A 60,948-nucleotide genomic window follows, 5' to 3' on the forward strand; every position below is an offset into this window, starting at 1 on the left:
TCTATTTCCATAAAGTGAGGGATCCAAAATATGGGGCAGTCAATTAAATTATGGGTTGCATCCTAAAGAATGCATGGTGTAAGTACAGGCTCTACTATTAAATGAACGCAATCTAAGAAATGCGATACCAATCCATGGAGACTAAGAAGTTTGTTTGTTTTCTCTTCATAGTGAACTAGAGAATTCAAAACACCATTTGAATTTTCAGCATCTAAACGCGGAAGAGCGTTGATCACATTTACTATTATTCAAATGGTATTTAAAGTGCTTCCTTCTTCTTCATCTCATAATTATGTAAATTCTTTCATCAAGTTCCTTCCTTTTCAACAATTCAACCAAATCTACTCACCAAAATTCACCTGATTTCCAAGCCTAGTCAATATTAGCTAAATGCCTAGTCAATTGAGCTAAATGCCAAGTCTTCTAACTGTCGAAAGCCCAAACAAAACAAAAACAAAACGAGACTCAAAAATTTAACTTCTTTCCCTTTTTCAAAAATTTTCTCAGCAACCATACTGAAGAAAGTTGAGGTTTTACCATAAAACCAATTGACAATATAGGAAGCAGCCCAATTACTTATAGCTATAAGCACATGCAAGGTCCCTTCTTTCCCCGTCGTGGGATTCATACTCAATACAAACAGTTTAAAAGACTCGAACTTTACCAAAGGCTCCGAAAACCAAGCAAACCCTAGTTCAAAAAGCTCACTAATTTCCAACTTCCCACTACAAACCAATCAAATCCCAGATCATAAATCCTCACATTTCTCTCTTTCACATTAGATCCAGCTACTCCGGCATGCAATTCAAGCTCCCGGACTGTTTGTTTTCCCGGAAAACAAAAGAAAATCATACAGAAACAGAAAGCAAAGAGATCAGCCAGCTGGAATCGAATAGAACTACGCACCGTATCCATCCTCCACGAGGAAATTGAAGGTGTGGTGATCGCAGCTGTAGGTGAACTTGTTGTTGGAGGAAGGAAGCTTCTGGAGACACTGCGCCGCAATCGCAGGGAAGTTGCCGGTAAACTGGGTGTACTCCGACAAGATCATCGTACCTCGGGCCACGAAGCTGTAGATGAACGATTCCTGAGTCATTTCCGAGTTGGCGAGTCAGCTGGCTCGGAGGTGTGGAAGCAGCAGTAGCAGACAAAATCGAAGGCTCTGGTGGGTCTTTGTTTCTTTGTTATGAAGTAAGAACTTTTGCTTTCGGGGTTTATGATGCTTAATTAATTATGCTTAACGTTCATCATTAAGTCACTAAAACAGTGGAGTCTGGAATTAATTATTATTTTAATTGAGTTTACTGGACAGCGATTCGTTCCTGAGCGATTCAAAACTGTTTGAGAAAATGCTTTTTGTTGGACTGAAAGTCGTAAAGCGTCTCTCTGCTTTGACCGGTGGAGAGTGTAATGGCGGTAATGCCCCTATTTAGCCGCAAGGGCGCTGTTATACAATTGGCGATCAGGTCCGCAGAGGAGGGTATTCTTGGAAATACAACCAATTACTAAATGAAAAAACAGCCGGCAGCTGCGTTGTCCGCACAAGTAGCGTTTACAGTTTTCTGTCACCTTTCAATATTTTCAACTTTGGCTGCTCGATCGTCGTGAAAAAATGTTGGCCATCTTCGACCGAATGAGAATTAGGTGATTCGTTTTAACCTTATAGTTTTTTAAAAAATTAATATTTTAATAAATAATGTCAGATCATATTTTTTACCATCTCCAACCAATGGACCAAAGGGCCATAGGTCAAATATAGCTCTGTGACAAAAAATCATCTCCAACCGAGAAATGGCCAAAAGGCTATTCATCCAAATATAATTTATTATTTTAATTGAATTAATATGATAACTTAAATTAAACTACCTCGATAATTTTTCGAGATAGAATGATTCTTACCATCTGTGGTTATGTATCCACAAATTAATTCACAAGACAACTGGATCACTTTTTGGGCTCCTTTCTAAAACTACGAAGTAGTAGAAAAGATTATTTCCATCTATCTTCAAATTAATTCAACAAATTCCCATCTGTGAAAATATTGGTGGGTTAATAAATGCCCACAATGATATTGAAAATATTGGTAGATTTTTCAATACCCATACAAAGTGATATTGACTTGGGAAATGAAGCAGGATCTTTTTGTCAAAAGTGTCTACTGTAAATTTCAATGTATAGTTAATACGTTTGTTTGAGTTGCTCTATAAATAGAGTGCTTTGTATGCTTTCAAGATACATAGAGAACAAGGAAATATCAATAACATCATTATCTATCCCTCCATCTTTTATTTGTTATCCCCTTGTGTTATAATTATAGTGTAATATTTTACACATGCTTCGCTCCTGTCACTAGTAAAAGTTATCTCTTTAACTTTTACCTATTTATAACACGTTATCAAGACGACTCTTTAACCATTTCTCATTTCTCTTCGCCGAAAGAAAGGAAAAAAAAAATGTTTCCTCTAAGGATTTTATTGTTATTCTTCTTCCTCTGCCTCAACTGCTGGATATACCCTCGCGAAGAACTGTTTGCATCATGCCTGCTTTTAGTTCTCAATCTAACAGTTACATATATCTTTGATTTCTTGTTTGGTGTAGCTCTTGATTACTAACCCAGTGTTTATTTATGTTAATTTTAATGCAATACAAGATGGTGCGGTACAATCGCTCATCTTGAACTGCAAATTTAATCTTACTGCAATCCAAGATGGTGTAGTATCATCGCCTATCCTGGACTGCTAATCTAATTTTACCGCAAATTTTAGGTGGAGTGGTATAATCACCCACCCTACCCTGCATATTTAATTTACCTGCTGTTTAATTTCATTGCAATTTTAGGTGGTACGGTATAATCACCCACCCTACTCTGCGTATTTAAATTTTCCTGCTACTTGAGTGGTGCAAAATAATCGCCCATCCTATATTATATTATTTCAATGAGAATGGTGCGGTACAATCGTTCTCCTCATTCATCATCTAAATCTCAAGCTAGAAGTTTCGAGTGCTTATCATTTAGGCCTGAAGATCAAAATGAAAAAAATTTATAAGAACCAGAAGTTCTAACACTACATACCTCCAGAATGCATATTATTGCAAGTTCTTACACATCTCAGTTCTTCTTTCAAAAAAGAAAATGGCGAACTTGGCAAAACTTGATTTTGTTGCCATGGACATTACTGGAAAGAACTACCTTACCTGGGTAGTGGATACCAAGATCCATTTGGAGGCAAGGAATCTTGGAGAAACAATCAAGGAGGAGAACAGTGCATCTTCTCAAGATCGAGCAAAGACCATGATTTTTATCCGTCACCACCTTGATGAAGGACTAAAGAGCGAGTACCTAACTGTTGAAGATCCGTTAGCTCTCTGGAAAGCATTGAGAAACAAATACAATCATCAGAAAACGGTGATTCTTCCAATAGCTCGTTTTGAATAGACTCACCTAAGCATCCAGGATTTCAAGTCAATGTCTGAGTACAATTATGCGATGTTCAGATTTAGCTTCCAGATGAAACTCTGTGGGGAAACCATCATTGAGGAAGATATGTTGGAAAAAAAACGTTCATCACTTTTCTTGCCTCAAACATGCTCCTACAACAACAGTATAAAGAGCGAAGTTTCACTGAATACAACCAGTTGATATATGTGCTCCTGGTAGTTGAACAAAACAATGAACTCCTGATGAAAAATCATCAGTCCCGACCTACTGGATCTGCACCATTCCCAGAAATGAATGTTGCTTCCCTCGATGTGAACGCCACATCATCTGGTGGCAATAATCATAAACGAGGACGTGACCATATGCAATGACGATGGAACGGGAAAGGTAAGAATCATAGTGTCCAGTTTCACAACCAGGTTCCAAGGCATAATTTAGGCCTGAACTTCAAAAATGTAAATCGCCACAAAGGCAAAGCTCATATGAACAAAGCTCCAAAAAAAACTCTGAATGAGCCTACCGTAGGTGTGGTGGCAATAGGCACTGAGTGCGTACTTGTCGTATCTCAAAACATCTGGTAGATCTATATCAAGCCTCCATCAAGGAGAAGGGTATTAAGACCAATTTTCTCGATCAGGCTAAACCAATGGATATACATGATCCAGTGCGTGACTTATCATGGCAGTTGAACACAACTCACTTAGATGTATCAGACTTAACTGTGGAAAGAGGAATGAAGTGTACCAGTCCGACTGAATCATTTATGTTTGATGTACTGAACTTGTAATTTAAAACTAGCATTTCAAATTCAATAAAAGTGGCATTTAAATTTCTTATTATAAATTGCTTTTAACCATGATCCCCTTACTCAAAAAACATGGATAAGAACTATAGTCATTCTCAAAACAAGAGCAATGGCGGAGATATTTGTCTTACAGACAGCTCAACCACGCATATAATACTTCGAGATTGAAAGTATTTCTCAAGATTGATGCTTACAAAACTAAGGGTAACAACAATATTAGGCCAATCAGATGTAATTGAAGGCTCAAGGAAAGCCCAGATTATGTTACCAAATGGAGCAATATTGTCTATACAGAATGCATTGTACACTACTCAATCTACTCAAAATTTGTTGAGTTTCAAAGACATATGTTTAAATAGATACCACATTGAAACAAAAAGTGTAGAAAATGTGGAGTATCTATGCATTACCTCCAATGATACCCAGAAGCATATATTGGAGAAGTTGCGTGGTTTGAGGAGTGGATTATATTATACATACATAAAGACAGTTGAATCACATATTGTCATGAACTAGAAGTTCATTGATTCAAAAGTTTACATGTTTTGGCATGACCGTCTGGGTCACCTAGGATCTACCATGATGCATAGGATCATTACCAATTCTAATGGACATCCATTATTTTGCAAGGATTGTTCTCAAGAGAAATTGGTAATTAGACCATCACAACTAAAGGTTGAAGCTGAATCCCCCATCATTTCTGGAAAGAATTCAAGGGGATATTTGTGGGCCTATTCAACCATCCTATAGATTATTTCGATATTTTATGGTTTTGGTTGATGCATCTACCCGATGATCACATGTTTGTCTCTTGTCTACTAGGAAGGTAGCTTTTGTGAGACTTCTTGCTCAGATAATTAAGTTGCGAGCAAGGTTCCCAGATTATCCCATTAAGTCAATCCGACTTGATAACGCTGGTGAATTTACGTCTTAAACGTTTGATGATTACTGCATAACATTGGGCATTAATGTTGGACACCCTATTCCTCATGTCCATACTCAAAATGGTTTAGCAGAAGAATTGATCAAGCAGCTTCAGTTAATAGCTCACACTCTGCTTATGAAAACAAAATTGCCAGTTTCTGCATAGAAACATGCCATCTTACAAGCTGCATCATTGGCTTAGGCCTGCTCGCGCTGGGTTTGGCTTAGCTGCCTTGCAGTGTGGGCTACAGATTGGGCCATGCACTAAGTAGACGAGACTTGGGCCTGCACTGCTGAGGCAGCGGCTTAGGCTGCCTCTAGTGCTTAGGCTTACTGCGGCAAAATGGCATGTGCTTGAGCTTGTGGTTGCCTCGCTGCTTGCTGCTCATCGTGGGCTTGCTGATATGGAGTTGGCCATTCCCCACTGCCACATTGGTCCCCGTGGCTGCCATGATGGTGGTGCTCTGTGGTGGCAAAGTTAATCCTTTTGCTAATGTTTTGAGCCTCATTGTTGTGGTGGGGCCACATCTCATCCTTCATCATTTGATCCGGATCTTTGAATGTATGAAGTTTTGTTCGTCGTGGTTTTCGAATTTCCTGTCATTGTATTTTTTCCTCACCTCTATTCAAAGAATTAAAAAACTCTAGGAATAAGAAAGCATGAAAAAATTACGAACGAACGAGAAACAAGAAACTTTGAATGCAAGAGTCTTCTTCGAGCGTCTGAATCAAACTCTCAATGAAAGCACCAATTTGTGGATGCAAATTTCTTCCTCCTTGTTCTTGGACAAAATTGCACCTACAAAACAAATAACACCTTTGGTCAAGCCCAAGAGCCTCACGAGCCCACGATGAATTGGGGGTAAGGGGGACTTTGGCCGAAGAACCTCCAATGCTAAAGTTAGAATTTTTAGAGAAAAATGTTTGGAGAATTTAGAGAATTTTGCAAAGGAGTTGGAATTGAGTTTTGGAAAGAATGAGAGTGTTTATGTAGGGGTGTGGCCGGCCATCTTGGGAGGAGATGGATCGGCCACTTGGATGGTTTTGTGGGTGAAGTTCATGATTTGTGTTTTATTAGCAAATTAATTGAATAATTAATCAATTAATTAGCTAATTAATATAATAAAAAATTAATGATTTAGGGGTTACCTTGTGGAGAAGATATGATGAGGGATGGATGAAATAGGCTATAAATAAATACCTAGTTGGGCACTTTTGACTTGATTGAGAGATGATTGTCCACTGCTCGTGCGTAGGAATTCCAGTGTGCTTCGAGGGTAATTTTGTCATTTTCACCCAAAAATCCACATGTCGTCTCTTGATTATTTTTGGCCCCACAAATATGAAATAATATGAAACACATGATAAAGATAATTAAATACAAGACACATGAACAAACACATGGTTTTGGAAGATGGTAGAAAGAAAAATTGGAAGAATTGTAGGAGAAAAGTGAGTTTTGTGTGGATGTTTCTACAAATACATAGGTATTTTTAGAGTTTTTGGGTGAATTTTGAGTTAAATAATTTTTTATAAATATTTTAACCGTTAAATTTAAATTTGGGCCGTTAATATATTTTGATACCATTAGATTTGATCATATTTGATATCAGTTGTTGGATTCAATAAATTTATAAATATAAAACAAAAATATTATCTAAATTAAATATGGACTGTTGAATAACCAACAACCCATTTGAATGTGAATCGTTGATCAACCAAAAGAGTCGTTGGACTCAATTTTATTGGCAGACAAGTGGGAGACACACTCATGTGGGTAAGGGCCGCAAGGGGTTGCACTTTGCAGCTTTCAAGTTGGTTGAAGAGTGTGCCTCAAGTGGCGCACGTGAATTTGGTTGCTTGTTGTCCAATTTCATCTGTTCCACTCTCACATGGGCTCCACCACTAATCTTGGCCTAAATCTTGGCTGTAATCTAGCTTTTTTTTAGGTTTTAGGACCAAATTAGAACTTGGGTTGGAATGAATTGGGAGGAATAGAAAGGAAATTATAGGTTTTAGGCTATGGGTTGGAGTTGGCTTAATAAGATTTAAAGGAAACAAAATCTAAATTTGTTACCTCATTTATTGAGTTGTGGAAAGTAAAAAGAAGTATATAAATATATATCAACTCGAAAAAGGTTAGTACTGAATTATTGTGCCCTTATGCACTAAAGTTGTTCTTGTGAAATTCGTCATATCTATTGTGAATTTTTTTTTTTTTTTTGTTGCTGATGAATTGCGTAGTTTAAGTTTGTCATGCAGTTTTTAGTCTAGTTTTTTTGAGCAAGCTCCTCCTTCTTGCCATCAGTTGCTAATTACAACTCCTCCTTCTTGCCATCTGTTGCTAATTGCAAATAGAACTGAGGTTGCTTGACCTCGTGAGATTCTTATATAATCTTTCTTTTCTTCAAGGTTATATCTCGTTGTCAACAAAAAAAAAAAAAAAAAAAAAAAAAAAGAAGTATATGATTAATATCAAATTGTGAGTTACTTTTTTGATGAATTACTTTGATTGTCGTATTTGGAAGGTCTTGCTTTACTTTCTATGGGTAACTTTGATTTGGGAAAAGTGGAAAAGCCAGTGTATTTTTCTCCACCGTGTTTATTTACATGTTTAGTTTTCATAATTGGATGAATTTTAGATTATGTTTACATGGCATTCAGTGCAAAGCAGAGGTAATCAGGCAAAGTGCAAACAATCATAATAAAGAAATTAAAGGATCAAACCTATTTTGTTGCAAGAATGGAAATTCTGATGTGGGCTTTGACGCTTCGTTACAGATTTTGGTTTCAGGAGCATGCGGCATAGAAAGGAGAACTGGGAGGTGGAGCTAGGACTTCTGTTGCTAATTTTGTGATGAGCGACAGTTTTTATAGGAGAGAAGAGTGATAGTTTTTTTTTTTTTTTTTTTCCTTTGTTGGAAGCAAGGGAAAACAACCAAGGAACAAAAGCCAAAAGAAAAACAGGAAAGCCTACAGAGAGGTAAACACCAAGAAGGCAAACAAGTAATGAATAGGGATAGGACATAAAAACCCCTCCATCGAGTGGAAGCGTCACCCCAATCACCACCACAATGAAATTAATGTGGACACGGCAAACCATCATTGTTCAAAACAAAGATCAATGAAGATGGGGGCCGATGGACCCAAACAAAATCACTCATTTCCGTAAAACCAACCAACGTAATATCATGCGCCGCACCATTAGCTGATCTGGGCACCCAAGACCAGCGACAGTTCTGGAACTCCCCCTAGTTGCTTGACCCAAGCCAACAATGGGTAAGACTCTTAACTGCCCATATCCAAAGAACAAGAAAGACATTTAACAGCATCAAGAGAGTCATATTCAATAATGACAGATGTGACACCTAAAACAGCTCCCAATTCACAACCACGAAGAAAAGCGATAGCCTCAGCAGCAACAGCCGAGGAAGTTTTAAGAGAGTACCTCACGGCAGCCACAAACCTCTCATCCTCATCCCGCATAATCACCCCAGCAAAACCCAACTTAGAGACCTTTGACCAACTAGCATCCACATTAATCTTAATGTTAGGAGAGGCAGGAGAGCACCACTGAGAAACCTGGCCAGCCTTACCTATCCCGTCCGATCTGCAAGACCCCAAAACCGTCCTCACAACCAAAAAAGAACCCAAAGCAGAAAAGACAGCAAAAAGCATTTTAGAAGGGTTAATATGCACTTGATTAAACACAAAACACAGCGTGCCTTCCAAATAAACCAACAAGTAAAAGCAATATAAGACTGCAGCCACTTGGCATTTGAAGAAAAGCTAAAAGAAGGAGACCAAATAGCTTGTAACCAAACCACCCAAGAAGGAAGAGCAGAACGATCAACTTTGTAGTTTAAGGCACCTCCAAACCATATAGGCTCAACCCAAGAACATTGAAGAAATAGGTGCTCAATAGATTCGTCATGACAACGACAAATAGGACAGGCTAGGGAAAGGGAGGACCTCCGGCGAAAAAGAATAGCACAAGTAGGGAGGCAATTGTGCATAGTGAGCCAAAGAAAATGCCGCAGCTTTGGAGGCACCTCAAGCTTCCAAATAACTTTCCATAAGGCCTTAGGGACCACACAGGCATCAAATTGCCGAGTATCCCTCAAAACAATCGATCTACTTTGAATCTAACGATAACACGACTTGATCGAGTAGGTTCCATTCTTGCTATAATCCCAGACAAGCCGATCTTTGCGACTCAAATCACCAAGAGGTGTATCCTCAATAGCCTGTTGATCCCTCACCGAGATGAAAGGCTGCAGAAGGCTAAGATTCCACCGCCTCGAAACCGGACAGATAAGCGAATTAACAGAGTGATAGTTTTTGTGAAAACGAAAAGGCCACTACAATCGTACTTTTTGTGAAAATTGAGAGAGAAGCGATAGTTTTCTGACAACAAAGAAAGAAAGCATTTGGCTGTTTTGAGAAAAAAGTTATGGTATTTCGATTTTTTAATTTTAACGGGTATTCAAGTTGATACGATATTGAATCGCGTCGTTATCGAGTAACTCGATAAGCACATGTTAAGCTAATAAGTTGGTTCAGGTATTCACGTGGATAAAATATTACACAATAAGAAAAATATTAATTTAATAATATTATGCTACTAAAAAAATACTATAATTACCAACGGTAGGATTTAATTCCGAATTGAAAGTTAAAATATAAATAAATATATATATATTTAAATTAAATTTAGAAAATCGATGAACGTTGGATCAATTAAGATTTAATCTTGGGCATCCGATGTTTTTCTCAATCCTAAATAAGGCTCTCTCTTATTCTTGAAGGCTCGAATTTAAGCAGCCACTCTCTCTCTCTCAAACCTCAACTTCGGCCAACCACGAGTCCACCACCACTCTTTCTGTTACTATCATTTGAAAAAAAAAAAAAAAAAGAAAAAAAAAAAGCAATACTTTAAATTATAATTTACACACCCAATATAATTCTTTACACACACACACTATCTCTGCAACCAAACAGACCCCACGATATGTACGTAAATAGAATAAAATAGCTTGATATTGGCAATTTTAAGAGGTAAAGTGAAACGAATTTAATTTTAGAGATAAAATGAATTAAAAGATATGGCTATCAATATATATATATATATAGATAGATACATACATACATATATATACATACATATATATATATATATATATATATATATGAATCGCATATCTATTAGCTAGATAGTACAAATATGGTATGAAAAATATAAATTTAGATCATCTTCAAATCTATGTGTTTTAAATTTAAGGACTTAGAGATCCAATTATTGAAGAGAGAGGTCTTCCTCTTGATTTATCTTAAATAAACCAATAAAATAAGCTAATAGTAACCATAAAATAAAAATTGAATGATCTGAATTTCTCAATTCATAAACTCAGAACACAAATAATAAAAAATAATTTCAATTAAAAAAAAAGGGATAAAAATAGCAACTTTCAAACAAAAACAGTCCAAGTTGTCGAACAGTCACACACAAAACTCAGTACATTTTACAGGCGGCAATCTCAAAGTCCCACTCTCCGCTGAGTGCCTGCTTGCCGACCCAACCGACACTCAAAATTCAAAATTTGAACTTCCTCTTCTCCTCCTGTTCCTCCAACTGAACTGAAATCTCCAAATTTCAAACAAACACAACTCAAACAAACCTCAGAAAGTCAAAAATCTTCATCTGATCTGGTCCCAATCCCAAATGGCCGCCGCCAACTCTTCTGATTCCTCAATTCCCTCCACTCCTCCACTCTCCTCCGTACGCACGCGCCTCCTCTTTATCCTTACCATTTCTTTCTCTTTAATTTGTAATTTCATGTTTATAAATCTTTTTAAAATGTTTTCAACTTGGAATTTGGTTTTGTATGATTGCAGAGCAAGGAGAATGTGACCCCGATTGGCTCCAAGCTTGCGGTAAACTTTTTTATTTGTTGCTTTTTTTTTTCTTTTTTTTTTTTACATGTATTTTGTTTAGGGTTGTGAGAATTCGAATTAGAAAACCCCAGATTGTAATTTTGGATTTAAAACTGTTTTTAATTTGGTCCACAATGTTATGGTTGTTCATAGGAATTGAATGAATCGAGGTCTGAGCTACTTGGTAGAATTCAAGGGTTGAAGCAGGTGAAACAACTGCCACTACTTTCTCTCATCTGATCACATAATGGTGTTTGTGCCTAATTTGCTTGTTTACTGATTTGGGTAATTAGGATTTGCAAAGTTGGAGGTCGAAGTTAGACACTCAAGTGAAGGTCTACCACGATGTAAGTGTTTATATAATTTTTTTATACATTTGGAAAAGCATGCATTTGGATTCAGTTTATAGTTAATCTTGGTGGGATGATTTGTTCTTGCTAATGTATGTGTGGTTAATGTACGATTTGGGTGCCTGTTATTTGGAAAGTAAGATGATTTGGTTGGAGGGTTAGTTCAATTGAGTTCTTTCTTTGATCACTGAATCAAAATTTACCAAAAGTTCTTTTATATGCATTTGAATAATTAGCTTTTGGAATTCGTATGTTTATTATCTTAGTTGATGATGTTTATGTTGTGTGATTCAACTTTTGATCTGTTGAGAACACTTACGGGTTACATCAACAAACTATTTTCTTGTTCATATTCTCAAACCTCAAAACCACAACTGTTGGTGTTTCCCATTGACCTTTGATATCTATAAAACACATATTTCTGACAGATGGTGATTGAAATGGCCAGAAGTACGGAAATTGGGTTGTGCATCAAACTTGGATGCAAACACTAAATACAAATAAGTTTGTTGGATGTGTTTGTTTTGTTATATCGAATCTCTCTTCTGATTGGATCTGAGCTAAAACTTGTTTGCTCATAGTTGTATTGCTTTCTTTTTGCAAGTGTTAACCATGTTCAACTCTTGATCCAATTCTCTTCCTTAATGCAGGAGCTTTCAGAACTCAAGAAATCCCTCAACACTGAAGTGGATCAACTTCGATCTGTAAGTTGTGCTCCAGCGATCAATATTCGTCCAAATTTGATTTTGAAATGTGATCGTTTATTCTAACTTAAGTCTTTGAACTGAAACTAGGAATTTCAAGATCTGAGGACCACTCTTCAGCAGCAGCAAGAGGATGTTACAACTAGTCTTAGAAACTTGGGGGTATGTTTTCATACACTGCTTACGGGTGCATCTTTTGAGTAAAAAAGTTAGCATAAGAGCTGGATTAACGTCTTATTAATTTCTTCAGCTGCAGGATGTCTCAGGAGAGAAAAAAGAAGCCCAAGATACCGAAGAACCAAATGTTTCAACCAAGTTGGATGAGGCCAAAGAAGCTGAAAGCTAGATTGACTTCACTCCGGAGCATGCGTGGCATACGTTCGTTCCTAAGTAAATTGTGATTCTTCGTGAATCTGAAATTTGTTATGGTGGTTTAGAGAGAAGTTGCCACAACCTTCTTGTCTTGCGTAACGCACAACTCGTTTCTGAATCAAATTATGTAGTATTAACAATATCCTCAGCGTAAGCAGCTTTCTATCAGTTTTTTTCTCTCCTCTCATTTGTGCATCCCCGTTGTTAATATACATCCAACGTGGGATGATTTACTTTATTGTCCTGGCAACATGGTTGTGCTGGAGAACCGATCCAGAGGACGACATTGCTCGTGTTATTGTGAGTGATGCTGTCACTGAGATTGCGCTATCCGCAAGATGCGTGCTTAACATCGGATTATCTGGTGCTGCGGCAGCATATGTATAACATCGGATTGTCTGGTGCCGCGGCAGCATATATGATTGCACTATACATGTATACCATGTGCTGGTTTTCCTACCGTCTCATGGTTTTTGGAGTTGGCAATGCGTGAAGAGAGCCTCGTATCTTTTAGGCGCTAATGCAAAGCTTCTTTCATTTTCCGATGTGAAATCTCTCAACATGCATCTGGAAAAACTTAATTATATTTATACCAACAATCATGAGTCAACTTAATTATATTTATACCAACAATCATGAGTGATGAGACGTAATAAGTGTTGTAGGAACATCTATCATCTTGTCAAGATACCTGTGGTCTGGGGCCTTTGGCTGTCCGGTCTGGGTCGATAAGGCCATCTCTAACTGAGGGCTGGCTAGAGGGCTCGTTTAGCCCTCTGGTCCTCCAAGAAATTAATATTTTAATGAACAGTACATGGTCATATTTGCCTCCGTCTCCAACCGAGGGTCATATGGTCAAACATAATTTATTATTTAAAAACTACAACTTAAATTCAAATCCAACAGCTAAGTGACGTCAGTTAGCCGTTGGTAGCTAACATCATGCTGACGTTAGTTAGCTGTTGGATTTGAATTTTTCTTTTGCTATAAATATGGTGGATATTGGGTTATAATTCACACAACTTTCAATTCAATCTTTTTCAATTCAAGTTTGCAATGAATTCCAACTTTGGATCCTCTTCGGATTCCAACTAGGGGTCCTCATCCAATTCCAAATTGGAAGAAAATTGGACGCAAATGAGACGAGAAGATGAGGAGTCTGATGAAGAAGTTCAAGTAAGGCGCAACAAACAAAACAGAGCAGTAGCCATGGTGTGTCAACCAACTGAGGAACAACCTCAATAGGGTGGCTCTATTGCTGGCCGCTCTTACAAACCACAAAACAGAGCGATGCCACATGCTAATTTGATGAACAACTACTTCAACCCCAACTCGGTGTACACAGAAGAGGATTGCAGACGTCGTTTTTGAATGAGGCGTCATGTCTTCGAGCGTTTACTTCGTGATGTCTTGCAGGTCAATCCATACTTTCGACAAAAGCGGGACAGAGCAGGCCGCCCTAGTTTCTCACCTCATCAGAAGGTTACTGTTGCACTCCGAATGATGGCTTATGGCTTCCCAGCTAATTCGATGGATGAAACTCATGGTATGTCTGAGTCTACATGCTTTGATACTCTTGAACAATTTTGTGACATAATCGTTCAGGTTTACAAAGACGAGTACCTCCGTGAGCCAAATCAAGAAGATCTGAATCGGCTCATTTGCAAAGCTGAAGACCATGGGTTTCCGGGCATGATAGGGTCATTAGACTGCATGCATTGGGATTGGAAGAATTGTCCCATCGGATGGTAAGAAGGCTTTAGCAGAAGGTCGAGAAAGTCAATTGTTGTGTTAGAGGCGATTGCCTCATATGACACATGGATCTGGCATGCTTTCTTTAGAGTCCCTGGATCCCAAAATGACGTTACAGTTCTTGGGCATTCACCCCTCTTCAATAACTTGACGGAAGGTAAAGCACCTCAACTTGACTATTACAACAACAACCGTCAATACAATATGGGATATTACTTGGCAGATGACATCTACCCAAAGTGGGTGATACTTGTCCAAGCAACTTCAAACCCTATGAATGACGCAGAAAAGTTGTTTACCTTACACCAAGAGGCATACCGGAAAGATGTTGAGAGAGCTTTCGATATTCTACAAGCATGGTGGAAAATCATTAGAGAACCGGTAAGAGGGTGGAGTCGAGAAAATTTGGACTCCATCATGATGTCTTGCATCACTATGATAATGGAGGATGAGCGAGATGGATATATTGATGGAGAGTCCGATGACGACCAAGAAGATCCAAATAGGTCAAGAAGGGCTCGTGCAAAAATATATGATGGGACTAATTTGCCTTTCAATCTAAGAACTAGTATTATCTCTATAAATGAGTACATGAGGAGCTATAAAATGATACGTTCTCGTGCCACAAACAAGTACCTACAATAAGATCTTGTTGCACATATTTGGGTCAAAAGAAGTATGGAGTAGGCGTTTAAGTTTTATGTTGTTAAATGTTTTTAAAAATATTGTTTAAGTTTTATGTTGTTAAATGTTTTTTTATGTTGTATAATTTGTATGTTGGTTAATGTTATTTAATGTTGTTTCATGTTACTTAATTTAATTTAATGTTGTATAATGGCTTAGAAGTTATAGAAAAAAAATATAATTTAAAAAAAATATGAAACAAATTTTGTGAAATAGAAGTTATAGGAAAATTTTTGTAAATAAAAAATAATAATAAAATTGTAAAAAAGAAAAAAAAAAAATCAAATGCAAAGGCTAGCTGACATCAGCTAATCGTTGCATTTGAATTTTAGCTTAAGGATTGACAGGAATAATGATTTTTCTGGCCAGCCCTCCAGCCCTTAAGCCCTTTCAGATTCCGTGGGGCCCTCTCAGATTTCACGAGTCCTCTGACCCAACCCTTGGTTGAAGACGGTTTTCAGGCTATTTTTGACCCTCAGGACTTTTCGGTTGGAGATGGCCTAAAGTGGTTGAAGGTGGTGGCAACTCTTAATGTGACTAACAAATTTCGTACTCTAAGTAAGTAATCATTTGAATTGGCATCTATCCAAAAAATAATGGGTGCTGCTATTCACACATCAATTTTTACCTTTTATATATCCCTCTCAATTTTCGATCATCAGATCGTATATTGAAGAAGATCAATAAACAAAAATTAATAAAAATGTGTAAGAAGTAAAATGAAGTGTGTGAATTACATTACCCAAAATAAAAGTGTTATAATCGGTGACATGCAAATGTCTTCCGTCATCATTAATGCATGGAGAGAGTCTTGTCGTAATGATATGATCAGCCTCATTGATCAGCAAACTACATTTTCCAAGGATTTAGGTGCCCTTAATGAATCGAATTTGGGGTTTGTTGCGATGTTTATGATCCAAATAATTAAAGAGTTCTGGTCTGCAGGGGTAATTTTTGCAAGGTGGATTTTGAGTTGTATTATTACTGCACATTTAAATCTTCATTTATTTAAAGGGTATAGTCAATCCTAGATTTTAAAGGATTTTAAAAATGATAAATTTTATAGGATTTAAAAGGATTAAAAATTCCTACAAAATTCATATGGATTTTAAAGAATTTGAATGGATTGTGGTGGAAGGATTTTGAAATTCCACAAAATCCACAATTTATTGAAATCCTCCAAAATCTTAATTTTTTAAATACACATAAATTTGAATGGATTTTAAAATCCTTTAAAATCTTTTAATTGACTACATCTAGATTTGAATGGGTTCTAAAATCCTTTAAAATCTTTTAATTGACTACACTAGGATTTTAAAGTATTTTAAAATCCTTTCAAGTCCGAGTTTGACTACACCCCCCTTAGTACACGTCATATATCATAATACAACAGAATTTTTGCATATTTTATCATCTTTAATTGCAGTTTTTAATTATTCTTTACTTTTGACCAAAAAAAAATCCTTTACTTCATTTTTGTTTATTTCAATTTATAATTATAGTGTTTTTTAATACTTATACATATATTCTCTACCTCTTTATAGACTTAATCATAAGTTAAAGCAAGATTAGACTTTTTTAATTACTCTTGTTTAGGAATTGGATCCCATTCGGATCCACTTTGTGGGGATCCTAGGAATCCCCACACCTTAACTATTCATCATGTATCGTACGGTTAGAAAATCTCTATATCAAATAAACACAAATAGTATCTGATAAAAACAAAGTGGATCCAGAGTGAAAAGTAGAAAATCTCTATATCAATTTAATTATTTATTTCTTGTTTTATTTATTGACAGACATAGTTAATTATAAAATTTAAATGGTAATTTCACGCCCTAAATAATTAAACGTACCAATAGATGATATTAGAGTTGAGGAAAACTTCAAGTTCAAAAAAGAACTGGATACGCTAGGGGGATCGTATTGTACCACCCTTTTAACATATGAAAAATAAAGTTTACCAATACAAGTAAGTTACATATCAATATAAGAGATGACATTATGCGATCTATTAAAATATCATCTCCTTAATATTTTCCGTGTTAATTTATTAACATTCAAAGATGACTTCATGTTATACTACAACAGCATGAGTTTGGTTGGTTTCCAGGGATAATGAAAATGGAGCAGCTTTTTCTATTTCTGTGTCAATTTGTTTTATCTGTAATTGACTGAAACGAATTGTCCATGTCCTCTGCTAGGTTAAGTGCCCATCAAGCAAGCTCAACTTTAATATATGAAGTGGGAAAGTTTCTATTTATTACTTTCGGGCTTCTGTGTATCCAAACCTGTTGTATGTATACTGCCTCTTTGTACTCCAAAGGTCAAACTAATCTACTTTTTATTATTTTTATTTATTTATTATATTTGTTTCATGAGGGTTTTGGTTGTTTGAGAGAGAAAGGCCTGAACTTGAATTCAATGTCCTTGGGAAGCAACGGATTTATCATTGAGAATTTGAGACCTCTCACAAATGTGACTTGTGATCCACAAGGCCTCTAGTTTGGGTTAAGATGTTGTTTGGAATAAGTTACATCATAATCCAATTCGATCTAATTAAACTTTTAAGCGTAACTGTCACATCGTCACGTGATGTTATCAGTTCACAATCAACCATGTCAATCCATTATAATGAATGGAAGTGACTGTCACATTATTCTTGTTATAATGTGGTATAAATATGTGGTCTCTCTACCATTACTCTTATTACAATGGATGACCATCACACCTAAAATCTCATTAAATTGCATGTCACTTGTTTTTTTTAATATACAATGATATATTGCAGTAGTAGTTCGGTTAAGTCACACAGTAAAGCAACAATAATAACTTAGTACTCACTCACAATCAAATCTAAAATTTCTCACATACAAGTGGAGAAAAATATCACTAGATCGTAACATTATTGACAATTGTTTGATATTGTTTTAGTTTTTGAGATCAGTATGATTAACACACCTTAATTACTACTTCCCTCATAAATCATCAAAGGATCATTAATTGTAGTCAAATATTACATCATTTTTTTGGTTGAAAAAGAGCAGGAACTTTGATAGCTGCGCACTCGCTCTCCTCCGCATACTTGTGTTTTATATTACACTCCCATCTCTCCTCTCACTCACATTCACCCCTCCTCTGGTATTTGCTTTCTCTCTCTCTCTCTCTCTCTCTCTCTCTCTCATGGCTTCTCAACAAGAACCTCTCAAATATCAGGTACACAAACAAGACACATTGTTCTTCTTTCTCTAACTAAGTTGCTACTGTTCTACTTCATAATTTTTTACACCATTTTCTCTGTTTTTTCTTCAGACATGGATCTTGAGAGTTCCCATGCACTGTGAAGGTTGCAAGAGGAAGGTCAAAAAAGTTTTACAAAGAACTGATGGTACAAAATTAATTACCTTTTTTTTTTTTTGTGGTAAAATACATATTAGTCGCTGTGTTTCTCCTCGACTTTAACTTTGATCACTGTATTTTAATTTTTTTTTTCAATTTAGTCACTGTATTTTTACTAAAATTTTTATTGCAGGTGTTTACACCACAGCTATTGACTCACAGCAAAACAAAGTAACTGTCACTGGAAACGTCGGCATTCAGACCCTCATCAAGAAGCTGGCCAGAAAAGCAGGCAAGCAAGCAGATGAATGGCCGGAAAAGCTCACCGGAAAAGAGAACAAGTCGGAGAAATGCAAGAACAAGGAGAAACAGAAAGTCCCAAACCAACAAAGTGTAGAGAAAGTTGAAGTCCACAAGCTTACCACTGCTCAAAACAGAGCAACTACTACTACTGAAACCGACCCAAGTAAGTTTCCCGGCGAAACTTCGGGGAATAAGGCCACCGGAGGCGGCGGGTCTCCGGCCGTGGAGGTTCAGATCAGTGAAAGTGAGAAGAGTGTGAGCAGCAAAAAGAATAAGGGGAAAGGCCCAAAAGATGATGAGAGTGGTTCAGCAGGCTCTAGTGCACCAGCATGCATAGGATCTCAACCAGTGGATCCAGTTGATCTCTTCCGTACACGCCAGATGGCATATATGTACCCGCTGGCTCCTTATCATTGTTATGTTCCATCGTCACCGTACACGCGTGCACCAACTGGTCATCAAGAGGCTGATGGGATGAAGGCAACACATCTGGAGAGTTTGCAGGTTTTCAGTGATGAAAACCCTAATGCATGTTTTATCATGTGAGGTTTGAGTTGCCAAAAATCAAGATCTAACGGCTAAAACATACCACAACGTAGTAGAATTTTCAATTGTAGTGAGGAGGAAATAAGAGAATATTAGAGTGGAGAACAAGTAGGGGACGTTTGGAATTCCATTAACATGACTAATGTTGTTTGTGAACAAAGAATCGTTTATGCTTAATTGTTTAGACATGCTTCTGTAAGGACTAAAAATGCATTCAAATAATCAAAAGCGCTTTTGATAACAGTTAAAAAGTGTTTTTGAGTTATAAGAATGTGATTTTCAATAACAGTTAAAAAGTGTTTTTGAGTTATAAGAATGTGATTTTCAAGAAACGCTCAAATTTTTTCTAGGAAGCACGAGAACTTTTCATAGAAACTTTAGCTTTGCTCAATTCGAATAAAAGCGTTTATATTGAAAGCGTTTATGTTGAAAGTGATCATGAACATAAGTGCTTCTTACAAAAGCATTCTCAAATTTGCTCATAGGGTTCCTTGTGAAGTTGGGAAATAATAGAATCCAATCACTATATTGATTCCCATCTGAAACTGCAATTGACATTCTTAAGAAAAAGCTCAGGTCAAAAAAAGAGCAACCCATCTTTATTCCTCAGTAGCTGCCAGAAAATGTTCTTTTCTCTTTTTTTTGGTTGAATGCCAGAAAAATATTCTTTAATTATCAGCAAAAAAATAACAAAAACAGCGATCCCAAGGCAACAAGGCTTTCTGCTTTCTTATAATCTTGTAAAAATTGCCAAAATTGCAAAAAAAAATATATATATATAATTTATTTGCCCTTCTTGAACAAGCCTCTTAAAGGATAATAAAGATATGTAATTTGCAGACGAATGCAATGAAGCAGTCTTTTGCCAAGCAAAACTTGATAAACTATAAACATTATTATAGAGCAGGAGCAAAGTATATCTCTGACATCCAACTATATACAATTTGGAACCTAAAACTATACTGCCAAAAATATTAAACATTCTATTACACCACAAAAAATAATCTTACACGCAAGTTGACGCCCTTGTCGTGCGCTGATTTGTACCGAGAATAATCACCATTACTGTTACATCGTCGTGATACTTCCTCCGCCTTCCTGCTGGAATGTTCATGAGTTCTTCCATACTGAAACCTGCAACGAAAGTATTAAGGACCGGGCAATCAAAAACTATGCAAAAAGACAAGTTATTCTGTCAGATAAAATAAAATGTAACCAACCCTGTTGTGGGATTTCCTATTTGAAGACTTCAGAATACCATACTTTAGAGAAAAATGTGTATGCATGCCTTAGGGTGTGGTGTGGTGGGCGGAATGTATATATTGATATCATCCAAGTTAAACTTGGTCTTGAAATGTTTCAATTTCGGGATCAAAACTGGAGTTTTGTTCACCCATCACCAAAAAGTATTTTCTATTTACAATTAAGAGGAGAACATTATAGGAGAAGTTAACAAACGACAACAAATCAAACTGAAACTACTTATTTTAAACTGAAAGATCTGTTATCTTTCAACAAATGCAAGATGCCGTATGGTAATAATACCGCATAGGCCATAGAAGCAGGGCCTACGAAGCAGAGAAACGAAAGGGAGAGAACTAAGAGCACACAACATGGAGGGTGAGCGTAGCCTTCTCCAATAACAAATCAATTGCTTTTCTATCTTGGTTAATCCGATCAAGGGTTAGTTATACATGCTTCTGTGTTTAATAAAGGTAGCCGAAATGAAACAAAGCAAACTTGTAGGGGATATGGATGGAATGACAACAAAATCTCCACATGATATAAAAAATGTCTACCTGCAGAATTGGCTGCTCTTACTACAAGCTGCTCAAGCAGAAACTTAGCTGGATCGCCGGAGGGGTTGCTCAAGATATAGGAGTGGACAAGCTTTACTGCCTCGTCATTGGTAAAAAAGTCAAACAAGCCATCACTACCAAGTACTACAAAGCAATCAGATATTGATATTCTATGCACATTCAACGATGGTTGAGTGGAAACATATGGTGGGCTTATAAGGTTACGAACTTGAAGAATTCCCATCAATGCATCATTCAGGTTTTTCTGCACAAAAGTGAAAAGAAAAGAGATTCAGTAAAATCTACTAATGGAAAATATATTGATTATGAAGAAGGGGCATAAGATATAAACACACCAGATAATGTCAGTTTATCTAAAAAAAAAACTTCTTTTTAACCGACTTGGTGTTGGTACATAATTGTTAAACAATAAGAGTGACCACCTTTTTCAAGTAACCAACTCCAAAAGCTCGAGTGACCTTCAATTTCCCTTTTACTTTTCCAGCCACGACGGTCATGGGATCGTCAGGATGTTCACACAAAACTCGCATTCTTTCACTTTCGTCATCAACTGTATGACTATCAGTGAGCTGGATAGCTTTTAACCTCTCACTCCGACTCATTAAATAACCATCACTATATGTTGCCAATACAGCTCGGCTGTCACCTAAATTTAGTGTGTACAAATCCTTCCCATGTAGAAGCACAACTAAAACACAAGACCCAACAGAAACTAAATCTGGGCGATCCACCATTTCCTGGTCAACCATGTACAGAAAATCATTCTCAGCCTGACTAAGAGCTTGTTGGAGACTATCAAGCACCCTGTGCCTAAATGAATCAGTTGATGTTTTTACTTTAGCACATGGAGCATTCTCAGAGATATGGTCAACACTTGAATCCTTTTGTGTATAAATTCTGGATGAAAATCTTTCTTTGCTGATAGTATTTCTACCATCTCCTATACATGGAAGGGACCCATCTATATCTAGACCATTAGAAGTTTTGATGGATTCCTGACTTGATTCCCAGTCTAATGAATTAAAGTGAAATACGATGGTTTCATACAGAGTCCCAGCCAGAAAATCAGCTGCGTCTCTTCCATTGAAACCATCATAAATTGCACAAAAGAGCCACTCATTTTCTTCAGAACAAACAGCTTGAACCCTGTCTTCACCAGCAGCTCCACCTGCCACTTGCACTTCCATACCATTAAGAAAACCTTCATTTCTGGAAGGACTCGTGGTTTTCATTAAGTAAGAATCAGAATCAGGCGTAGACGGACTGCAACTTAAGTTTGACATACTACTCTGAAGAGAAGATGATAATATATCCAACCTCGACATAGCTGGTGAAGAGGGAACTCTACGAAATGAATTAGGAGAGTCCCAACTAGGAAGTATTTCTACCCCTATCAAACCATTGCAGATATTTGTGTTTGCCAGAGTGGCATTTGCTCCTATTGCAGCACCAGACAAGCAAGAGAAACTACTGTTCCTTCGGAGTTCAGGCAAGGTTTCATATTCATCGGAATCCTCACAAAAACTGCCTCTGTTGCTATTGCATTGATAGCCAAAGCTTACTTTTAGTTCTCCTTTAGTTTTAACCATAGTCTCTCCGCGCATGATCTACAGATGAAAACATACAAAGTACAAACATCTTGGTTATTCATTAACTCAAATGTTTGCAACGTGACAACTTGGAATTGATTTGGTTATCTTTATTGCACGAATACCATTTTTTTTTCAAATATGAACTTATAATTCATAACTGTACCGCTGTTTTTCAAAGTGTGTCATTATAGCGTTCAATGGTGAAACATTGGAACTATTGAAAATCAGTTGATATAACTACAAAATAAAACAGTAAAAACACAGCTTCTCAACTCCAAATTCTTTTATTTATGACAATGATGTAAAAAGTGTGCGCCTTTGATTGGATGTGTGAGAGAGCAAAACGCCAAAAGAGAAATTTTCCTAGCTATATGCCACAAGAATGCATACATCTCCAAGTTCAATGATCAATACTAATAATTCAAATGCTTATCCACAACAAGAAAACAGACACAGAGAAAAATAAATTGAGCTGATCAACTAAACATGAAGCTTATGGGGGCTAATAGCTTGTGGTCAAGAACACTACTCTGTCCCCTTACATAAACTTGACGATCAGAGAAAACAGAAGAAAACTTAAAAGTTAGAACCAGGGGCAGTGTGACCGGCCCGTTGCATTCAAGTTCGAATCCCCCCTCACCCCCATAGATTAGACTAGTTTAGAATAGAATATCGCCTTGTGAAAAAAGAAAAAAGAACTTAGAGCTTAAGGAAATTAGATAAGAAAATTACGATAATTCGAAAACAAATAGCAATCATAATATCATTCTATCCTCATTACTCCATCGAAAGATAAATAATTGGCAATAAATATACGGTTCCAAAAGTGATTCTTTGCATTTCAGACGCAATAAAAAGGGTGAAACAATAAGCAAATTCAATCAAATAAAAGGTTCAGAAACGTAGAGAATATGGGTCAAACACAACCCAATGAACATTAGTGAAATTGCAATACATTATCGAAGAAAAACACGAAGAAACGGAGCTGGGATTGAAAACCCACCTGGGTTTGTTGGTGTTCTTCAACAAAGAGGCCTCCAGAAGAGCAATGGAAGCAAACCCAGAATGCAGCTAGTGCTATACAACATATATATATATATATATAGGTGTATATATAAAAAGAGTGATGGAAGTGATAAAGGGTATGACTTTGGAAAGAAAAAGCAAAAAAGCAAACAAAGAGCAGATCTGAGAGAGAGAGAGAGAGAGAGAGAGAGAGAGAGGTGAGTGGAGTGGAGAATCTGTATCTGGGTGGTACATAAAACGGGGGAGGTGGAGATGGAGGTGGAGGGAGAAGAAAGGGAATGGGGAAAATGGATGGTGAGGAAGGGGTATATGTTGAAATGAGCGGAATTTGTTTGGCTGGCGTTCTGGCTTTTTGTCTATTCCTCCTCTTACCGGTAATGCCGTTTTCCAAGTTCCAATTCAACTCTATCATTATCAAAATATTTATCAGCCTTATTATATTATTCCTTTCTTAACCCTGAAAAAAAATAAAAAATCTTCATCTTCCAAATAAATAAAAACAAAAATTATCATATAAGTCATATAGTTAGCAACAATAATTCCATTAAGGAGGTATTGTGTGGGTGAATCGACACATAGTATTACTAATTCACTAAATTCATAATAATATTATCATCATCGGGTGATATTATTGTATTTTAATGTTGTATTATGTGACAAGTGATCTATGTGTGTTATGTCAATTAGTAATGTCATCGCATTAAATGTTGATATTATGTTCTGCCCACATTATGCGTTACAAGATAATCTTCGTACTAAAGTGTACTTTGAAACACTTGACAACAATATTTCCACTTGTGACATATTTACTTAATAGAAATGAAAAGTAAAAATTCGGAAAATTTAGTAATAAAGCGAGGAAAGAAAATCTAATTAAAACCAACTAATCCCTCTTCGTTAATTTGATACATGATTTTCATGTATTGGATTACGGGTTTGAAACGAAAAACTAAATATTTTTTTCTTCTATTTCTGTATATGTAGTAAACCCAAGAAAAAACTAATACTTTGATGATTTCAATACTCATATTTTAGAAAATAAACTCAAGAATCATAATAATTCCAATTCTCATTACCTGTACGTGAACAGTCGAGTAATGATACACTTACCATCAATTTGTACTATTCCTCTTATAGAGGTAGGGCCTAACAACATAAAGGTTCCATCTTTATTAGAGAGATAATATAAATGATGGTATAAATAGACGATAAGAATAACATTTTTGGAATATGTCAGTTGATAAGATAATCTACGATAAATTACAGGAAAAGAATAAAAACTTGAGTGAAGAAAAGCGAGCACATTACTCAAACCAACTTAATTAAAGCTCACATCTACATAAGTAACCTGTCATTGACCTATAAATTACAATGCTTTAGTTGGCCTAGCCCTAGGAACACATGGAAACTGCAAGTGAGGTATTTTGTAATTATAATTTTACGAATTAATAATTTAATTGGGCGGATGAAAATATTTTCTTATTTTTATATTTATTTTTTTAACAAATGATAAAATAAGCTACATTAAATATATTTGAACTACAAAAATATAATTCAAACACAAGTTGTAAAAAGATAAATACACTACTTTAACCAAATTGGTTAAGCCAAGTTGAAATATATAACTTGTGTCCTTGTTTTGCTCTTTGTTTTTTTTTTTTTTTTTTTTCCATATATAACAAATGTCAACGAAGGTCTCCATCACATGATCTATTTTGGCTGTGTTAATAGGTCATCAGATGTCATGGTAATGAAGGTTGGCCTTAAACCCTAACGAGAAGCCACATTTCAACCGAAAAGATATGAAGCCAAAGAAAATAAGAGCCAACAGAAACTTTTTCTAACCGTCACCTGTGTAAAGTTTAGTTGCCTAAAACAATGTGCTGTATTTTTTAAGCCCAAATTCGAATCTTCATCCTCATAAATCAGATGAATTCAACGTAATTGTCCTCTCGGTTATCAAAAGAAACTTTTTGACTGAAACAAAAGTGTAATCCAAATTTATGTACAATTCCAATAATTTTGTAGGAAAACTAATGAAAATAATTTGAAAATTGAGTTTTAACGATAAGGACAAAATAAAGGGTAACATGAATAGTACCAAAATTGACTTTTTAGTGTAAAAATATGATTTTTCGTTAAAATAAACAGTACTAGAGCTTTTCGTTAAAATTATCTAATTTTGTGGCAAATAGTGACTGGGTTCGACATTTTGTATGAAAATTTTCATGCAGTTTTAGATGTCGACCGTGGACCACACACGTATGGCATCTCCTGGTACACCCCGCAGGCATTGCGATTTCCGGCTGCCGGATGAAAGTTTCGAGTCTTAAACGGAACTTCAAACCAGGAAATCCGAATGAGGATGGTGTCGCCTTCGACTCATCCGTCCAAACGAGACAAACTGCACTCCTTGTCTATGCCTGTGGAGTGTTGATTTAGTTTCTCTATATATACTAATTAAGCGGCGACCGTTTAATTAAATACTGAATACATCTTGTACACAATACAAACAAATTACAACCAGTGATTCACTAATCGTAAAATCCTTTTAAAGCCCGAAAATTTTATAGTTTTACAAGAACATTCTATAATAAAAGTTATATAAATTGTCAATTTTTACACAATGATGCAGATCTTTGTATCAATGAGAGCAAAATATTACATCAAGAATTAGGACCCGAGTCACCCGATATTGTAAAAGACCTTTGTCGATCCTTTCTTTGTCCGTAGTTGAGTAACCTGAACAAGTAGTAAAAAAACCTCACTTGAATAAGAGTAGACCAACAGATTTTTCTTGAAGCACTCACTTCATCCTACTAATTTTGCGAAAAATTTGGGACATCAATCAGTTCATAAGAAAACTGAAGCAAATGGATCTTACCGTAATGCTCTTGATCTCTGATATATCAGAAACATGGGTACCGCCACACGGGCAGCCAAGGCTGTCCCCTAGCTTCACAATGCGAGGAGTGCTGTCCTGCAAGAGATCAGAGATGCAAAAAAGTAAATGCAGTTGCAGTTAGTACTCGACAATTTTCAGCACTAAAGTTTGACGGGTCCAATATGAGCATGTATTGAAAACAGGTCCAGTGTAAGGAATAACCTTTGCAATATAATCGGGAAGCCAATCACCACACAGCTTACATGCTTCTTCATATGGTAACAAGGCAGCAGAAACCTTACAAAAATATGGTAACGGATTAGATCTAATACCCCATACCAAGCATGCAACTTTAGATAAATCCTAAATATTGCAACTCACTTTTCCTCCTCTCGATATTAACGCATTAGCTTCTACCTCCAACTCCTTTCGCTTACTTTCTGTATCTTTTTGTGGAACTGTGCCCTTATATTCCACATATGGCCTGGAAATATTATAAATTTAGAAGTACTAATTCAGAAGGATATGCAAACAACAACATCGTGTCTCAAAGACCAAAAACTGTTCACATCTCAGAATACTGAGGCTGGCAATGAACTAATTTAAATTTGAGAAGAATTGGTGAAGATGTGTTGCTTCAATCTGAAGCATGTGTCATCGACTCATCGCTTATGCCACTGCTGGTTTTTTTGTATGGCTTATGTTTTGGGGTAAAAGCTTATCCGATATACAATAGTGGCCTCATGTGTCCTACAAGACAACTCCACTGGATCCTCAATCCAAAGGAACACTATTGACCTAATTGGCTCTAAGTAGCGCATTTATTTGGTGGCTTATATTGGGCCCCATAACCCTTTCCACTAGAAGCACATAACATACAGGAGACTTTATGGAGAAGGTTTGGAGGCCTACATAAGGCAGCTGCTGCCCAAGACAATTGGGTGGGGGGGGTCTCGGCTACGCTCAAATCATCGTGTTTACATGTGTGACTGTTATCAGGCCGTCTACATATGTCGATTGGAATTCACGCGTCAACAACATAAAAGTTCCTAGTGTTCATTCATGGGATGGTGAAAAGTTTTCACTTTAAAGCCCACGAAGACTGATCATTGTGCTGTTTTCCACAGATAGATTGACTCGTGGAAAGTTGAAGTACAAGTGAGTGATTACTACACTCAAAAGGAAGGATCATTGTGCTGTTATGTTGAAAAAAATCCTGGCAGCTCACATTAAACATATCTAAATTGAGAGTGATCGTGTCTTTTCTGTTTTGTTTATTTTAAGATAACTACAAAAAATTTCAATACAAATTGCATAACAAAGAAACTCAATTGCCAAGAAACGAGGATTGAGGAAAAAATTAGAAACAAGATTCTTGCCAACTAATCGTTTAGTTCCCTGATATTAACAGAAGATTTTGCAACAAGAAACATACCTACACTTTGTAATCTAGGCTTAGAGCAATAAAGCAGAAATAAATCATACCCATGAGGGAAATGGTAGCCTTTGGTTGGCTCTAAATCACCCAATCCCACATTTCTCATACATGTATCCAGCAAATGCCCAGCTGAGTGAAGCCTGCACATAAACAATTCCACAACATTCAAATTATAGAACACGAAACAGCAAGTAAGCAAACCATCTTCGGAATTTTTTGGCCGAAAATTGAACTTGGTTTTGGTTATACAATAAATGCTCAATCAAAGAACAAGTTGAGCAACTTAATTATAAATATAAACAATCAAATGATCCAATTTCTTCAAGTAGATGCGTACCTAGCATTAAGCCTGCGCCTAGACTCATCCACACACAACAGCACCTCTTTCCCTTTCTCGAATTTCGACTCCGATTCCTCACCGGAATTTTCAATGAAACCGTAGTGGTAAACCTAATAAAAAATCAAGTGAAACACCAATCATAGACATTAATTTTTTATTTTCTAATCAAATATTTGAAAATTATAGAGAGAGAGACCATATCAACAATTTGATTACTTACTATGCCGTCTCTGGACCGCACATCTTCTACTACGAATTTGACGCCGGAATCGGAAACGGCGATGAAGCCGGTGTCGGCAGGTTGCCCGCCACCTTGGGGATAGAAGATCGTCCGGTCCAATACCAAGGCGGTTCGTCCATCTTCCCCCTTTCAAACAACAAAGCACACGGTAAAATCCAATTAGGGATTGCATTAATTTTCTGGCAGTATTTTCTCGGGAAACAAACAGAATAGAAAGGAAAGGAACAAAGAGTGTGAAGTGAAAAGCAACTGACTTTAGATACGGATAGCAACGTGGCGGTGGATTGGAGCTTCCACATGTCGTCGAAGTAATCAAGCTTCGTGGAGCCCGAGCTGCTCGAATCCATGGCTGCCGGCGAATGCCGATTTGAACACTGAGCCGCCGCGGCGTTCGGAACTCGTAAGCAGTTAGGTGGCGCTGGCGGCTCTAGTAGTCCACGGCGTAAAATACCATGCCCTGTGTCGAATTTTGAAATTTTTACCTTTTTTGAAACTTTGACCTTTTAGTTACGTTTACGTAACGCAATCTATTCCCATGAAGAAATTTCCGTGTTAATGAGACCTGTTATTTAATGCGCACGTGCTATAATAACAAAAGATGGTATGGTAAGACTGTCAATAAAACATTACTCACATCGCTACTTATTTTACTCGTTAGATTTGATTTTTAACTATTAGCATCGTTAAAAAAATTTACGTACTATTTTTTTTTTTCACTTTGTTGAGAAATTTTTTTTATTCTATTGTCGATTTAGAGCAACACCCTTGAGATTGTGAGTGTATTGTCGTAGACGACGACCAGTCGGAAGGGAAGAATTTTTCTAATTTGTCGCACTTGTCCAACCTTGGCACCTTTTTTCCGGTAAAGATTTGTGACCGCCAGGTTTACAATTTTATGCCACATCACACGAGGGCCTGCAGTACCAAAAAGGATATGTTCTAGCTATTTGCTTGAAGCATTTTTTTATGGTTGATGGTTTGAGTTTTTCATGGCCGAAAATTTCTAATTGGAGTGTGTCTCGTTCGCAATTGATGCTAGCATATATCTATAATAAAAATGCAATATTTATGAAGTATGCTAGTTTTATCAAGACACATTCGTAATTTAACTCATTAATTAGTATTGGCTTGGAGTAATTCGAATTTGGAATTTTTTTCTTATGCCAAGTATCACTTTCTTTTTTTCTTTTATTGATGTTAGGCGAAATGAGTGTAGAAAGGAGAGGCAATGACCATTATGACCTTGAGTAAGTAGTAGTATTGTGCCTTCTTTTTTTGTTTTCTCATACATTGCATGCTCTTTGTACAAAGTTCTTAACGTGTAAAAGTCTACAATACCAATTAATGAATGTTGAAACCATGTCTTAAGTAGTAACAAAATTAGATAGAACATCTTTAGCAGTATTTTTGTCTTTCTTACATTTCATCTTTAGTCAGATCATATGGACGTTCACACTATTTCACAATGATAATCACATTATTTAATTGCTTCTTGTACCTGCAAAGCAAACTGATTTCGTTTTGTCCTTCCCAAGTTCTTGAGGCTTCGGCTTCTGCTTTTCAGGTACTTTTCACTAGGGTTTTTGTATTCTAATTTTTTGGGTTGTACCTCAGATTATCTATATATATATTTCTTCTTATTTTTAATCTTAATGTACTTTTAAGCTTGGCAAAAGTAAGATACAAAACGTAGAGAAGCTTTTTTTTTTGGTTCAATACCCAGAAGGCTTTTGTTCAGGCATCATCAATGGCCTCTCACAATATCAATGAAGAAAGCATGAAACGCCTCATCGTCCATACAGTCTCTTCCAAACGAGCTTTTTGTCGAAGACTCGCGAAGGTTGCTGTGCGCTCTTCCGATGATGTTTACTCGGCCAAGTTAAGTTGCAAGAATTTCAACAAAAGCGCTCAGGACAATCAAATATTGGAGGAGGTCAACATCAGCAAGATCTTGCTGGTTTCTTGGCGCGAAAGGAAAAAAACTCTCCCGATTACTGGAACACTGCAGGGATCGCGGCAATGTCAGGGACTTGTATAGGCAAGGGATGTGCGACCTCTTCACAGGAAAGAGAACAGAACTCGAAATCAAGTCTCTGAAGAGAACGGCCTCAAAGGGTTACATAGAAGCAACGTACGTGTACAGCACGATCTCGGTGCATTATGGGGTCGATTTCAGGCAGAAAGACCTCAAGCTTCTGCACTCGCTCAACCGCCACAAATCGAAAGGGTTGAGCGAAACAGAATCCAGAGAGGAAATGTTCCGTAACTATTGATAAAACATTGCGTATTATTCTACGCATTGACAATTCACACGAGTCTTGACAAAGTTAATGACAATTCACAAGTGAGGGGGATCTAAACTTGTGTTACTTGCTAGAGAAGGCAATACCCACAGAACATAATCCATGTCGATGCCCATAGGAGTCAGAGAAATATTGGGGTCACTAGATCAAAGCAGGTATTGTCCTGGATTTCATCAGAGGTCAATTTTTGACATAGATCTTAAGATAATCATGCAAATTCAGTGGAAATAATTTTTAAGGAACCAGAAATATAATTAAGGTACTCAACGAGTAGAAGTTTCACTACTTAATCGTCAAAAGAACAGCCCATTTCAAGAACACCAAAAGGTTGGGAACTACTTGCAACGTTCAGTACTAATTGAATAAGAAAAAACCCTCAACATCACATAATTTAGTTCAGAAATTGAACAACTCATCCCCATTAACTGAAGAAGAATCATCTCTTTCTACTGTTTAACTTCGGTTTTCTTCTTCTGCCAGAGACGGTCCAAACCACTGTCGGCCTCTCCCTACAAAACAAAAGAAAGCACAAGAAATCAGAGCACAACAGATGGAATACCGATATTGCAAATGACTGATACGAAATTATAAGAGGATGCTAATTATCATTTGAGAACAACTGAAAACCTAATAAAAAACCATTAGTAACCCAATATTTTTTAGTTTGACTGTAGGCATCAATATGATTTTGTTTAAAATTTATCAGTAATCGAACAATTTCCAAAACTGTAGTAGCACTTGTGTCCCGATACGATAAAAAATGATAGCTGAATAAAAAGTGATTGTTTCGGCACAGTTAAGGATTTACAACCGCAGCAAGACTTATTCGATGTGTGACTTGTATGTTATTTTCCCCGTTGTGGGGTTCAAATCCAGCCTCTGAATTCATGTACTTTGTAATATAGCTTAAGAATGCAGTCTTACAAAGCCAACGACAGAACCAAATGAGACTAACCCAACAGAAAACACACAAATATAATCAATTTCCGCAACCGTTGTACACATTCTTATCACCCAATACATTCACAAATGCCCAATAAAAGCACAAATATTAACACAGTACAACGAGGGAAAGAAGGCAAAACCTGAGCACGGACGTAGCCGCAGAGAGCGAAGGTGGAGCACTGGCCAGTGTAGATGCCATGCTCATCCAAATGCCCAATGTTAATCTGAACAGACGCGTGGTCCTTGGAGGTGATCAGCCTGTTCGTCGCCGAGCTGCATCCAAACAAACACCACAAAATTTAACCCTAAAATCCCAATCCCAAAAACAAAACAGTCGCACAAAATAAAATCGCCCATTAGATTCGAATGGGTACCATTTCCTCGGGATGTAGAGCTCGGTGATGATTCCCTCCTCGTTTTGCATCTTGGCGGTCGAGATTATAACCCTAGAAACAAAATCCACCAAACACAGAAACGGATGTCAGAATTTATAGAATCAGCGAGGATTAGAATACTCGGAATGGAAGGAGGAGAGGAGAAATCTATACCTTTGGGGAAGTCGGAGCGGTGGCGGCAGCTGCTAGAAGTGAGAGGCTCTGCGTTTTTTAGGGTTTTCTAAAATCTCAAGGGGTTACAGCTTTTATACGAATGAGGAGTGCGACAGTGATAACTATAACACTGGGCCTGTCAGATGAACCCAATTGGCCCAAATAATTATATGCCACGGTCATATGGCGCATACTGTTCTGGACCCGTTACTGGATGGTCAGCATGAGGATTGGGACTATTTTTGGACTTTGGGCTAGACTGGTGACGTAAGAGTCCGACACAGTGCGTTAAGACGCTTCAATTATGTACTTGGAAGGGTTAAAGACTTTTTAGGCACTGTGTTTTGGAAGAGAATTTTGTGTACGATGCGGTCTCTCTTAATTACGAGGGAATAAGGGCGGGTTCCATTAAGGGATATGTTGGGTCCCAACCTCTTAGGACCCTACCAAAAACGGGAAACGGCTCGAAAGGTCCTTTGGGAACTCTATGACAGTCTGGTACGAGCCTCAATAGAGTTTATTAATTGTTCGATGAAATGCATGCCTGATACTTCTCAACAAGGCTCGGCAAAGTGATGCTCAACAGAGCTCAACAGATGTCGCTGGACCTCGACATCATTCCGTAGCATAGGTCGACAAGCCTCATCAGAATAGCTCGGAAAATGTCGATACGTCCACCACCTAACATAATTTGGCAAAAGTCACATTCAATCCTCTAAAAGAAATTTTGAACTTTTACACTAGGACCTATTTTGGCCACAAAGGTGGGACAACGAGTATAGACAAATAAATTGGACTACATGGAGCCTTTTTCGTGTGTTGCACACAGACACGTGGTCTGATGAACGAAACCTTAGAACTTTTTTCCTTATTTTGCCAGTTAAGCTTTGCACGTAGTTGTAGACTCGAAGTGGTTTACAAGCATTTATTTTTTTCTTAAGAGAATAACGGATGGTAAGTTACGATTATTCACTCTTTTTGAAGGTCAGAAAGACACACAAAGACATTTCAACCTCTTCCTGACTATAAATGTAGCTTCCACAAGTTTGGTTTACAAGCTTGTTGGGTTCAGTCCTTGGATTTGCAGCAATCAAACTAAGCATTTGAAAGCTATTACATTCGACAAAAAAAAAAAAAAGGATTTTACAAATTCTCCAACAACCCGATGCACTAACTCAAAGTGGGAGAGAAAGTGATTTCCTTTTACAATGTCAAGGGGGAATGAATTTACTTTGCACTTTACCTAAATCATCCTCCACTCTTTTAACTTCAAATTTAATTTTCACAATGAAAAAGGGTAAAATGATTTTGATATGTGAATATTCAACTATAAATTAATTCTTTAAGCACTTATACTCAGGTTTGATTATTCAATATGAGATACTCTCATCATGCCTCTTAATATGTGATTTCGTGAGTGACATTAGAGCACGTGTAGCAATTTGGCCGGCCGCATATATAACATACTCTTATGTACTGTTAGAATGAGCATTGAACTCAAAGTAAAGTGACAATGGTTGTAGATGTCTTGGAGATTTTAAACACAAAAGACTTCCACGTCTAATATGAAATACTCTTAATATATCATCTCATGTGTGTTGTCTTGTAAACCTAACACACTTGTTCAATATTATTAGTTGACGTCGAAGCACGTATTTTTTATCCGACCTAACACTCCATTTAGTACGAATTTACAATGTTATTGTTAGTTAGAAATAATATAAATGTGTTTATCAAAAAAAGAAGAATATGAATGCCAGTTTGAAGAAGTTGATATTCCACTATAAAACTAATTGACAATATTGGTAGTTGTCAAACTCCTTATAAACTCTTGTTAAGTTTCTCTTTCTACCAATGTGAGACTTTTTTACCTTCACATCCTCACACATTCTCTCACCTGTGACGAATTTTCAGGCTAAATATGGGAACAACACGAATTAGATGACGTAAAACATACATGACCGTTAAGCTTTACACGTGAATCAACATATCCTGATATCACGAAGAAATTAAGGTTGTAACGTTATTATTTTTGTTTAATCATGACAGCTCCCAAAGATAAAGCGTGATTAGTGGATGTCCATAAAGTCATTGGCATTCTTAAACTTGAAGGCAAAGACGGTAAGGTGGCATATCACTGTAAATAATCCCAAAACAAGTGGCATTTCCTCTCCAAAGGTCACTTATAAGGCCAAACCACTCCACAAACCCAGTTCCTCTAAAAAAGTTCATATTTTAGACAAAAACCCCAAAAAAAAAATGGGAAGCTCAAGAACAAGAACTCCATCACTCTTTGGCTGCATCTTAATCTGTGCAATCCTGGCCGCCCATTTGGTAGCGATTGCTTCGGCCGTTGATTTCAGCGGCGGCCACCAGCTGGGCGAGTTGAGCTGGGGTTCGATGAGATCGGCGGCTGGGGGACTGATAGCTGACGAGGACGAGGATGCGGAGATGCTGATGGACTCGGAGATCAACCGGCGCATCTTAGCCTGGAGGAGGAGGTACATTAGCTACGGTGCGCTGAGGAGGAACACTGTACCCTGCTCGCGGCGTGGCGCGTCCTACTACAACTGCCGACCCGGGGCTCAGGCAAATCCCTACCGTCGCGGCTGTAGCGCCATTACTCGCTGCAGGCGCTAATTTCAAATTTTATTTTTTTAAATTTAATTTCCACCTCCTTTTTAATTATAAAAAACTTATATTATTTACGGTCTAGTGAGTGATTGTGTGTTATATACCTGAAAAGATTTTAATAAATGTTGTAATATTGTTGCTCTTCCATTTTTGTATTTTTTTTTTATTTATGATTATTTGTGATGAAAATAAGAGGAAATAATAATAATAATATTATTATTTGTGATAAAAATCCAGATTCCAGAAAACGTGTAAATGGGTTGTAAAGGGTACTTGCGGGATGTGACATTTGTTGGGTGCGTGTGCGTGTGATCTGTATCTCTGCGGTGTACAACTGTCTTGCTATAGTGCAAACAAGACCATACAGCATGATTGGATTTTAAAGCAAATGAAATTTAGATGCAAAATTTTAATTTCGGCTGTGGCTGTTTTGTGGGATATTTCTTTTGGTGTGGCCGGTCGTATAATTATGTGTTACAGGATACGAAAGATATATACATTGAGGATTGTTATTAGCATTCTAAAAATCTCATTCTACACTTCAAACTTTTTATATTAGGAAAGAAAAATACACTTAGGAGGAGTATACACTTAGGAGGAGTATAGAATGAAATTTTTGAAATGCCAATAACACTTCCCTACATATATGATTATATATAGTTATGTACGACTGGTGAGGCCGTGGTGTAGTAGATTTTCTCTTCTTTAGTGGGGTGGTAGCCTATGGGATTGAAATTATGAGAAACTAACAAATTTGGGTGGATATTAATCTAAAGGTCGATACTTTGTGGAAAGTAATACAACCTTCACCGAAAAATAAATTTATTTGTTCATACCACACGATTTGACTTCATTTATTCATATAGTTAGTTATCAAGAGAACAAAAACAAACAAATAATTAGTTATAAACAATTGTTACGTATCAATGTTGAGTATCAATAACAGCTCTTTTATATGCCAAATATTGAAACTAGAACAAACACTTGGAAGATATGGCTTCAATGCTACGTAGCACTAATTGATGTTTTAGCGGTTAAATTTAACTTTCACAACAGTTAGATATCATATTTTCAACTTTTTTTTTAGACAAATTATAATGTTAATGGGTTAAACTCTTATTTTTTATATTAATCATTCATTATCCGTCCAATCCAACGCACTATTGAAGAAAAATTGTGTCACGTAATAAAAACGAAAATTGTTATTGTCCAAGCGTTATTCGTATGGTGCTGGGGTTTGCCAAGGGCCACAAATCCAGCGCATTCTTATTGGCATTTTAATATGGTGGATGGATGGATGGATGGATGGAAAGTGATAATATAATGTAGGAATGGGAATCTCAGCGTCAATTGCCGTCCACATGCACTTGCGGAAGGTCCAAATCGGTGGATGTGAGAGCACGCAATTGAATTATGGGTTTCTTTTAAGCCTTTTTGTGACATACAACACAATCAAATCAAATCAACACCTCATATGTCTTTGTCGCACTTGCCTTCCATAAACAATCAACATTTGGGAATCTGGCAGGACCACAACATGATATTACGTTAGGGTGGAAAAGTAAAAACATGAGATTACATTATTCATTTGGAATACCACCGAATACTGCCCCAGTAACGTACCAAATCTGGACAAGTACGAAGTTATGTGATACAGAAGAAGATGCTCTATCAATAATATTATTACAGGGGAAATGAGGTTCGAATGTCTGGCTTCTTTGAGAAGAGATGTACCATCAGATTACGAGCTAGTTGATCGATAAACCCTCAAAATTAGACTCAGCGGCTCTCTTGCCAACGTTTTCAATGATAAAGGGCATCACACCAGTAGACACATCATGAAAATACAAGCGAGGAAATGAGAATCAAAAGGGCTTCCTACATTGCTGTCAGAAAATGACAATCAAATTTGGCCTTGCTTACAAATCCATGGAGTATAGATCTGCTCCGAGAGATCAGCTATATAGTATGATTTGGATCCAAATGGAACAGCCAAACGAACGCTCAAAATCAGGCAGTAAACACATCCTATCGATTAAAGCAACACAACATGACATAGTTACTCCTTGCCTGAATCATGAGCTGACGTGGGCTCTATTTTTTGCTTCAACGAGGCTGAAGGAGATGGCAATCCTTCCACCCCCATCTCGGTTCTGAGGTCATTGATGCTCTGCTCCAACTCGTCGATCCTGCTGCCCATCTCATCAAGTGCATCAAGGTCAAGGAAACCAAAAACCAATTTAATCCAAACCAATGTGATCTATTTAGTTTTTGTATTTATAATCACAATAACAATAATACTGGTTCCATATATCTCATCGCAGTCAATGTACGAAAGAAAATACAAGTCCCGTGCAAAGAATAATTCAAATGTGATCAAGAAAGATATAGGTCAAACAAACATGGTTCCCACAACAATTAAAAGAACATATATAACCTTATTAATCAAGTATAAATATTACAGGTATCACCAATCACAGAGTCCACCAACTGAAGAATTTGACAGAAAAAAACAAAAGATGATTGGATTAATCATAATCTATAACATTCCTCAAGATTCTCACGTAATTTTCTCATACGCTGCCAAGCAAGCAGAACAGAAATCTAGGACAGCCAAATGGACCAAATTCAAATGCTACCAACTTAATAATTTTGCTCTCTAATATCATATAACAAAACTAGTATAACATAATTCATAAAACCAGTGTACAATAATATAATGATCAATTTGAAATTAGCAAGCAATACAATAAGGATATTCTTTGTAATGATGGAGTCGGACATTGTCTAGAACCTGGATTGCTGCAAAACTCAAAAACATAAGTTACACAGTCCATTGGACTTCATTTCAATTACAAAACCTCCCAAAATGTATGACAAACTCACCATCTGTTGAAGAAGATTTTGGACCTGAAAAAACCAAACAAAAGAGTATAAAACTCACCATCTGGTGGCATTTCGATTGCTGTATAGAATTCAGCTATGAAACTAATACGCAAATGGAGTGACAATATTATGTAAATATATGGGCATCAAAACTACCAAGTATACATGGTAAACACCAATAATTGAGAAACCAAAAAAAATGCCCGCCTCTTAATATTGTATTATGGTTTTGTGAATAGTGGTAAAAACAACAAATCATCAAATTAACCAACTGCTAATCTCTTCGTCGTTCAGTTTTAACTTTTAAATAATTTCCGTCATCATTGAAAGATTAGGATACCTAATACATAAAAGCCACATAACCATCATCTTCAACATGCCCACCACTCATCCATATGGCCATATAGAAGTAGTACAAATTAATTTAACATATAAAGCGAAAAAACTAGAACCGGAACTCACAAAAGCTGTCATGTCAGCAGTGCTTTGTTTCGGGTCATCTGTATCATCCTGCCAAAAAATAAATAGATAAGCTACTTCACCAAAATGTCATCAATAGTATAACTATTAGTACATACTATGGTGCTGGATTAGACAAAATATACAGTAAGTTCATAAGAAAGGAACTTGGCATACAGTAAGTACGGATTTTGCGAACAGCGAAAAGCAAGTACTCAAATTCCATCACAACAACTATCACATCAGAACTACTTGACATACGAATTGAATTTCCAAATTAAAATTTCAGAAACAATGCAAATGTTTTCAAACACACACCAATTTTCTCAGTAACCAAACAGAACGCTAAATACAAAACGAAAATGACTCGCAAAATCGACAGAATTCAAACTTTCAAAGCAGCAAAACAGCACGAGATTAGTAAAATTGAAATATACGGCATAAAATAACAGATCGGGATCCATTATCAACGGATTTACAGGTGAAAGTGAGTGAAATTTTCGAAACCCTAATGAAATCAGTGTAAAGGCGTTGACGAGTAAAAGGGAAATTACCATGTTCGAAGACTCTGTGGGGAAGGTTTTGGAGACGCTCGGTTGTGCAGCGTAGTGAGTACAGAGAGCGGAGAAAGGCGTATACGTAGTATTTGGTTGGAAGAAGAGGCGTATAAAAGCTACCCAATTAGACCAACTCCAATGGAGGGCTAAAAGCCAAATTACCCTCCAAAATTTCCCCTCAAACGCACTCCAACCCAAGAGGAAATTTTGAACTAAATACTAAATGCTAAATCAATGCCAAATTCCCCCCCCCCCCCCCCCCCGACATTTAGCCCAGAAATCGGGGGTGGACTCTACCCAATATTTATCAGAATTTAAATTTTTTTATATTAAAATGTTCATAAAATTAATTTACGATAGTCTACATATTTATTATTTTTTTAATTTAATTTAACAAAAAAAAAGCCTAAATTTATTTTTTAATAATTCCGAACTAAAATTTTAAGGTAGAATGGTTGAAGTAGAAAAATTGTTTTTGGGCTAAAAGCTAAATTTTTCGGGCTAAAAAATTTGACTTTTAGCCCAACCATTGAAAATGGTCTTATCAATTTGTCCTTATTGCTTTTTGGGATTTTTTCTTTTTTTAACAAATGAGATTATCTATAAGATGAAGAGAGAGTAAGAGTGAGCTTAAATTTACAATAGGTTAACAATAATGTGATTCAAATTCGTCTTTTGACGAGAAGCAAACCTAAAACATCTTACTTATAAGTAAAGAAGATTGTCGTTAAATCGTAATATTAAGTGAATATTGCTTATTGAAATGAAATTACCTTCTTTTTCACTTAACCTGGACGAATTTTACTTTCTTGTCCTTTTATTCGGTTATTTTTTCTTCTTATACAAATGATGTATTTTACTTGCACATCTTATTAATGCTTCCTAAAACGGTACTTTGCGGTGCTTCTTGAACTAGGGAAGCTCATGTCAAGTACTTTTATCTAAAAAAAAACATTTCTAAGACCGAGAGGTGCTTTTTAAATTCTTTTACCAAATGTAGTTAAAAGCCCTTATGATTGCTAAATAAAATTTTCAACTTTCTTTTATAGAGTTCGTCATGTGGAGAGTAATTTGTATGGCACGGTGTGCTAATACCATACATTTTGTGCAAATTATACAAGGATACATGAAGAGAAATCAACACATTTTTTTTATTTTTAGTATGTAACACCACCGTGAAGGTGTATCCGTGTCATATAAGTCATTCTTATATAGTTCAAGTGCTCAATAAAATTACCGTGAAGGTGTATCTGTGTCATATAAGTCATTCTTATATAGTTCAAGTGCTCAATAAATTTTATTGAGCACTTGAACTATATAAAATGGATTTGAGTCCAAAGTTTTTAACTCAAAAACAATTTTTAAATTTTAAGGTAAAAAAAACCTATTTGGTAGGCCCATTTTGTAAAACTGGACTAATTTTTTTTTTTAAAACAGCCCATTATAATTTGAAAACCACAAAAGTCAGGTTTTATTTTTTTTTCATGAATTCATTTTCTGTACCGTGATGGAGGTCTGAGCTGCGCCACGCAGACCACGAGCAGGCCTTGCATCTCACCAATGACAAACGACCTGAAAAAGATGAACAGGTAATCCTTTTTTTCGAGTTTCTGGGTCTTTGAGACTATAATTCCTCAATCCAATTCGAAGATACCCTTTTCACCTTGCATATTTGTGACTCCAATTTTGGATTTAATTTTCTGTAACTCTCTCTCTCTTCTTTCTCTCTCTTGTTTTCTGTATTATCTGTTTGTGTTGAATTGCATAAATGTTTGATTGTTTGTATAATTGGTCAATTCTGTGTTTTTATTGGTGGTTTCGAAGATCTGTTGCAGCTGGGTTTATTGGGTTTCTTTAGAATTAGGCAGTTATTGGGAAAATTGGGGGAAAATGTTACAAAATTTGTAAAAATTGGGAATTATTATCGTATATTGTTATTGAAGGTTTTACTAATTGATTTGTGTGAAATTGGGTTTCTGTTTCTAATATGAACGTGGTGTATAGTGTATAGGGGTGTTTCATTGAGATGACAAGATGCTTAATATACCTATTTTTTTTCAATTGTTAGATCGAAGAAGGAAGTTCAATTTATCAAGGATCAAGTTTTGGAGTAGCAGGCGCCATGCCACCTTCGGTTCAAGGTATAGAAATCTCGAACTTGGAATCTACTTAGAGTTATGGGTTTATCTGGAATTTACTTTGAGGCCCTGCAATTTTTTTTTTCTCTTCAAAGTTGTAAGCTTTGCATGCTTGCTGCTATAGTCAACATTGTATATCTCTGCGTTTTGTTCATTGGATATGCTGGTGTTGGTTTGACCTTTTATCGTTACCCTAACCATTCATATTATTGCAATGTACTATATTGTTTTCAGTTTTTAGAACACAAAGTTTACATATGCAACGGAAACTGCAAAGAAAAAGAATTTCTTATATGCGCGTATTATAATATTATAGTTGCAGTGATTACCTAATTGCCCCCTAAATTTCTAATAGAGCGTCCATAGCCTTCGGTAGTTGATCCCCATCACCTGAAGTTGATGTATTGAGAAACTTGATGTATTGGCAGAGGAATAGGATGCTGTTTCTTTGACCTTGTAACACCAAATTTAGTGAACTTAATATTTATGCAAAAAGATTGGATATTGGTCTATTATCTTTAGTAATTACCTGAGTTTTAACATTAATGATATGTACTGCAGAAAATGCTAAAGAATTTCTTTTTAAGTAGGAAGTGTGTTAAAGTGAATATCAATCATTAAAAGATTAGGATACCTAATACTTAAATGCCGCATAACCATCATCTTCAACATGCCCACCATTCATCCATATGGCCATATAGAAGTAGTACAAATTAATTTAACATATAAAGCAAAAAGACTAGAACCGGAACTCACAAAAGCTGTCATGTCAGCAGTGCTTTGTTTCTGGTCATCTGTATCATCCTGCTAAAAATATATATAGATAAGCTACTTCACCAAAATGTCATCAATAGTATAACTATTGGTACATACTATGGTGCTGGATTAGACGAAATATATATAGATAAGCTACTTCACCAAAATGTCATCAATAGTACACCCCAACGTCAACATGACATTAGATGGGCTATCCCATGGGTTTATCGATTCTAGGCCGGCCTATGGCTTGGCTTGGGCTGGGGTGGAGCAAAAATAGGGGAGGTCGATCCATATTTTGGGCTGGGTGCCAGCCTATGAGGTTGGGATGGAGCTGCTCTTAGGGAGGAAAGAGGTTTAAGGCAGTTGTCATGAAGGAATGAGGGAATACCCAGCATTTCCTTCTGGTGATGAGACGTTCATGGGAAACAAGGGCATACATCATCACGATGCTAGTTGCTGCAATGCGGGAATGGGAAAAGTCCCATTAGCAAGGCCACATTTAAAAATGTCTTGAACTTGAGTTTGATTATTCAGCCTATTCAAGGTTTCTCATAGCCCAAATAATCAAGAGGGCTAATGTTGAGGCCCAAAAAATGTCATATGCAAACCCAATCAAGTATTGATGCCCAATTGTTATACAAGCTTCAAGTCAAGCCTAAATACATGCAAATGTGCGAAATAGAGAAATGAATATATTCACACAATCATGCCACACTACGGTAATTAAATCGTACATCTATATAAAGCATGCCATGCCCATGCATATTCGTCACACCAAGCCTTATCATGGTAACTAGTATTCATGCTAAAATAAGCCCAAGTCACATGCCCAGGGCTTATCAAGTGAATTGTGGCGTGGATAATTACTGAAGTTTATCGGGTCTGTATAAAGTCAAGATTATGGAAAACTTTTAATTGCTTAGGAGCCCAAAGATCCAAGCCCATAACCTTTGAAGTCCACATGGGCAAGCTTGAAATAGAATAGACTTAGTTTACCTCATTCCCTAGCAAGCCAACCAATTTAGTTAGAAAGGAACCAAACTCTAAGCCCTAAGATCACGTAAAAGGCCAACAGAGCAAGCATTTAATGAGGAAGGAGGCTGAGTTTCCCTTCCTAACTCGCGCATAAGATCAACGCCTCAAAGACAGGAGACACATTACTAGAAGTAACACTTGTGGAAGGCTGACCCAGAAAGCAACGTCTCGAGAAGAAGGCGCGTGCAGGGTTCATGAGGGTAACGACACCTAGCTACTTTACACCAAAACAGAAATGGCAAAAGAACAAGAGGAAAATGGGAAGAAAGACAACCACAATTAGAGATTCCTTAGGAACCCTAGAAATGAGTGATTCACCTACAAAAGAGAGATCGAAGGGTTATAGGAGGGGATCCAAGAACACAATACAGGCCAGAGAGAGAAACAATGTTAGACGGTGATGCACCAAGCTAGGGAAATCGCTCCCTAAGTGCAAACATCCTTGAAACCTCAAGAATCATCACCCCTACAAGCTTAGTGTTTTCTATAACTTTTCATCTAAATATCCTAGCCATTAGGAGCCTTGTTACCACCCCAGGAAACTCATATTATCCAACCTAGAACCATGCATCCATGCAAACTCTCTTTCTCTCCTTCATGCTAAACTGATAAACTTCTAACTTTCACACCACGCTTCTCTTCATCAAGTCATGGGGAGCATATTCTGAGCAGAATATTTATAGCTTTGGAGTGGTTGCATAGTCATGGGGAGGCATCCCCAAGATATGTTCTCGTCATTCTTGTCAGTGTCTTCTTTGTCTTCGTCGTCATCGTCATCTACATTACCAGCCCATCAAATGCCGATCATGGATGTTATGGACCAACGTATATCGCCTCCAACGCATCAAGAAGCAGGGGAGGTTCTCTCTCTTGTGAGGATTGTGTTTTCCTGCTTGCATCCCAGTTCGCAATCTCGTCCAACAATGAAACAAGTTTCTCAACTCCTCTCAACTCAGAAGTTAAGCCATTGCATATGATACCTGCGGTGATTGCTTGTTCACGATCCTTTGACTGGCTGAGAATTAGAGAAAGTGGGTATTTCCTATAAATAATTTTCCCTCTGTCGAGTCTTCCTTTTAGAAGAAAGTTTGTAGACGGTTCCCTTATTGTGATTTATTTCATGCAATTGTTTGCTATGAAATATACATTCATGCCCTTGTCCATTGTACGTCGTAATTTGAAAGGATGAATTTGCTTAGGGACATCCAGTGTTCCTTGTCCGATTCAATTCACCTGTAATAATATCTCTAGTAATTATAATTCGTGTTGGGGCACAGAAATGCTTCTCAAAGAAAGGCGATCCGAAAAAGTTATGTTGATGCGTGCCTATGGAGAATATTATCCGAAAGGAGTGTTATCTACACACCACACTTACACATCCTTGCTAATTTCTATCCGTTAATTTTCTTTAATTCATTCGATCCGACAGTCAAATATTAGAAGAGTGTGTGAAAAGTAAAATGAGGTGTGTGAATATCACATTCTTATCCGAAAATATTACCAGTGACTTTGAGGTCAGTTTAGGAATGCCCTTTCTTTTTGCATTGGTTCAAATACTTTGACTGAATGCTTTTCATAAACTGGTAAAAGGGTTCAACCAAGGCATGCTTATCACTTTTGCTGTAACTACCATTTGTATGTATATATGTAAGTTAGTCTTTTAAGAGACTAACAAATGGAAGATGTGCCAAATGTGGTACACAATTGTGTTCTCCTTAATATTACAGGTTCAATTGATAACCATTTCGTTTTCCATTTTTAATTTTCATTTTTGTGTTTGAGAAGGAAATACATGACAGTAATGTGGGATATATATAAGAGTGGAGTAACAATTGTGGGAGATGTAGAAGAAAATGTACGAGGAAAGACGTACAAGATGAAAACTAAGATCTAAGAATATTTTAAATTGTTTTTCACTTTCATCTCACCTTTCCCTTGGTTATTGTCCTCATGTCCCAAGCCAAAAAAAAGTAAGGCAAAATTCGAAATGGTTATCTTGTTCCTTTTTTTTTTTTTTTTCCATCAAAATCCGAAATAGTTAAGAAACTCAGATTACATGATACAATGTGTTAGAGTTCATTTGGCCAAAATTTTAGCAAGATTTTTCATAGACGGAAGAAAACAAAAATAAGCTTAGAATCTAGCTAGCTCCATTTCCAAATAATGGCTTCATCCCTGATCTTTGGGCTCGTTTGATACTCATAAGGTCATCTCCAACCGAAGGATCCTAAGGGTCAGAGGACAGAAAATAGCCCTAAAAACGTCTTCAACCGAGGGTCAGGCCAAAGGTCTCGTGGGCCCCACTGGACAAAAAAGGGCCAAAGGACCAACCGGGCGACCCAAATGAGCCAGCAAGCCGGCCTCGGGCCGGGCTGGAATTCAAATGCAACAGTAAGCTAGCCGTTATTTTTGAATTTTTTATTTCTTTTATTTTTACAAAATTTGTTTAAAATTTTTTATAAACTCTTTTTTTTTTCCTATACCTTCCTAAACCATTAAACATTACATAACATTAAGTAACATGAAGCAGCATTAAACAATATTAAACAACATTAAATAACATTAAGTAACATGTACACCGAGTTGGGGTTGAAGTAATTGTTCATCAGATTGGCATGCGTCATCGCTCTGTTTCGTGGTTTGTAAGAGCGACCAGCAACAGAGCCACCCCATTGAGGTTGTTCCGCAGTTGGCTGACACACCATGGCCGCAGCCATGGCTGCTGCTCTATTTTATATGTTGCATCATGCTTCATCTTCTTCATCAGACTACTCATCTTCTTGTCTCATTTGCACCCATTTTTCTTCCAATTTGGAATTAGATGAGGACCCCCAGTTGGAATCCGAAGAGGATTCAAAGTTGGAATTCATTGCAAACTTGAATTGAAAGAAATTGAATTGAAATAGATTGAATTCAAATGTATGTGAATTATAACCCAATATCCACCCTATTTATAGCCCAAAAAAATTCAAATCCAACGGCTACCAACGGCTAACTAACATCATGCTGACGTCACTTAGCCATTGAATTTGAATTTAAGTTGTAGTTTTTAAATAATAAATTATGTTTGACCCTTTGGCCCTCGGTTAGAGACAGTTTTTTGAAATAGGGCTAAAACGAGGCCTATGGCCATTTGGCCCTCGGTTGGAGATGGTATGAAATATGGCTTTGTACTGTTCATTAAAATATTAATTTCTTGGAGGGCCAGATGGCTAAAACGAGCCCTATGGCCAGCCTTCGGTTGGAGATGACCTAATTGGATTAGAATAAAGAACTTTCAAATTTCAAGGCATATTAAAGGTGGAAGTGAATGGCTTTTCATTTGGAGGGGATTAAAGAATTAGAATGAGTAAGTTTTCTTCATAAGTAATTCATCTTATGCCCTCTAGGTGGCCGTAATTTTATAACTTTTCCCTTCAACATACCTTTAATGTTGTAGGTTATCCATTCTAATTCAATCATGTGTACCAAACAAATCTCTTCATAATACCATAACAATCGATTAAAACCCCGTTCCATCTTATTCATAAAAACTCACTTCCATCATAAGTTCATTTCATCAACTTCATTTCATAATACAATAACAATCGATTAAGAACTCGTTCCATCTTACTCGTAAAAACTCACTTCAATCATAAGTTCATTTCATCAAATTTCATTTAAGTTCAACAAGCACAGAAAATACACAAAGACTGACTTGATCAGGCGTACCTATGAAAAATTCCGAAGTCTTCCCCGAACCATCATAAAAGTCCATTTCGGAATTGAATAATCTTTCAATCTTGCATGTCCAATTCTTCAATCAATTAACCCAACAAACACGCTCATTTTTAAGGCCACTTAAACCATGTGCAGTGAGAAACAAATGAAAAGGACATTAAATGAAGTCATGGGAAAAACCAGCACAACACAAAAAGAAAGACTCCAAAACACAGGAGGGCATATTAGTGTTAAAAGGCTTAGTTTTGGTACCAAACAACTTAATCTCAATTTTCGCCTTCACTTTGGTCATATTCCATCCATTCCGTCAAATATGCTAACATGGAAGGATAATGTAGTAATTTCATCCTAGGTGGCACTTAGAGTGCCATTCTCTGTGGTGACGTGGCAACAAAAATAAACCGTGTAGGATGAAATTACTAAATTACCCTTCCATGTCACCGTATTTCGACAGAATAGACAAATCCGACCAAAGTGAAACGAAAATTGAGTTACATCGTGTAAAGCGGTGATATTTTTGATTCAAAGAAGAAAGTGCGATTAAGTTCGAGTTCCATGGAGCATACCAAAAAAATAAGCCTTGTTAGAATTTGTGAGCATACCACGAATTTTTAAAAATGAAGATACAATAGGCATATAGGCATGGATAAGGGATTCAAATTACGCAAGCACTGCAGCCTTTTTTGGCTTGCTGAAGCATCACGCACTGTCGCACGGTTAGCCCCAAGTCGAATAATCTGCGCAAGTTTGAAAACGCCAACATCATGCACAACGTGTTCAAAGAACATTAAGCAGGAGCACATTTCATGGAGCATATCACCTCTTGGAAAAGATTTGGTATGAGAAAGGTGAACCCCAGCACGAAGTAATACGGTGAAATTTGATGGCTCTCTTCCCAGCTTTAGCAGCTTCACTACATGGTTCATGGCTACTCCATCCCTTCACCCGCTTCACGCGAACCCAAACAAGATCCCGTGTTGTAAGTCTCAAGGAAATCCCAAAACAGCTCATCAGAAAGATAAAATTAATCACCAAAGCGCCCATTTCACAATCCCAAGATGTTATCTACTAAATAAGTATCTCGGGATAATTCTTTCCTCATCCATCCTACGGATGATACAACCTTGGCCAATGGGAAGCCTCCATGTGTTGGGCAAAACCCTAACCCTATGGGCGGCCACCTCTATGAAATCTCATCCCAAATTTCAATATTTAGTTTTTCGTATTTGGTATTTTTGCGAATTTGCTTTATGTTCGTTAATTTTTGAATTTTAGTTAATTAAAAATGTTTGCAAAGCTCGCACATAAATCAAATACTTAAAACTACTAATCGACCAACAATTTTTCAGTGTACTTGGAATATGGCCACGTGACCGTCTATATTTCACCCAAATTATAAGACATACATGCATGAATTGTGTTTCAGATAATTAACGGTTGCCTCATCAGTCATATAGATATAGGCATTGATGCAGATTATAAAGGGGGTTTATTCAGCAATGTTTTAAATATTTTGGTATTTGGCTATTCCATCAATAATTAATTGAAATTCATGTATATTAGAATGATTACAAAGTCGTTTCCCCTCAATCCATTTCAGAATTGAATTATTACTTATGCAACACGCATTGCATACTACGAAACAAGTCCATTTCAGAATTGAATGATTTGCAATCAATCATGTGCAATTCTTCAATCAATTAACCGTACACACACGCTCATTTTTAAGGCCACTCAAATACATTAGTCGTATTATGTCCATTCCACCAAATATGTGATGGAGAAGAATAATTTAGTAATTTCATCATAGTTGGCACTTACAGTGCCATTTTCTATGGACATATGAAAGAAATACTTTGACTTTAAAGATAATCTTTGATCATAGTCATGAAATACAGGAGAATACTTAAAAAAAATAAAAAATAAAAAAGTGTCAATTGAACATCATTCAGGTAGCAGACCTGCAGGCATCTTTGAAGAAAAAATTTGAAGACAGATTGCCAAATTGCATGTAACGTATGTATATAAGAGACAAAGACTTCGACTTGGAGCAAGTTAATTTATGGAGGACTCCAAAGTCATGAAACAAAATATTAATTGCAAAGACTTTTCCATGGTCTGAACCATGGAGATGTCAATTTCTTGTGGAAAACACAACGTTCTGCAAGTCCTGTATTTTTGTTCTTCTCTCCCACCCCTTTTTCTTTGTGCAGGTCGAATTAATTTGAATAGCTAGTGAAAGGATTATAATAAGCCCTAGAAGTAGACTATAATATGTACACAAAATTGAACAGAGAGGCCATGAGATCTTTATCTTTTCATGCAATCCTGCTGGAAGTGTCATTGCGATAAACCTTACCAATTCCAGTACACAAGGTACGCTGCATGGAATTTCATTCTTGTCCTTCCCCAATCTTGAATACCTCAACCTTACCCTTCTCTATCTCTACAAAAATCTCTTATTGAGCTCGGTTTGGATCAGAATCACTCAATGGTTGACAGCACGCTTCAATTGCTATTTGTAATCACATTCACCTTTTTAGCAGCACTTTACGTTCTTGCTGCTATCTGTACAATAATTGTCTTCGTGGTGAAAAGAAAGAAGAAGCATCAGGATAAAGGAGAAAAAAGCATGCATAAAGAAGTATCGTTTTCAGTTTTGAATTTTGATGGAAAATCAATGTACGAGGAAATCACAAGGGTGACAGAAGACTTTGATTCCATATATTGCATCGGAAGCGGAGGACAAGGAAGCGTCTACAAAGCAAAGTTGTCACCTACCGTCACAGTGGCTGTGAAGAAACTCCATCAATTGTGGGATGGCGAGAAGAACTTGGAGGAGGGATTCTTGAATGAAATAAGAGCACTGACAGAGATAAGACACCGGAACATTGTGAAGCTTTATGGTTTTTGTTTGCACCACCGGCACTCGTTCTTGGTGTGCGAGTTTCTTGAAAGAGGTAGCTTGGCTAAAATTTTGAGCAAAGATGAAGAAGCTAAAGAAGTGGGATGGAGAAAAAGGGTGAATATTGTTAACGGTGTAGCTCATGCCTTGGCATATATGCACCACGGCGTTGTGCAACCAATTGTTCACCGGGATATATCAAGCAAGAACATTTTGTTGGATTTTGAATATGAGACCGTTGTTTCAGACTTTGGCACTACTAAGTTTTTGAATCGAGACTCAACTAATTGGACTGTCGTTGCAGGCACATATGGATATATTGCACCAGGTAAAATTGTTCTTTGTTCTATATATTATTTTGTTTTTTCTTTTAGACCAATGATTTTGACATCTTGCATAAATTTCTTAATTTATTCTGGGATAACTTTGTTCTGAATACTATTCATTTTCGTCCATAGGCAGGAGTTACATTTTGATTTGGAATAGAACTTTGTGATTATGTACAAGATAATCTTGTTGTTACTGGTGATCTAGAATCTGCTTGCTTTATATTAAGATTAAATTAGTGATCAAAATAAATTTCTCCTCCATTTTTCTTCATGATGACAAAATGTTCTAGACATTGAAGTCTTATATAGTTTATTACATACCCATACCAATTATCCCACTGCTATGAGCTTATTTTGAACAGAGCTTGCATATACAATGGAAGTAACTGAGAAATGCGATGTTTATAGCTTTGGAGTGGTCTCATTTGAAATAATTATGGGAAGGCATCCTGGAGATTTTTGCTCATCATTCTCAACAATGCCTTATTCGTTCTCGTCATCATCATCTGCATTACCAGCCCATCAAATGCCAATTGTGGATGTTATGGACCAACGCATTTCGCCTCCAACGCATCAAGAAGCAAGGGAAGTTCTCTCTCTTGTGAAGATTGCGTTTTCATGCTTGCATCCCAGTCCGCAATCTCGTCCAACAATGAAACAAGTTTCTCAACTCCTCTCAACTCAGAAGCTGCATTTGTCAAAGCCATTACGTATGATAACCTGCGGCGAATTGCTTACTCTAGATCCTTTAACTGCATGAGAATCAGAGAAAGTGGGTATTTCCTATAAATAAGTTTTCCCTACATCGAGTCTTCCTTTTAGAAGAAAGGTTCTTTGTAGATGTTTCTGCTATTGTAATTTATTTCATGCACTTATTTGCTATGGCTCTATGTACTTTTACGTACTTGTTTGCATGATTTAAAATTTTAGATACTCTATGCATGTTCTGACAAAGAGTACCCAAATTGCATTGCCAATCTAATTGAACCTGTTGTCATCAGATGATGAATAAATCTCAGTATCGGATGATTCGAGTTAGACTGATTGAGTTGTGCGCTGGAATTTCGAAGACACGGCGATATGTAAAGTTGAAGCAAGTAAAAATCTGGAGAAGTATGATGAAGGAAACAAAAAGAAATACCAATCATTACATTAATAAACCCTGTTTCAGTTTTGCAAATGTAGAAGAAGACGGATGTGAGTTTTATCATTTTCTCTGAGATATCACATCAGGGAATTAAGGGGCCTCAATTTCCCTCAAAATCATGTTTCTCTTAACAAAAGAAAAATAGTAAGCAAGGCGTTTCCCACAAGTATGGCAGCCTATGGTTTCACATTCAGATTCCTTCAAATGCAAAATCAAGGCCGGAGGTAAAGATTCGTGTTTGCACGATTTCTCTAATGCACAGCAGAAAAGGTGAAAATAGCCAAATCGCATAACAGTGAACAATCACAAACACGCTCCTAAGTCAATACCAAAATTAATTGGTAGACTAGTAGTACATATACATGCTTTTCCATGTTCATGTGCAAAACATTAAGCAAGAGCACATTTCATGGAGCAGATCACCTCCTAGAAAAGATTCGGCATGGGAAAGGTGAACCCCAGCATGAAGTAACTCGGGTGAAATTTGATGGCTCTCTTCCCAGCTTTAGCAGCTTCATTACATGGTTCATGGCTGCTCTATCCCTTCACCCACTTCACGCGAACCCAAACAAGATCCCGTGTTGCAAGTCTCAAGGAAATCCCAAAACAGCTCATCAGAAAGATAGAATTAATCACCAAAGCGCTCATTTCACAATCCCAAGATGTTATCTCCTAAATAAGTATCTCGGGATAATTCTTTCCTCATCCATCCTATGGATGATACAACCTTGGCCAATGGGAAGCCTCCATGTGTTGGGCAAAACCCTAACCCCATGGTTGGCCACCTTTGTGAAATCTCATCCCGGATTTCAATATTTAGTTTTTCGTATTTGGTATTTATGCGAATTTGTTTTATGTTCGTTAATTTTAGAATTTTAGTTAATTAACAATGTTTGCAAAGCTCGCACATAAATCAATGATCGACCAACAATTTTCCAATGTACTTAGAATATGGCCACGTGACGGTCTATATTTCACCCAAATTATAAGACGTACATGTATGAACTGTGTTTCAGATAATTAACGGTTGCCTCATCGGTCATATAGATATAGGCATTGGTGCAGAGTATAAAGGGGATACAGCACTTTTTAGGGTAGGGGGAGAGAATTACTACTTCTGTGGTTATTGAAATTGGGTATGATTATACCATTTCTTACAGGTCTGGATCTCTCATTACTTGTACCCCCACTTAATAAGTGCTCCACTAGTTACAATTCAATGAGTACCCACCAAGCTACCAAATTTACTGCAACACCGTAAATATCACACCATCAAGGAATTCCAAATTTATTTGAGTCTGATGAACTTTAGTTAGAGCTGTAAGTACTCAAATTCCATCACAACAACTATAAACATGCTAACGAAAACAAGTAGGGATTTGGCGAGCGAAAAGCAAGTACTCAAATTCCATCACAACAACCATCACATCAGAACTACTTGCCATACGAATTGAATTTCCAAACTAAAATTGCAGAAACAATGCAAATGTTTTCACACACACACCAATTTTCTCAGCAACCAAACAGAACGCTAAATACAAAACGAAAATGACTCGAAAAATCGACAGAATTCAAAACAGTACGAGATTAGTAAAATAGAAATATACGGCATAAAATAGCAGATCGGAGTCCATTAGCAACGCATTTACCGATGAAAGTGAGTGAAATTTTCGAAACCCTAATGAAATAAGTGTACATGAGATCAAATAAGTGAAAATTACAGAATGCGTTGACGAGTAAAAGGGAAATTACCATGTTCGAAGTCTCTGTGGGGAATGTTTTGGAGACCCTCGGTTGTGCAGTGTAGTGAGTACAGAGAGCGGAGAAAGGCGTACACGTAGTACTTGGTTGGAAGGAGGGGAATTGGTATAAAAGCTGCCAATTACCAATTTGTCCCTATTGCTTCTTGGTATTTTTTTTTTTTTTTCCTTATAACAAACGAGATTATCAACAATAGAAGGATGAAGTGAGCTTAGCCTCATAATAGATTAGCAATAACGTGGTTCAAATTTACCTTTCAGCAATAACCAAACTTAGGAAATCTTACTTACAAGTGAAAATGAAGACCGTTAGATTGTAATAATAAGTGGCTATTACTTATTGGAATAAAATTACCTTCTTTTTTTACTTAACAGACGAATTTTACTCTCTTGTCCTTTTATTAAGTTATTTTTTTCTTATACAAATGGATGTACTTTGAGGTGCTTCACGAACAAGGGAAGCACATGTCAAGTACTTTTTTTTTTTCTAAAAAACATTTCTACGAACTAGAGGCGCTTTTTTAATTCTTTTACCAAATGTTGTCAAAAGCCCTTATGACTGCTAAATAACATTTTCTTCTTTTATAGAGTTTGTCACCTGAAGAGTAATTTATATGGCACGATGTGCTACTGCCGCGTATCTTGTGCAAATTATACAAGGACACATAAAGGAAAACCAACACATGTCTTTCTATTTTTAGTACGTAACACCAATGTAAAGGTATATCCGTGCCATATAAATCATTATTGTCAAAACAATACTTAGGGAGCAGAAATTGAACACAAACTCTACGTCACCAGAATAAATTTTATTGAGCACTTGAACTATATAAGTCTCTTCCATTTTTTTTTTTAATGGTTAATTTGCCAAAAAGAAAAGAAAGCAATTTCGCATACCAAGCCACGTTCTAAGAAAAAAAACCCAAAATTTGCTCCGTTAACGTTCATTACTTTTGGTCCCGATATTATCATCATTTAAACCTTGTGTCTTTTTGGTAACATCCCATCCCCTTCTCCCCCACAATTTTCTTGCCATCCATGGCTTCCAATCCCCTCCTCCACCACCGATTCAACAATGTCGAATCCATCCCCCCACCATCACCACCAAACAAGACACCAAAAACTCCAAAGCCAAAAGAGCTCCCCGGTCTCTATCCATCGGGATTGCAATCCCCCTCTCCTTAACCACAATCACAATTCTCCTGTTTTGCTCAGGCTCCAAGTACAAGGCCTTGGCCAAACCCTTTTGGCTTTCACAACTTAGCCCATATCTAACCAAAAGAGCTAAATGTAACCCCGTTTAGAATTATACTCTCCCCAAAAAATTATCTTTAAATGCGCAATGTCAGACTATACTCATATATCATCTTCAACCGAAGTGACTAAACATAACCCCTCAATAATTTATTAGTTTTAAGTTTATACTTTAAATTTATTGGTTAATTTAGTTAAACTACCATTAAATGTTTTCAAATATAATCGTTGAATTTGAATCAAGTATTGCAACTGAAGAGCTGAGCTCCAAAAAAAAGGCTAAGCAAAGGGTTACATTTGGTCAGCTTAACGCCTTTTGAGCCAAATAATAGTTTAGTGGGCTTCATACAATTATAGTCTAATCATTGGTTAGAGATAAGTTTTTGGGCAAATCAGACCATTTTTTAGTTTTTGGACCTTTAGGCCACCTCAACTGAAGGGGCTACGTTTAGCCTCCCCGTCTAGATTATAGCTCTGCAAGAAATTATTTTTCAATGAATAATGCTAGACCATATCTATATTATATACACAATCTCCAACCGAATGGACTATTTTTTAGGCCCCTCAATAATTTATTATTTAAGTTTGTTCTTTAATTTTATCGGTTAATTGAATTAAACTATCATATTGAAATAAGTTTTTTGGACATATTTTGAGGGTCACTTGTCGCTAAATGTTATTTTAAGTTCCATGTTATTAAATATTTTAATTTTACTTGTATGTTAACAAACTTAGACATTAAAATGAGGTAATATAGTATGGAAATGTGAAAATGATGTGAGAAAATGTGTAGAAATGACTTAGGTATTTATAGGAAAAAATTAGAATCTTTAATTTTTTTTTCCTTCTAAATTTTGTCTTTAAAAAATAATAAATAGGCTACATGACGTCAGCTAGTAGCATAGCTGGGGCCAACTTGCAAGGCTGGCTGGCTATGTGATGAGTTTTGTGTCAAAACAGGCTATGTTTTGGCCTATAGCCCTTTGGCTAGCTCGGTTGGAGATGGAGCCTTCACCATTGGAGATGGCCCTAGGCTCATACATTTAGTGCAACCCTAATGTTGCTTATTGCATTGGGAATAGGCAACCCAATCCACTCCTCCCCCTTCCCAAAACACTCCACTCCATTGAGGCAATTAGACTCAAGCTGACGTCATCATGATATCAGCCACAATTTAAATTATTAAAAATTATAAAAAACATTAAAAAATTATAAAAAAGCTAGTTAAAATATAAAAAATCATAATTTTTTTTTTCCATAAATACCTAACTACTTCCACTTTACACTGCATTCCAATATTTTCAAATACTTTCAAACAATCTTTTATTATTATCTAAAATTAAAAATAAAACTATCTTTTATTATTTTATAAATACGAATTGGTTGAGCTATTGGGATTGAGATGCATTTTGACAATTACTATTTATTTAAGGAAATTAAGTTGCCTATTCTTCACAGAGACCTTACTACACTAAAAGTGCCCATAGCCTCATTTTCTCTTCATTCCCCATTGCTTGTTTGGGCCGACGGTGGATTCCATGAACAGCCCAATGCATATGTCCTTTGCATTACTCAAATATCATTGAGCATTTTGTGGGATCCTCTTGTGCGCCGGACCGGGGCTACTTGGATTGGACGATTCCTTTGGTGCATTTTGGAGGTCTTTTCGCCTGCTATAGAGTGCTTTGGTTTTTTAAATACAAGTTGTTTTTAAATACAAGTTGTATACAACAATTGTATGCAATAATTTCTCCAACCTAAGAGGTGTAAAACAACACAGATACAATTTTTTACTTGTTTATATTTTTTTATTGTAGTCACACAACAAAAGTATGAACATTTTTTTTAACAAAAATTGGTGATATGGAGTATACAATACTCCATGTTTTTAATTAGCCATTAAGCCTTTATTAGACATGTAATCAGTTTTTTTACCATATATTTTTTATATGAAATTATCAATGTTGTAATACTTTTGGATGAAAATTAAAAGGAGTTTATGAGTGATGTGACCAAACTCATATGCTCAATTCCTTCTCTTGTAATATATGTTATGGGATGTGCTTTCCAAACATTATTTTAACTTCTCACATACTTTTTGTTAATGTTTGTCCTTTAATCTTTTTCAAATATCCGATCCGATAACTGAAAATTAGAAGAGTATGTGAGAAGTAAAAAGGGACGTACAGATCTCACACTTCATATGGTATAATAAAGTTAGAATGTTGTGTGGGTACCCTCATATGGAGAGCAACTTACATGAAATTAGAAATTTACAATCACGTGGCGTTCTCATTCAGTAATACATTATCATGCATGTGAAGAAAAACTTGCACATAACTCGTTTCATGCAAATCTTTCTCCCTCATATGTGCTTTCTACATCCAAATGCCAAAGATTTCCAATGAGATAAAGACATGAATTGACTAAAGAAGATTAGTGAATAGAAAAGATGATTAAAGAAGATTAATCCATATATTAATAAAGGGCAAAAAGAAACTTGGACTATTATTTATATTAATTATCTAGGTTAGAAAGTGATCGGAGTTGCGTAGTGCTTGCCAGTTATTTGCCATATGTAGATATCGCACACGCTATCAGTCAAAACTCCGTTTTGTTTTCGAGACAGCCCAGCAAAACGGAATTTCTTAGAACGTCAAAACTCCAATCACATGTGCTATGTGTCAAAACTTCGTTTGGTTTTCGAAACAGCCCAGCACATGCTATCAGTTAAAACTCCATTTTGTTTGCTGAAGAAGCCGTCACATTAGGTGTTAACTCCTCGCCTCGTGGCCAGTTAAATTGGAATTGGCTGTTAGAACGTCACACGCGGACACAGACAGATCCATGTGACTTGATTAATCTGTCTAAAGTGGCACACAAACATAACACATGCTTTTGGTTTTCTTCACTTAATTTGGAGTTTGATTTGCTTGTTGTGAGCCTGTGAAACTGTGAAGTGAAGCCTCTCATGATCTCTACGTAAACAAAAGTGGCCTCGTGAACATGATCTCTCTAGCTGAGTCTCGTTTTCGTGGTCACATAGTGAATTGGTGATCATGACAACATTTCTGCTTTCTAGCTAGCTAAACAAATGAGGCCTCGTGATTTTGGTTGACTTTCTTGTTTTCGTACGTATGATTGTTAAAATACGAATATTGTTTCCTAGTTTAGTGAATTTTATAGAATTCAAATATTCATGTTTACGAGAATTACTTACATGAAATATGTGAATCAACATCGTGTTGTACAAGTGGCTCATAACGCTATAGTGGAGGAAAAAAAATACATATCAACAAAACATTGTACATGCATCATTCAACTTATTATGAAAATTTCGCCGATTTAATTTTTTTTGGTAATATGTGTAGTATGATGAAAAAATGAAAATTATTAGGAAAAAAGGGCATCGATGAGGACATCCTGGTGCATGAGCATAATTGTAATGGGTTGAATAGTTAGTTATTAAAAAAAAAAAAAAAAAAAAGAGAATTAGTGAGAATACATGCATCATGGCATGAACATGATTGTTTCAACCACTGTAATAAAATGTCGTTTGCAGTTAATACAAAAATTACTTTTATCATACAATTATGAACTGCACCAAAAGTGGGAGTGCAAATAATTGTTTAGATTTGAAACAACTCATGAAATCTCAATAATGAGTTAATAATCACCCAAATATTTTTGGTATCAAAATCTCAATCTCAAATAGTACCCACGACTTTATGATGCATCTCATTTGGCAAATTCCTTTTTGGCAACTTTGCAGAGTATTATATAATGATTTAAAGTTCAAGTTATAATAATTTATTATTGTATTCGTCAAGATCCTAAGTTGAAAAATAACTTATAATGAACCTGCCACATTAAAAATAATTTAAATCGAACAACAACTTGCATGGTAAAAGTACATCGCACCGTCTGGCAAAATAGAAGGTCAACCTTAGAGCATATCTAAGGGAGACGTGTGGGCTTGGCTAATTAATAATGTAGCCTCAAATTCAGAAAGCAACGTCTGCCTTATAAAATTTGCCTAGTCAAAATGAAAGCATAGACACCTTAGAGTATCTTTAAATAAGATATCAAATTATCCACATAAGAAATAACGGTAACAAAAGATAGCATTAATGTTTTCCAATTGAGAAGTCAAATCTGATGTGGCATGACATGGATTGACATCTCTCCTCCTTGCTACCAAATTTGATAGCACCTTCAGATCTTTTTAATTAATTATTAAATTCTTTTTATTAATTTTTTTATTAGTTTAAAGCATTATCCTTTTGTTTCTTTTCATTCCCAATGCAAAAAAAGTACATGAATTATTATTTTATGTTTAAAATTTGACATATCGGTTGAAGAGTAAAAGTATAAAAGATGTCAAAGTGTCATGTAAGCCTCCAATTTAAATATTAGGTTTAAAATTTAACATCTTATTTGAAGATGATTTTATGAGGTTAAAATAGTCCCAATCAAAGCCTTAAAAGCGTGGGACACGCTTCAATTTATAATTCTCGCCAAAAAAACAAATTGATGGGCTATATCATCATTTTGTCGAGCTTAGTTGTAGCCTTCAACCCTTGCACAACACATTAAATTATACTTCTTGATCAATATATTTAGTAAATTACTATTATAAAAGGAAAAAAAAGTATAATCGACACTGATTCGGATCCTATAGATAATGAATTTGATACCAAATTAAACTACTTATTGTATGATTTAACCAAATTTCCATTCATTTTACTGTAAAAAAAAAAAAAAAATAGAAGAAGATTGGCGGGATTGCGGGATGACGAGTCCCCCCCACGATTGGACCGCCGAATAGTTTTTCCCTCCAACGCGATGACGTGCGAGAAGAACGTAAATAAAAAATACAACTTCTAGAAATTAATTTTAAATAATAGGCAACTTGTCGGGAGCTACATACATTTCTGATCTTCATTCCCCCAAGCCAGCACCGACGCTTGTCCTTCTCACTGCTCTAAACCTCACCCCCTAAACGCCCACCATTTCCTCCATATTTACAATCCTAACCTCCTTCGGAGTATAAAATCCTGAAGGCAACCTCAAACGCCGCACTTCTTGTATCCACCTTCCGGTTCAACTCGGGCGAGTCAGAATGCTGGACCGGTGCTTAGGGCCTCGCCGGGCCCGCCAGATCCAGAGAGCTTTGCGGCAGGGAACGGTGACGTTTCTGTGCTTGTTCTTAACCGTCGTCGTCCTGCGCGGCACAGTCGGAGCCGGGAAGTTCGGAACACCAGAGCAGGACTTCAACGACATCCGCGAACGGTTTTACACGCACAACCGGCGCGTGGAGCCCCATCGAGTGCTCAAGGAAGCCACCCCCGAAACCAACCAAAACGATGCCGACCAGGCCGGCCAGTCCAACAACTACGCCGAGTTCGACATATCCAAAATCCTCAAAGACGAGCCGGAAACGGAAGACGAGAAGCGCGACCCGAACCAGCCCTACAGTCTCGGCCCCAAAATATCGGACTGGGACGAGCAGAGATCCGATTGGCTGAAGAAAAACCCGAGTTTCCCCAATTTTGTTGGACCCAATAAGCCCCGGGTCCTGCTGGTAACCGGGTCGTCGCCCAAACCGTGCGAAAATCCGGTTGGTGACCACTACCTATTGAAATCGATCAAGAACAAAATCGACTACTGCCGCCTCCACGGGATCGAGGTCTTTTACAATTTTGCCCTTCTGGACGCGGAAATGGCCGGGTTTTGGGCCAAGCTGCCGCTGATCCGCAAGCTCCTCCTGTCCCACCCGGAGGTGGAGTTCCTCTGGTGGATGGATTCTGACGCCATGTTCACCGACATGGCGTTCGAGGTCCCCTGGGAGCGATACAAGGATCACAATTTCGTTATGCACGGATGGAACGAGATGGTGTACGATGATAAGAACTGGATCGGGTTGAACACCGGGTCGTTCCTGCTCAGAAATTGCCAATGGTCGCTCGACATGCTGGACGTCTGGGCGCCGATGGGTCCGAAGGGGAAGATCCGGGACGAGGCGGGTAAGGTCCTGACCCGGGAGCTCAAAGGGCGACCCGTTTTCGAAGCCGACGATCAGTCCGCCATGGTTTATATATTAGCGAAAGGAAGGGACACTTGGGGGGAGAAGGTGTACTTGGAAAACGGGTATTATCTCCACGGTTATTGGGGGATTCTGGTGGACAGATACGAGGAGATGATCGAGAACCACCGCCCGGGGCTGGGCGACCACCGGTGGCCGCTGGTGACGCATTTCGTCGGGTGCAAGCCGTGCGGGAAGTTCGGGGATTACCCGGTGGAGCGGTGCTTGAAGCAGATGGACCGGGCGTACAATTTTGGGGATAATCAGGTGTTGCAGATGTACGGGTTCGAGCATAAGTCGCTGGGAAGTAGGAGAGTGAAGAGGGTAAGGAATGAGAGTAGCAATCCGCTGGAGGTGAAGGACAAGCTTGGATTGCTGCACCCTGCTTTCAAAGCTGTCAGGCGAATCAGGCCATCATCATCTTCCTGATTTTCCACTTTTTGCTTTTGCTAATATATTTTTTAATTTATTTAGTTAATAATACTGTCAATTTGTAATTCACTTTTGATGTTTTTTGTTAATGATTTTTTGAAGGAATATTAAGCTTCAAATTTAGGGGATGTATTCATTTGAAAATTTGAGAGACTTTAATAGATTTAGAGAGTATACAATTGGGAATTTGAGAGATTTTAATGGATTTATAAATTCATGAATTGTTATGAAGTTTAATTGATTTGTAGAGATTTCATGTAAAATTTTGATTCAATTCATTCGAAATCTCATGGGAATATGTAAGATTTGTGGATGCTTAAAATACATTACAAAATCTCTCTAATACCCTCTAATTCCTCAACTTTTCCAAATTCTTTAAATTCTAATTCTAATTGAATACACCTGGAATGTTATAAACTTCTTTAAAATTCTAATTGAATACATTTGGATTTCTAAGGATTTTAATAAACTATCTTAAAATCCTGATTGAATACCCATTGAATTTCAGAGAATCATTTAAAATCTTGATTGAATACCCCTAGATTCATTAAAAGAATTA

General features: G+C 36.9%; 8 protein-coding genes, 1 long non-coding RNA gene and 2 pseudogenes across 9 annotated transcripts in view; 5 read left to right on the forward strand and 6 right to left on the reverse strand.

Moving 5' to 3' along the window:
* LOC137737663 (vesicle-associated membrane protein 724-like) overlaps window positions 1–1,227 on the reverse strand; it is a 4,067-nt gene extending 2,840 nt beyond the window's left edge. The window contains exon 1 of the mRNA XM_068477206.1: window positions 907–1,227. Within this exon, the coding sequence (XP_068333307.1) occupies window positions 907–1,096 (190 nt within the window). The 5' untranslated portion in view covers window positions 1,097–1,227. The remainder of the gene's footprint in view (window positions 1–906) is intronic.
* A 9,522-nt stretch (window positions 1,228–10,749) lies between these two features.
* On the forward strand, window positions 10,750–12,665 carry LOC137737730 (uncharacterized). Its single transcript, XM_068477280.1, has 7 exons — window positions 10,750–10,947; window positions 11,064–11,102; window positions 11,256–11,309; window positions 11,396–11,449; window positions 12,103–12,156; window positions 12,247–12,318; window positions 12,407–12,665. Exons 1-7 carry the CDS (start codon window positions 10,891–10,893, stop codon window positions 12,500–12,502), a joined length of 426 nt encoding a protein of 141 aa, XP_068333381.1. The 5' UTR covers window positions 10,750–10,890; the 3' UTR covers window positions 12,503–12,665.
* Window positions 12,666–19,962: 7,297 nt separating this feature from the next.
* On the reverse strand, window positions 19,963–23,896 carry LOC137738031 (probable protein phosphatase 2C 40). The gene is made up of 4 exons (XM_068477633.1): window positions 23,568–23,896; window positions 21,395–22,579; window positions 20,952–21,216; window positions 19,963–20,286 (listed from the first exon to the last, which is right to left on the reverse strand). Exons 2-4 carry the CDS (start codon window positions 22,574–22,576, stop codon window positions 20,159–20,161), a joined length of 1,575 nt encoding a protein of 524 aa, XP_068333734.1. The 5' UTR covers window positions 22,577–22,579; window positions 23,568–23,896; the 3' UTR covers window positions 19,963–20,158.
* A 2,224-nt stretch (window positions 23,897–26,120) lies between these two features.
* LOC137737648 (uncharacterized) lies at window positions 26,121–28,967 on the reverse strand. Its single transcript, XM_068477190.1, has 8 exons — window positions 28,748–28,967; window positions 28,473–28,619; window positions 28,250–28,362; window positions 27,960–28,052; window positions 26,856–26,958; window positions 26,697–26,771; window positions 26,475–26,570; window positions 26,121–26,332 (listed from the first exon to the last, which is right to left on the reverse strand). The coding sequence occupies exons 1-8, from the start codon at window positions 28,838–28,840 to the stop codon at window positions 26,276–26,278; spliced, it is 777 nt and encodes a 258-aa protein (XP_068333291.1). The 5' UTR covers window positions 28,841–28,967; the 3' UTR covers window positions 26,121–26,275.
* Window positions 28,968–30,274: 1,307 nt separating this feature from the next.
* Window positions 30,275–30,894, forward strand: LOC137736182 (putative F-box protein At1g67623; annotated as a pseudogene).
* Window positions 30,895–31,027: 133 nt separating this feature from the next.
* On the reverse strand, window positions 31,028–32,367 carry LOC137736928 (small ribosomal subunit protein eS21y-like). Its single transcript, XM_068476252.1, has 4 exons — window positions 32,290–32,367; window positions 32,116–32,187; window positions 31,882–32,014; window positions 31,028–31,305 (listed from the first exon to the last, which is right to left on the reverse strand). Exons 2-4 carry the CDS (start codon window positions 32,163–32,165, stop codon window positions 31,243–31,245), a joined length of 246 nt encoding a protein of 81 aa, XP_068332353.1. The 5' UTR covers window positions 32,166–32,187; window positions 32,290–32,367; the 3' UTR covers window positions 31,028–31,242.
* Window positions 32,368–34,492: 2,125 nt separating this feature from the next.
* Window positions 34,493–35,070, forward strand: LOC137736719 (rapid alkalinization factor-like). The gene has a single exon (XM_068475957.1). It carries the CDS (start codon window positions 34,549–34,551, stop codon window positions 34,927–34,929), a length of 381 nt encoding a protein of 126 aa, XP_068332058.1. The 5' UTR covers window positions 34,493–34,548; the 3' UTR covers window positions 34,930–35,070.
* Window positions 35,071–36,782: 1,712 nt separating this feature from the next.
* Window positions 36,783–38,923, reverse strand: LOC137738445 (heat shock factor-binding protein-like; annotated as a pseudogene).
* Window positions 38,924–48,621: 9,698 nt separating this feature from the next.
* On the forward strand, window positions 48,622–50,649 carry LOC137738444 (MDIS1-interacting receptor like kinase 2-like). The gene is made up of 2 exons (XM_068478079.1): window positions 48,622–49,710; window positions 50,074–50,649. The coding sequence occupies exons 1-2, from the start codon at window positions 48,969–48,971 to the stop codon at window positions 50,469–50,471; spliced, it is 1,140 nt and encodes a 379-aa protein (XP_068334180.1). The 5' UTR covers window positions 48,622–48,968; the 3' UTR covers window positions 50,472–50,649.
* Window positions 50,650–51,085: 436 nt separating this feature from the next.
* On the reverse strand, window positions 51,086–52,690 carry LOC137738446 (uncharacterized). Its single transcript, XR_011068911.1, has 2 exons — window positions 52,611–52,690; window positions 51,086–51,447 (listed from the first exon to the last, which is right to left on the reverse strand). It is a non-coding gene; the product is annotated as an uncharacterized lncRNA (long non-coding RNA).
* Window positions 52,691–58,810: 6,120 nt separating this feature from the next.
* LOC137737227 (xyloglucan 6-xylosyltransferase 2-like) lies at window positions 58,811–60,501 on the forward strand. The gene has a single exon (XM_068476652.1). It carries the CDS (start codon window positions 58,995–58,997, stop codon window positions 60,384–60,386), a length of 1,392 nt encoding a protein of 463 aa, XP_068332753.1. The 5' UTR covers window positions 58,811–58,994; the 3' UTR covers window positions 60,387–60,501.
* Window positions 60,502–60,948: the final 447 nt, after the last annotated feature.

Source organism: Pyrus communis, chromosome 6 (assembly GCF_963583255.1).
Source record: "Pyrus communis chromosome 6, drPyrComm1.1, whole genome shotgun sequence".
Classification (NCBI taxonomy): Eukaryota; Viridiplantae; Streptophyta; class Magnoliopsida; order Rosales; family Rosaceae; genus Pyrus; species Pyrus communis.

What these genes read in the sequence shown, in the direction of transcription:
- LOC137737730 (XM_068477280.1), top strand. Translation starts at nt 10,891, where the DNA reads ATGGCCGCCGCCAACTCTTCTGATTCCTCAATTCCCTCCACTCCTCCA. An exon ending in AAGTGAAGGTCTACCACGAT is followed by an intron (nt 11,450 to 12,102) that starts GTAAGTGTTTAT and finishes TCCTTAATGCAG; the next exon opens with GAGCTTTCAGAACTCAAGAA. An exon ending in AAGTGGATCAACTTCGATCT is followed by an intron (nt 12,157 to 12,246) that starts GTAAGTTGTGCT and finishes AACTGAAACTAG; the next exon opens with GAATTTCAAGATCTGAGGAC.
- LOC137738031 (XM_068477633.1), bottom strand. Translation starts at nt 22,576, where the DNA reads ATGCGCGGAGAGACTATGGTTAAAACTAAAGGAGAACTAAAAGTAAGC. An exon ending in GAGTTGGTTACTTGAAAAAG is followed by an intron (nt 21,217 to 21,394) that starts GTGGTCACTCTT and finishes ACTTTTGTGCAG; the next exon opens with AAAAACCTGAATGATGCATT. An exon ending in AAGAGCAGCCAATTCTGCAG is followed by an intron (nt 20,287 to 20,951) that starts GTAGACATTTTT and finishes CTTTCGTTGCAG; the next exon opens with GTTTCAGTATGGAAGAACTC.
- LOC137737648 (XM_068477190.1), bottom strand. Translation starts at nt 28,840, where the DNA reads ATGGATTCGAGCAGCTCGGGCTCCACGAAGCTTGATTACTTCGACGAC. An exon ending in TAATATCGAGAGGAGGAAAA is followed by an intron (nt 26,772 to 26,855) that starts GTGAGTTGCAAT and finishes TATTTTTGTAAG; the next exon opens with GTTTCTGCTGCCTTGTTACC. An exon ending in CAGAGATCAAGAGCATTACG is followed by an intron (nt 26,333 to 26,474) that starts GTAAGATCCATT and finishes CTACTTGTTCAG; the next exon opens with GTTACTCAACTACGGACAAA.
- LOC137736928 (XM_068476252.1), bottom strand. Translation starts at nt 32,165, where the DNA reads ATGCAAAACGAGGAGGGAATCATCACCGAGCTCTACATCCCGAGGAAA. An exon ending in CTCTACATCCCGAGGAAATG is followed by an intron (nt 32,015 to 32,115) that starts GTACCCATTCGA and finishes GTTTGGATGCAG; the next exon opens with CTCGGCGACGAACAGGCTGA. An exon ending in GCGGCTACGTCCGTGCTCAG is followed by an intron (nt 31,306 to 31,881) that starts GTTTTGCCTTCT and finishes TTTGTTTTGTAG; the next exon opens with GGAGAGGCCGACAGTGGTTT.
- LOC137736719 (XM_068475957.1), top strand. Translation starts at nt 34,549, where the DNA reads ATGGGAAGCTCAAGAACAAGAACTCCATCACTCTTTGGCTGCATCTTA.
- LOC137738444 (XM_068478079.1), top strand. Translation starts at nt 48,969, where the DNA reads ATGGTTGACAGCACGCTTCAATTGCTATTTGTAATCACATTCACCTTT. An exon ending in ATATGGATATATTGCACCAG is followed by an intron (nt 49,711 to 50,073) that starts GTAAAATTGTTC and finishes TATTTTGAACAG; the next exon opens with AGCTTGCATATACAATGGAA.
- LOC137737227 (XM_068476652.1), top strand. Translation starts at nt 58,995, where the DNA reads ATGCTGGACCGGTGCTTAGGGCCTCGCCGGGCCCGCCAGATCCAGAGA.